We start from the raw sequence: 65,806 nt of genomic DNA, 5'->3' as shown, positions 1-65,806 counted from the left end.
CCTGGCCATCCCTAAGCTCTGAAAGGGGGATTCTGAGGGCAAAGGTCAGAGTCTATAGACCTGGTCCTTCTTCGCCTACCCCAAAGTAGGCAGACTTTGGGGAGGTAGGAGAAGGTAACAGACTGCCCCCAATCAAGGCTACCTGCCCCCCAATTCTCAGCCCTGTTCTGGCCCAGTCCCCCCATTCCAGCCTCAGCTTCCCCCTCCCCTCATTCCTCCCATTATGATTATTTTGCTCTCCCCTTGATTACATCTGCTTCACTAGCTCAGAAATAAAGATCCTTTGAGACTAATTTTGCGCCCCCGCCCCCAGCTCCCCACCCCTTCCCTCCTCCTTCCCTCTGGACCAGGGCTCCCTTTACCTCCTTTCTCACCGGCTGAAGACATTGAGTTCCTTGTCTAGGAAGCTGGGGGGTTGATGGGAGGGGGTGCCAGTGGGATGGAGGGGGGGGTCTCTCCAACTCTGGGACGTGTCCAGCAATCCAAACCTGTCCTTCCTTTGTTCCTACAAATCTCTTCATACTGTCACCACCCTCTGGAGTCTGCCTTTCTCCCAGTAACCAAGGGATTGGGGAGGAAGGGGAGGAGGACCCTGAACTCACTCCACCCCTCAATTCCAGAGAAAGGAGGGAGGGGGAGAAAGGCAGAAAAAAATTTAATCCCCCCCTCATTAGCCAGAAAGGAAGCTAAAGGGGATAATTATAATTAAAAGCAGACAGCTGTGGATTGCGTCTTTTATGTTCCTCCAGGCTTCCTCCCCACTTCTGCCACTATCACCCAAAAATCTGCACAACTCCATGAGCATCTTCCCCTTGGTTTCCTGAGAGTGGGAGTGTGCTAAGAGAGTGAGGCATGGGGGCAGATTCGGGGAAGGGGACTGCACTTCCTCTCCCATAGACAGCACTTTCTTAAACATCTCAAAAGGCCTAGGACATGAAGATATCTCTTCCTATCCCCCAACCTGTACCCCAAAGCATGGGCCTGTAGGAGGGGGGCATTCAGGAGATTAATTCAATAATTTGGGAAATCTTTGATTTTCCTAATAAAATAGTAATAACTTATTCATAATGATACTAATTCTAAGAATTTAAATATAACCTAGAATGTTTTCTCATTCAGGCTTCTCTTTCCTCCTCCCTTGGAGTGGCCTTAAAACATAGGAGGGGTAACTAAAAGCCGGAAGAGCTAGGATCTGTAAGGGAGTGTGTTATATCAAAGAAAGGCTCATAGATTTAGAGTACACAGAAATGCACACAGATACATACGTATGCTCGATAATTTTCAGGGTGGTGTGGCTAGGCCTAGCTCTGCTATCCTATGTATTTATAGAACTTGATCATAGGCCAGAACAGCAGGGTAATTATAACAATATTAGCATATATGCAAATCAGGTAACCTATATACACTGAATGGAAGCAGATTATTATTTATTTCTCTCCCCCCCCCCACCCCCGCTCCTTCCCTGGTATCAGCTCTGGCTTCTCAGAGCTGCACACCAGCAATTATCTGACATTATAAGAGGGGGTTGTAGCCCTGGAGGAGGGGGCTGAGGGGAGTAGGACAAGAAAAAAAAAACCTACAGGCGGGTTTTATCTCATTTTACTCAATGTTATTCTGGGAAGCCTAGGGAGGGGCTCAGTGAGAACCCTTTGAATTAACAAAGGGAGGGGGTACGGAGAGACAGAGACCTGAGAACAGAGACAGATGAAGTCAGAAAAGCTGCGAAGCAGTGACAGAAATGGAGAGAGACAGATCCGCAGTTCAAGGGAGTAAAGAAGCCAGAAACAGAGTCGAGAGGCACGAAGAATCCAGATCTGGAGAGAAAACAAGGATCTGGAGGCGGGAGGGATGAGCTTTCCAGGTTCACTCGGGATGGGCTTGGGGCAGCCCGAGGACCGAGGCCTTCCCCAGTCCTCTGCTGGCTCCAGAGCCCAACCCACATTACCAAGTCCTTTGCCCTCTTTCCACCACCTAGTAAATGGTCAAGGGACCCCCGCCGAGGCTTTTGGCGCATCATTTATTCTAACAACCACAGGATAAGCATAAATCGCTTGAAGCAAGTCCGACTCTCCAACTTCCTTTCTCCCACCAGGGCTGGGCCGGGAACCCCTCCTCTCCCCTCAGGGGCTGTCTCACTCTCTGGTTCCCCAGCTAGATCTCCACGGGGTGCATCGGTCTCTAAGGAGTCAGCCATACCACTCCCTCCCTTTTCCTGTTCTATCCTCTTTTACTCAGACACTATTTGTACCAGATCCAAGATTGGGAAGTGGGACCTTGACAGTTTTCATTGCTTTTCCATCATATTGTGCCCAGCGCTTGCCCTAATAAGTTGGGTACCTCTTCCTCTGCCTTGCGGGGTGGGATTCTGCTGGCCCATGGCAGCCATGGACCAGTGACTGGGATTTCAGAGCCTCGCCTATATCCTTCCCTCCACTCCACTCAGAAGAAGCCTCCAGCCCCAGGTGAATTAAGGAAGTATCTCTGTTTGGCCCCCAAACCCTTTTTATGTCCCTAGATATTCTTGTATCTCCATCATGTTTCAAATGTCTTTCTCCAGGTACCACTTGCAATATGGCAATCTAACTGTCTGTTTCAAAAAAAAAACCTTTGCCCACCTGAAGCAAACTTCGAAGAAGGCGATATAGGGAAGGGGGGATTACCAAAACTGTGGCAGGGTCCAAGGGCCAAAATGCCTGCTCTTAAGTGATATAATGAAGAAGAGGAAGGGTCCCTGAGAGAAACGAGACAGAGACAGACACCCAAAGAGAGCGCAGCCAAAAGACTGAAAGGAAACAAAGTTTCAAGGCTCTACTTAGATTTTTACACAAAAATGAAAATGTGCTGTCACATAAATCTATATAGACCAGCAAGATGGACAGGCTTTATCACCAATGACCTCTGCATCTACGACATGAATTTGTTTTTGTATGTGCCCTTGGACCTGGCTGTGTTTCTCTGTGGCCATGTAATACAGAATAGTAAAAGAATTGAAGAGGCAGTGAGAGAAACACAGACAAACGGAGCAGAGAGAGAAACTGAGAGAGGCAGAGACCGACCCAGAGACAGCGACCTGCAAGAGTGAAAGAAAAAGGTACTAAGAGGCACCAGAAAGCCAGTTAAGGATCAGGGCAGATCCAGAGACTGACAGCCAGCCAGCCCCAAGGGCCACGCTTTCCATTCTCTAACCCACGTTAGAGACATGGGACGTGGCCCTCAATTCTGCGTGTTTCTCCCCCAGGCTCAGCCCAGAAATTGGTGAGTAGATTTGCAGCTTCATCAGGCACATCTGTCTGCGTGCATCTGGAGTCATTTGGACAATGGATCTAATCCCTCCCGGGGCTGCCCCTTAGACGCCCATCTCCATGCAGCCTGGCGTTCTACGATGGGGACTCACCTGCCTGTGTTTCTCTTCTGCGCTAGGCACTTTCCTGCTGCCGTGGCTCTCCTGTTACAATAACTGAGCTCCAAAACTATAGAGCTCCCTGTGTGCACCTAAATATCTCTTATCTTCTCTCCTACAAAATTAATTTCTCTGGCCATCCAATTGGACATCTGTAACCGCACATTGCCTGGTGTGGTTCTCAGAGTTGTCCGTGTGTAGAGAGGGTTTGTGTATGGCATGAACAGGTTTATGTTTTTATCCAGCACAGTCTATGTGTACCGGCACCTACCTGCAGTCAGGCTCCACCATCGGCCAGGCATGTCTGGCCATCGCTGGTGCTGCTACAGCCCAGGGCACCTTTCAAACCCGGGGCTTCTGGGGTGCAATTCAGATAGTTTTTTACCCCAAAGTTGCCCCCTAAAGCTGCCAAAATCTCCCCTTTTGCTGGGTTGATAATATGTCAGATACATCTGATTCTCCCACAAACCAGTCTTTCACCAAAGAGCTCCCATGGCACCAAATAATCACGGCCGCCCTGGAAAGGAGACAGACCTCGCCACAGAGGCTTGGTCTAGCATGCCAGCTTGATAATGATACCAGTGAGCTAGAGAGAGATTTTCTACTTGACATCTCCCTAGTTGTGTATTGGTACCTATATTTGTATACATATGTTACTTTTATTCTTGGAACCATATACATCTCTTCTGCTCGTTTTCACAAAAATAATGGTCTCCATGTGGGCACCTGGCCAAACACCGGCACTGTGTGGGATACATGTGGCACGGAATACATACTGGCACACATATCGCATGCCTGCTTTATACTCTAACACAGTGCCATTTTCTTGGTGCAGTGCCCGCTTCTGTCGGCTTCACAGAGGGTTCTTTAGGTCCGATGCTCATTTCTGGGGCTCAGGCTCTGGGGTCTGGGCTGGATCCCTCAGCTAAAAATGCAGCCAGTATTCCCCACCTTTGGAGCCCCTACAGCCTTAGTCCAAGCAGAGCTACTGAACTCTGGGTGGCTGTGTATATGGCTACTGCTGTGCCTGCTGGTGAGACCAGGCAGGTTCCCTCCCCACTGCCGGGAGCTCTCCCCAGGGTCACCACTGTGATGGGTTGAGTAGTCAGCACTGAAACCCCCCTGAGCAGCAGTGTGTGCGCAAGTAGGTTTGTGTGTCTCTGCCTCATGTCTATATGCGCTGCGCAGTCATGTGTGTGCTGGTTGGTGTATGTGTACTATGATCACATATATGTCCATATGACCATATGACACCCTGTGACTGGTGTGTGTGTGTAGTTTGGGGCTATATGTGTGACATTTGTTGATCTCGGTGTTTGTGTTTGTCGCCGTGCGCTGTGCTTGCGCAGCGCACGCCCTTCAGTTGGCTGTGAGCCTCGGTGTCTTTGTGGCTCGTGGACCATGGTCTGCGGGGCCCTGAATCCCAGTGTGTGTGGACCTGTGGCTTCTACGTGTGAACTGCGGGTGCCCGGGCGCGGCCAAAGCCAGGGAGGAGCACGCCCGTGCGGCCCCAGCCGGCGCCCCTGCCTCTTCTCCGCGCTTTCGCGGGCAGCAGCGGTTCCGGCTCCCGCTTGCGACAAAGTCCAAGCTCCGCAGCGGCACGGGGCTCGGACCCGCCGGGCGGCGCCGAGGGGGCTCCGGGTGCGAAGGGCGAGGCGTGGGGGACACTCGCTTCTTCCCCAGGGCGGGACGACCGCGGACGCCTCCGACGCGAGAGCCGCGGGGCTGCGGGCGCCCAGGAGAGGAAATGAAAGCACGAGAAGAGCCGAGGAGAGAAGTGAGCAGAAGAAAACAGAGAATCGGAAAGAGAGAAAAGGGAAAAACAAAATCTATTTGAAAAGAAATAACGCGTTAAAACAAACGAGATAAAATAACACTAAATGAAATGAAAAGGAAACATACCAAAGGCATTTAAAATGTTAAACTAAATTATAGAAACGGCAAAGGAACAAAATGGAGAAGAAACGACTCCAAGGCGCCCGAGGGGAAAGGGAGCCTAGACGGGGCGAGTCGGCGTTTGAGAGCTTCGGGGATCCGGGCGGCTGCGCTCGGCCCAAGCCAAGCCCCCGGGGCCTCCTCTGCTCGTCCGCCCGCTCCCCGGACCCGGGTCCGGCGAAAAGCTCCGCTGGAGGGTCTGTTAGTCCCGACTCGCCCCGCCAGCAGCGATGGCACAGAGGACCACCTCTGCCCCCCACCTCCGCTACTGAACTCGCCCCCGGGGAAAATAAAACCAAGAATGATCCTCCTATCCCCGCCCCCACATCCCCCGACTGTCAGGGTCAGTTCCCCCCAGGGTTCGTGTTCTTGGCCGCGAGGCCCTTGTAGGCGCTTCTCTGGGTTCGTGGCGCCAAGCGGAGCCACGGGAAAACCGGCCTGTTGACAGCGTGGGGTTTGGGGGACGCGGCGGCGCCCACTCCCTGCCGGCAGCTCAGGGCCCCAGCCCCAGCCAGGAAGTCCCGGACTGTGGTGCGGGGCCAGGGGGGTGAATAATTAACAACCAGGAGCAGCTAGGGTGTCAGGGGAGCCTGGCAAGATGAGAAGGAAGATGAGAGAGACAGAGGAGAAAAGACGGGGCCAAGAACGGGGCGGATAAGAGAGGAAGAAATGCTGGAGAAAAGGAAACATAGAGATGAAGGGGAAAAGGGAGACGGAGAAAGGTGGTGGAAGGGCAGCCGAGACCCTCGAGGAGTTTGGCCGGAGGCGCTGATATCCTCTCTCCCTGAAGCACCGCTGGGGGCCCTTGACCTTATCTTCCAAAGCTGCTGAATTCTGCCCTGAGACCCTGGGCTTCCAGTAGCGGATGGGGAGACCATAACATGGTAGCCTGCAACAGGCTTCAGAGAATTAGGAACGTGCAGACTCCGCTGAACATGTCTGTGGCTCTCAGAAGCAGAGAAAGGTGATAGAGAGAGTGTGAGGTGTTGGGGAAGCTGTAACATCTTAGGGCACAGAGAAGGTGCCTAAGAGGTGCACCCAGCAAGCTGAAGTTCTCCAGATAAAGGTGCAGAGCCATTTCTGGAATCACAGCCACCAAGAGGCTTGGCTGAGTTCAGAGCTCACCCATAAGCTCCAGCTGACTCCGTGGCCATTTTACTCTCAGAACACCTGAATAAATACCTACCCTAGTCTCTCTCCTGGCCCCCGTATCCACGGACCGGTGGGGAACAGGCTGCTAGGACCAACTATGTGGCCTTGGCCAAGTTATTCCTCCTTTATAAAAGGAGAGTCTGGGGCTAGGAGTCACCAGTCCTTCCAGTGGAAAGATGATCAGAGCCAGGAAGGAATGAGACCAACCCAGGTTTGGCGAGTCAGTCAGTCTCACCCCAGAACATTTTGGACTTCATCAGTAAACATACAGTGTATTAATTTTCAGCAGGGTGCGGGCCAACCTGAGAGAAAGGCACCAGCTGTGGGGAGCAAGAGGACTTCCCAGGAGGGTGAAACACCAGGCAGGGTGCTCTGGGCAGAGGATGACATAAGGCCAGACAGCTTGATGGGAGAGCAAGGTGTTGGGAAGAGCACAGTCTGCAATGGCAGCCCTGCCACTTAGCTGGCTGTGTGACTCTAAGCCAGTTACCTAAACTCTCTGAGCCTCTGTTCGGAACAGGTAAAATGCAGGAGAGGAAACATAGTTCCTTGGGTTGGGAACTCAGTGCGTTAATGCACCCAGTGTGTACCTGTTTGGCCCCTCATAGACACTCAAGAAATAGTACGTTTCTTCCAGTCCAGGACTGTTATGTCAACTGTTTGATTTTCATATTTGCTGGGAGAAATTTTCCTATTTGCTGGGGGGGAGGGGGCCTTGGGAGGTGAGGAATGGCTGTAACTTGCTGCCTTCTTGTTTTAACCAGTCTACAAATCCTTGTGTCAACCTCAAATTATCTCAACTAAACAAATACACACATAACAAAATGTCACCCTTTTAAAAAATGATACTAAAATAAAATAAAACATACCTCAGTACATTGAAATAGCCTGAAACAAAATGCTGTACAAGTGGAATTCCTCCTGGAACCCTCACCAGTCAACTGTTACATCTCTTAGAGTTTAATATACTCAAAAGTGTTAGAATTTTTACTTGGAACTGAATAATTTGTGCTGCCTTTCTATCTGCCCCTCCCCACCACCAACTTTCCTTATTTACATACTTATTTTCAGAGAATTGTGGAGATTTTATGTATGGAAAAATGCATATTTGACTATTTGTGTTTTGGTTTTTAACCCCCCAAGTTAAATCTATAAATCTGATACAATTCCAAGCAGATATCTGTTCAAGAATGGTTGTAACTATAAAGTTTTGGAAATTACTTCAATACTGAAATAAATCAATAAAACGTTGTACAGTAGTTAAAATAAAAATTTAGACATCTATATCAACACGAGTAGATCTCACAATATAATGAAAGCAAGTTTCAGTCCTAGTTCTGTCACTTACTGAAGTGGGTGACCTTAGGCTTTCCAGGGTTTCGATTTCAATTTTCCTCACTTAGTTGTGAGGAACTACAAATAACTTACACACTACACACTACAAATAACTTATATGACCCTACCTACTGCACAACACCTCATACTGAATGCGTCTCCCATACGCCTCCAGCTCAGAGGCCCAGAGTCTCCAGATGGAGGGGATCCTAAGTCTGGAGGCACTTGGGCTCTGGGGGGATTGAGGTGAGTTAAAAGGATGAAGGGTGGGGCAGAGTGGCTCATTATCACCTTACCTCCCCTTTCACATTTCTCCCCCCTCCCCAATCCCTGCCCATTCCCCCTGTCCTGGCTCTTTCTCTGCCTGGCTTTCAAGTCTGTGGAGAGTGGAGGGAGTCCCAGTGGAGGGAGTGGGAAATGGACTGAGATTCCACTGGGAGGGTTATCATTTGGATTCTAAGAAGAATTTTCTGACCTCCCAAGGCAGGAGACCCAATATCTTTCCCCAAAGAAGAGTTCCTGGGAATGGAAAGTGTTGGAGGCAGAGGACGTTAGTGAAGACACCCCAGCACACCCAGGAGAGGGAGGAGGGAAAGGAAGAAAAAGGAGGCTCTGAGAGGGCACTGGGAGAATTCTTATTTCTGTGCTCTCTCAAGTGGAGAGGGGCTTCCGTCGCCCAGCTAACGAACTTCTTCCCAAATTCTCTGTGCAAGATTCGGCTGCTCCCGGAGGGGGGTCCTTTCTAACAAGGTGCCCCCGGGCTCTGCCCCTCCCTCCCCAGGAGCTGAAGCCGCCAAAGGTTCCTGGAATATAATGGATCATTTTCCAATTTACCAGGGTCTTAGAGATTACGCCGCTAATCCCATCAAAGACCATCTGCTTACATTGTCCCTCCTGAGCCAAAATAAATAGATCCTTTACTCTCTCCACTTCAGCTCCTCTGGGGTATTGTAGCGGGAGAAAGTTCGACAAGGCCCATCCCATTTCCCCCTCCCTCCTGCTGCGGGCTGGACAGAAAAGGAGAAAACAAACTTAGCTTGTCTGAGGTGTGAAAGGTCACTTATGCTCCTGACCTGCATTCTTCTCGGGAGCCTGCGACGATGGGAATCGGGGAGAGGGGCGGGCCCGGGGCTCTGGGGGTCTCTGAGGATCAGCCCCCTGTGGAGGTGTGGGACAGCCTGTTCTGTGCCCCACTGGCCTGCTGTCTCAGCTCTGAGGCCACCTTGCCCCAGCCCACTTTTGGTCTCTCTTTCTCTCTAGTCTCTTCAAGTTTCTCCCACCTGTGACCGCTGGGAAATAATTATTGAAATCTAACTTTCATCCCTCCCTTGGCAGAACTGTGGGGAAGAGGACACGAAAATCCGCAGAAGCACTAATTTAATTCCATCTAAAAGTCATTTCTTCTATAGGCTTTTCACATTTATTCTCTTCTTTGTTATTACTCTGTTGTCAAAAGGGGCTTCATAAATGGTGGAGGGAGAGGCTTAGAGGAGACTCACAGGAAGTTTATTTATGGCTGAACCAGGAGGAATATGTATGTGCAAATCGGTTCCAGGATTTAGATCATGCAAGTTATTTATTAAAAGGTGATAAGTGCCATAGAAAATAAATGAAATATAAAACAGGGTAAGGGAGTGAGGGATGGGGCCTCACTGAGAAGGTGGCATTTGAACAAAGACTTGCAGAAGATGAGAGAATTATTCAAGAGGAAATCAGGAGAGAGTTCCACACACAAAGAATAGCCAGTCTCTTCCCATCGTTTCCTGTGTCTTGGCCACTTCTAACCCATTCTGTCTCTCAACCATTATTTTTAGCTGTTTTCTGACCTGCTCAAGAACCTAAAGGGGCTCCCAGCAGCCTGCTTTATCATCTCCAGGACAATCTGCAGAGGCAGGTCTCCCCAGCTCCGCCAACAACCAACTGCCTGTTTGGAGCGACTGCCCCAAACACACTTGGTCTCCAGAAGGGGCACATGTTTTATTTTAGAAAAGCAGCATAGTGACGGAAATAACACAGACACTGGAGTCAGGACGATCTCAGTTTGAATCATTCCAGCTCTGCTGCTTACTAGCTAGGTGATCTTGGGTCTGGATCCTCAACTCTCTGACTCTCCATTTTCCTCATTTGTAAAACAGAGATAATGCCAACCTCACAGGACTGCTGTGAAAAATCAATGAGGTAATACACAGTTCCTGGCGGGTGTTCTATACAAAACACTGTGCAAGACAGAGCAGGGACTGTGCCCCAACACCATAGAGAAGTTCGAAAGCCTTTGCTCAAGAAATTTAACAGCAATGTGTAAAGCATTTGCACATTTAGGGACACAATGCTAATTTCCCAGTTATAAGATTTGTTCATTTGGCAAACGTGGCTGGATACTTCTATATACAAAGCACTAAGAGACACAAAAGGGAATGAGGCGTATGCCCTGGTTAAAGAGTGAAGACAAGGACACAGATTACTGATGTACATAGCAGGACATGATATGTGCTCAGAAAACGAGATAGAAATTCTAAGGGGAGAGCAAGAGGTCCTTTTTAAAAATTTATTTTATTTATTTATTTTTGGCTGTGTTGGGTCTACGTTGTTGCATGCGGGCTTTCTCTAGTTGCAGCGAGCGGGGGCTACTCTTCCTTGCAGTGCGCGCGCGGGCTTCCCATTGCAGTGGCTTCTCTTGTTGCGGAGCACGGGCTCTAGGCATGTGGGCTTCAGTAGTTGTGGCGCATGGGCTCAGCAGTTGTGGCTCGTGGGCTCTAGAGTGCAGGCTCAGTAGCTGTGGTGCATGGGCTTAGTTGCTCCGTGGCATGTGGGATCTTCCCAGACCAGGGCTCGAACCCGTGTCCCCTGCATTGGCAGGCGGATTCTTAACCATTGTGCCACAAGCGAAGCCCAAGAGATAATATTCAGTTGGCATAATGTGGAATCAGGAAGATTTCGTTAAGGGGGTGGCATGAGCTGGGTGGGCCTTGAAGGATGAATAGGACCTGAACATGCAGAATGTAGGGAAAGGAGAGAATGGGAGAGACCATGCTTCACGATAATGCCTATCAATAAGACTTGAACATTTAGGTAATCGTAAGCTCATTATGAACCGATACCATCATGTAACTGGTAAAGGCTAACGTGGTCTTTGGCTTTATGAGGGGAAGAATCACATCCAGATCAAGAAAGATGAAGAATGTTACTGCTCTTTGAACTGGCTTCATCTGAAGTGAGATACTAACATATAAGATAGCACTGAGAAGAGGATTAGCTAAAAACAGGGGGCTCTGTGATATATAAGAGGTATGACCGTGGGCGGGTTACTTCACCTGTCTTGTCTTCAGTTTCCTTATTAGTAAGTAAGGTGAGAATGACATTGGCTGCACAGTAAGTGAGGATTAAATGAGATTATATGAAAACACTCACTAAAGTGACTGGCACATGGAAAACACAAGACATGATATCTGTTTTTAACTTTTAACTTTCAATGGGCCATCATGTAGAAGAGGGGCAGACTAGGGATTGACATATATACACTAATATGTATAACTAATAAGAACCCGCTGTATAGCACAGGGAACTCCACTTCGCTATACAGTAGAAACTAACAAAACATTGTAAAACAACTGTACCCCAATAAAAAAAAAAGAAAAGAAAGAAAAGGGACAGACTAATAGTGCAGGAGAAAAACAAATACCACATGCTAACGCACATATATGGAATCTAAAAAAATGGTACTGATGAACCTAGTGGCAGGGCAGGAATAAAGACGCAGACGTGTGCAATGTACTTGAGGACACGATGTGTGTGGGGGGGAAGGGGAAGCTGGGGCGAAGTGAGAGAGTAGCGCTGACATATATACACTACCAAATGTAAAATGGATGGCTAGTGGGAAGCTGCTGCATAGCACAGGGAGCAGCTGGGTGCTTTGTGATGACCTAGAGGGGTGGGAGAGGGAGGGTGGGAGGGAGGCTCAAGAGGGAGGGGATATGGGGATATATGTATACGTATAGCTGATTCACTTTGTTGTACAGCAGAAACTAAACAACATTGTAAAGGAATTATACTCCAATAAAGATATTAAAAAAAATAGTGTAGGAGAAGAATCGGTGAATGGGAATAAGGAAGCAGATTAGGGTTGGCATGAAGAAGGATGTATAAATGGCCAGAAAAGACCAAATATAGAGAATGTTTTGTTAATAATGGCCACCCATCAAAGACATAGAGGAAGGAATTTCTGATTTGGGTAAGGGATAGAACTAGCTGTTTCAAACATTCCTTCCAATGCCAAGATTCTGACACAAAGCAGTGGATGTGTCAGCTTAAATTGAAAACTATAAGCTTCCTTGAAAGTTCCATGAAGGCAGGAATCATGCCCGTTTGGTTCATTTCTCTATCAAGTGCCCAGAAGAGTATAACAGGCATTTGATAAATAATTTGTTGAATGAATGAATAACTGAGTGTTCTGTTGCAAGTGCTTTATATGCATTATTACAAAGACAGTAAATGTTACAGTTCAAAGGAAAAGCATGGGAAGAAGTGAGGTCTGGAAGAAACAGGGAGAATCAAGGAGTCATAGCCCAGAGACAGAGAAAACAGGATCAGATGGTGGTATTTGTTGTACCGTGCTAAAGGAAATTTGGGGCGTCACCGGGCTGCACATCCACGGATGGCTGCTAAAATAGGATGTTGGACAGAGCAACAGGAGAAATGGAAATAATATAGAAAGGGGAATTTTGTCTTAGAGTTACAAAACCAAGCAGAGTGAAACTAAGGAGAAGGCAACATATTTCCACTGGGGTGATGTTCACGACACAGAAGACTTGCGTTATGGTGGCAAAGATGGCATGATCAACTCCCTGCTTTGTACCACAGTAGCTTTTCAGGATTTCATGGCTGAGATGGGGGTTTACTCGATGGCCCCCGGCTTTTGGCAGAGCCTTCTTTCCTGTAGCAAAGAACCAATACTTGATGGGAGGATAAAATGAAGAGTTTCCATTAACTACACTCCTGATTTCTGCTTTGCTTTTGCTTTGCTGAGAAATGCTATGGGCTTTCTATCTATGGAGAAATTGGAGGAGACATGTCCTTGGTGTCCTGAGGCAGGAATGGGTGAGGCACTCACTTCCTCAGAGTACCATTATTTGATTTAAAAAAAAGAAAAAAAAAAGATTCCTGCCACAGTTCTTTTCCCAATCAGTCTAGATTGGGATTCCTATCTGAATGCCTCCTTACCCTGATCCAGATTTCTCATGCAGTGTTCTGAATTTTCCTTTTTCTTTTTATGCCCTTTTGAAAGCTGGAACACTCCAACCCCAGGGGCTATTTGAAAACAACCCTAGGAAATATGCATTTGGTTCCCCTCAGATTTTCTCTTCCCTGTCTGCATCTTTACCATTAGAGAGTGTCATCCTTTGAAAGAATGTAGGTAGAGAAAGGGAAAAGGTGCTTAAAGTCAGAGGAATACAGATGAGGTGCTCCGTCTCATCTCTTGGTTTCTTGCCTTGTGCTGCCACCTAGTGTCCCAAAACCTTAAATACCTTACCGTAGGGAGGGACCACAGTTCATTCATTCGTGCAGATTCATTTATACATTCATTCTCTCTTTGTTTGTTTTCGGGTTTTTGTTGTTGTTGTTTGTTTTTGTTTTTGGCTGCACCGCGCATCTTGCGGGATCCTAATTCCCCAACCAGGGATAGAACCTGGGACCCCAGCAGCTGGAAGCACAGAGTCCTAACCTCTGGACCGCCAGGAAAGTCCCAATACATTCATTCTTTTTTTTTTTTTAACTTTAAAATTTTATTTATTTATGTTTGGCTGCGTTGGGTCTTCGTTGCTGCGTGCGGGCTTTCTCTAGTTGCGGAGATCAGGGGCTACTCTTTGTTGCGGTGCGCGGGCTTCTCATTGTGGTGGCTTCTCTTGTTGCGGAGCACGGGCTCTAGGCACGCGGGCTTCAGTAGTTGTGGCACGTGGGCTCAGTAGCTGTGGCTCGCGGGCTCTAGATCACAGGCTCAGTAGTTGTGCACGGGCTTAGTTGCTCCGCGGCATGTGGGATCTTCCCGGACCAGGGCTTGAACCCGTGTCCCCTGCATTGGCAGATGGATTCTTAACCACTGCGCCACCAGGGAAGTCCTACATTCATTCTTTTATTCGCTGATGCCCTTAACCTTTTAGCAAAAATATGCCTAGCCTTCCCTCTGGCCAATTATGGAGCAAGTCACCCCATCCCTCTGTTTGTTTCTAGGTATCCCTGCTTTCATGCTGCTCTAGACAGTTCCCTCTCTGCCCTTTTCTCCCTGTTAAAAAAAGAGGCTCCAGCCTTTCAACCTCTTGCTATGGTTGAAACTCATTCCTTTTTGTTAGCAGAGGTAGAGAGGCTGTGCTCTGTATTCCCTTCCTGACCATGAGTTTCCAACTTGAGGCACAGGGTTGATGGGAATGAAGAGCATAGACTGCAAAGACAGTGGAAGGGAGCAATGACACTGTATGAGATTAGACAAAGGTATAACCTTTGTGGCATGTTATAGTTAATAAATAGTGTCAACATATGTCAGGATATTTAAGATTTATAGCAACCTAGTGAGGCTCACAGGGCAGGTATTAGTATCATTATTTCACAGGTGAGGAAACGGATGCTAAAGAAAGTCAAGCAGTTAGCTAATCAGTGGCAAAGCTGGGTAAGTCACAGGTCTCCTGGCTCTCATCCAGGGTTCATTCCTTTAGAGCAGGCTGTCTGAAAGAAGAGAATGGAAATGTAGAACTAGAGAGCCCCATGTATGCCTGGAGGAGGAGGGGACAGGGAGATGGAAGTGGTGGCATCGCAAAATAGCACACTACCGAGCAACATGCCCTAGAGGGGAGCGTATGTGGCCAGGAGGCTCAAGCTGACTTTTTCCTACGGGAGAGTTGGAACTCCTCCTTTGGCACAAATGCTCCTCCTGGTGGCCATGCAAGGCTATGGCAATATCTTCCTCCACACAGGAGGAGAGTGAGGAGAGAGGAAGGAGAGGGGCTGGAAGGGCTGACCTGGGCTGGGAAGAGAAGCTGGGAAGTAGAGTCATTTAATCTACACTGATGTGGATTTCCAGAAAGGCAGGCACATTCATACTAAAGTATAAATAGATAAAACCCATTTTGGGGCTTCCCTGGTGGCGCAGTGGCTGAGAGTCCGCCTGCCGACGCAGGGGACACGGGTTCGTGCTCTGGTCCGGGAAGATCCCACATGCCGCGGAGCGGCTGGGCCCGTGAGCCGTGGCCGCGGAGCCTGCGCGTCCGGAGCCTGTGCTCCGCAACGGGAGAGGCCACAACAGTGAGAGGCCCGTGTACTAAAAAAAAAACAACAAAAAAAACCCAACCCATTTTGAATGTATTTTATAATTTCTACTGTTACTATAACATCTAAAATTTATTAAACACTTAATCTTTGCTAGGCACTATTCTAAGTGCTTTACTTGCATTATATTGACTCCTCACAACTCTACGAGGTAAGTACTCACAGAGAGTCCAAGAGGTTAAGCAATATGTTCTGAGTCATACTAGTAAGTGGTGGGACCTGGGCTGACTCCAAAGCCTGGAACACTGCTTCCCTCTACCTAACACTTGGAATAGAACTGACTGTGTAAAAGTAGGCAAAATTTATTTATGTAGGAATCCAATGGGAGAAAATAATCTCTCTTCCTAGGGGTATCTCTGATCTAGTCCAGTTTCCAGGAATGACTCCCTCCTGCAAGGCCACTCAGTCTAGAAACACAGCACAACAGCTCACCTGACAGAGCCTGAAATGTGGAAGTTGAAGGATTAACAAGAATGGACCAAATGTTTGATTGGTTCAGATCAGCCAAACTAAAATTTAACACACAGCACATGACTGCTTTGAACACTGCCTAGTGGGGGGCGGGGGGATGGGTGCGCGGGGGCGGGGTTAAGGTGAGAGGAGCAAAGATAGCTAAGAAACAGTCCATATCCTTTGAGAATATAAGAGACTAGTTGGGAAGACAAACATTTACAAAAATATCTCTGAGACAAGGAAAAATATGACAAAGAAAATCAAAAAATACTAAGAGTGGGGGTTGGAAGAGGTAGAACTGAAATGTCCCTTAGAGGATTTGAAGGGGTTTTAGGTAGGAGGTGGCATCTGAATTGGGCTTTAAGTGTGGGTAGGATTTCAACAGACACATATTGGGGGGGGGGGTTAGATAAGGAAGAAAAGGAATTAAAGAGGGAAGCAATAGCAAGAACAAACACTGGGTTAGGAGTGCAGGGCATGTTGAAGGCTCATGTTTTGGCTAGGTGGAATATAAGTCCACAAAGGGCACTTGCAGGATGAAAGGCTGGCATTAGAGGGTGGAGAGCCTTGGATGCCAAGCTAAAGGGTTAGAACTTCATTCAGCACCAAGAGCAATTTCGGATTTTTACCTACAAGGAGTGATATGTTTAAAACTATGCTTTCGAATGAAACCTGTCAGTGATGAAGAGGGTTTGCTAATTTCTAGGCAAAAAGAACAAAGGCTGACTGAAGGAGGTGGTGGGCAGATAAAGAAGGGGCAGATGTACAGTGAACATGCAGAGATTCAGGGGACCTGGAAACTGGCTGGATATGGTAGAGGAGCAGGAAGAAATTATGTGGTGAAATACCACACAGAGGCTTTACCACTAACTAGACTTGTGAATACCACCTCTTTCTAGTAGTTTCCTCATCTATAACAATGGGAATAGTAAATCAACTTTACACAATTATTGTAAGAGGATTGGATTTGACTGTGTATGGAAAGAACCTGGCATATAGCAGGTACTCAATACCTGGTAACTATTAGATTATGGTTTTTTGTTTTGTTTTTTTTTTTTTGCAGTAAGCGGGCCTCTCACTGTTGTGGCCTCTCCCGTTGCGGAGCACAGGCTCCGGATGCACAGGCTCAGCGGCCATGGCTCACGGGCTCAGCCGTTCCGCGGCATGTAGGATCTTCCCGGACCGGGGCACGAACCCGTGTCCCCTGAATCGGCAGGCGGACTCTCAACCACTGCACCACCAGGGAAGCCCTAGATTATGATTTTGAACGTGACCATTAAAAGTATGGTGACAGCATTAACTGAAATGGGAAACATGGTGGGAGAGCAGATTTTTCTGTGTGGGGAGGGGAAGGGGTTGTTGGCTCAGGAATTCAATACGGGACTTGTGGAATCTGAGGAGTTACATCCAGGTAGAGCTGTCTAACAGGTAACTATCTCATTTGGGTCTGGAATTCAAGAGAGAGGCTGTGAGTCATCAACGTAAAGAAGATTACTGAAGCCACGGAAGTAGGTGAGAAAACCCAAAGAGAGAGGGGAGAGAGAGAAGAGATGAGGGTGGAGGCACACAAACACTTAGAGGGCATGAAGAATTACAGATGTTCTCTTGAGAGGAGAACCGGGAGAAGGCAGAGCCACACAGCCAGAAGAAGATGGCCTCAGGATGGAGGTCATGGTTCTGCGTCACAAGCTACTAAGATGTGAAGGAGGACAACAGAGACCAAGATTTTCAGTATGGCTTTGAGACTGTTTGGGACCTTGAAGACTACAATTTCAGGAGAGAAAAGGGGCTGGAACACGTAATTCAAGGGGTGAGAGGTAAATGAAAGTCAATAGACACTTCTTGATCACTGTTTAGAAAAGTTTGATGATGAAAAATAGGAGAGTTTGAGAAGGTACAAGTTTGAGAAGGTAAAAAAGGTGATGGAACTCTTTTCTTGTATAGGAGAGATTTAACTATATTTGCTGCAAGAGGAAGGACATTAATACTCTATTAATGGAAGATACTGCTCACATAAGGCAAAGGTTCTAGGGGAGGAGGGAAGGGCAGGAGTGCTTCGGAAGGGTCAACCTTCAAGGAGGGAGAAGAAACGACTTTTCAGAGACAGGAATTTAGGAAAAAAGGCAGATAAGAGAAAATACTAAAGAGTCACCAAAAACATATTTTGGAAGCTCATATAGAATAGTCTAGAAACCACTGCGCAGGAAAGCAGCAAAAATCGGGCCAGAGGCTTAAAGAAAGGGCAGAAGATTGAGAATTATCTCCATGGGAAATTTGGTGTAACTTTCCCCTCTGCCTTTCAAGTGAGTTGTGTATCCCGGGGGAGTTGTGAGAAACAAAGGAGAAAGGATTTTGGGGAAAGGCAGGGGCTGAGAGTTGGAGGGCCAAATATAATCTATCATACCAGCAAAAATTAAAGGTGTTAACATCCAATGTTGGCAAAAGTACAGGCAAATGAATGCTACCCATATACTTCTGGTACAATTTTTCTGGAGGGCCAACTTGGCAATATGTGTTAAAAGCTTTTCAAATGTGCATACTCTTTGGCCTTCCACTTTCAGTTCTAAGTATTCAGTCTAAGGAAATAAAATACGTACGTGCATGTTCAGTGCTATTTATAATAGAAAAAAAGGAAGCAAACAGAATTTTCATTGGGGCAGTAGAATATAGTACATGTGTAGGAGATAATACTATGCAGACACTAAAAATATAGAAAATCATTTACTGACATGATAAAATGATTATGACATTAGTAAGTGAAAAAGAAAACATAATACACAAAATATAAGTGTGTTCCCAGTCTTTTAAATGCCTATCTACCTACACACACATTTGGAGAAAGAGAGAGAAGGAGAGGGAGAGAGACGAAGAGAGAGAGAGATGAAGACATGTGTCTGGCTTGGGCAACAGAGAAAGTATTGTGACCATTAGCTGTGATAAACAGTTTAGGAGAAATTAACAGTTTCAGTCCTGGAGATACTGAGTTTTTGTTCAGTTTTAATCCGTAAAATACCCTGGGGATATGTTATATAGGTAGCTGGATACATAGATCTGAAGCTCAAGAGAGAGATTTAAGCTACTGACATAGATTGGGAGTCATCAGCATTTACGTGCTTGCTTAAACCTCAGGACTAGATGACACCTCCCTGAAAAGGAGTAAAGAAGAAAGGGCAGCAAATACAGAACCCCCGGGAAACAATACACAGTAAGCAAAAGGAGTATAGCCAGTGAAGAATAATGTCTCTTAGATCACCAGCAATTTATAGTTCTTGTACACCACCCCATTACTGGAGACATGTAACCTTGCTTCCATCTGACTGAAAAAATCCACAGGAGCTCTCCTACACCACCTTTCCTACCTCAAGGGTCTGTATATAATTATGACTTGTGCCTTTAACCCTGCTGCCTACTTCAGAGGAGGAGACTTCTCACTTCCTTGCAAAAGCCAACCAGTCTCTTCAACTGGCTGATTTCTCAACTCCCTCCCATCCCCTCTGATGATGCATGTTCCCTTTCTCGAGCATTTTCAGTATCTCCTATGCTGCTGGTTTTGTCCCCTTTACCTACAAACATGCCATGATTTTCTCAATCTTAGGAACTCCAACTGGCATTATTTCTCCAGTATTTCCTGCTTGATTTTTCTTCCCTGTAGTGCCAAACTTCTCTGCATGATTTATATCCTCTGTCATGACTTCACAACTGCTTTCTTTATAAACCACAGCAATATGTTCACCAACTCCCTCTGTTGAAACTACCCTCTCAAAAGTTACCAACAATCTCCTTATCTTAAAATCTAATGGGTTTTATTTGGCCAACACAGTCTTTGATCTTTTCGCAAGTTTGATGATGCTGACCATCCTTCTTTCTTGAAAACATTTTCCAGTTTGGTTTAATAAACTTTGATGGAACACCTCTTACTTAGGTGCAAAGGATAATATTTGATCTCTGAGGAGTTTAGCCCAGTTGGAGCAGTTCAGTGAATTTAGCAACAGAGACCTTTGCCCCGGTCAGAAAGGCTTCAGTGGAATGGTGAAGGCTGACCTTAGACTACAGTGAGTTGAAGAGTAAAGCCAACTTATAACGGGAAAAGATAGAGTAGAAATAGCAAATGCAATTAATTCTGTTATGAAATTTGTTGGAGAAGGGAAAAAGAGATAAAACTTTCTAGAAAGTACCTAGAAGGGATTATAGGACAGTGGAGCAGTGCAGAGACTTAAACATGTTCTTACACTGAAGGAAAGATGCAAGTAGAAAGGGAAAAGTTGAAAACAGAGGAGGGGGACTTCCCCGGTGGCACAGTGGTTAAGAATCCGCCTGCCAATGCAGGGGACACAGGTTTGATCCCTGGTCCGGGAAGATCCCACATGCTGCGGAGCAACTAAGCTTGTGTGCCACAACTACTGAGCCTGCGCTCTAGAGCCCGTGAGCCACAACTACTGAAGCCCGTGTGACTAGAGCGCATGCTCTGTAACAAGAGAAGCCACCGCAATGAGAAGCCCACGCACCGCAAGGAAGAGTAGCCCCTGCTCACCACAACTAGAAAAAGCCCGTGGACAGCATAAATAAGAAAAGAAAAAGAGGAAGAGAAGGGTATAACTGATGGGGCAAAGCCCTGGAAGTACCAAGAGGGTTGGGATTGATATTATAGAACTGCTATGAACAGAAACAGGAACCTCTTCCACTAAAATTATACTTAAGCACGTATGATTTGAGGGTGGGAAAAGAGTTCCTCTTTGCTACTATACTAGAGAGGCTAAAGACTGTGGCCCAACAAATCTGGCCTATAGATTGTGTGTGTGTGTGTGTGTGTGTGTGTGTGTGTGTGTGTGTGTGTGTGTGTTTACCTGCATAGAGCATCAAAAGAATCTTAATTGGTTGCCCACATTTAAAAATCATGAGATTTCAAACAAAAATCTGGATTTACAGCTTCATCTTAAAAACTAGAAGATGTGGCAACACAAGCTTTGGTAACCAGAGACTGCTGACTTCTTCGGATGGGCTGTGGCCTCTCCAGTCTCCACTGCTCCCTCATACTTACCACATGACCACTTCATTTATTTATGTTATCTGCCTGACTCCTCTAGGCATCTGAATTTGTCACCCCTCCTATTATTATCTTTCCTACTTTTTTTTTTTTTTTGGCCATGCTGTGCAGCATGCTGGGATCTTAGTTCCCCAACCAGGGATTGAACCCATGCCCCCTGCATTGGGAATGCAGAGTCTTAACCACTGGACCGACAGGGAAGTCTCTCTTACTTCTGAGACTGATTTTTATGTCACTTTCAATGGCTTCTCTTTCTTGTATCGGATAACTGGATGTTGCTTCTGTTCTCAATCTTCTTCTTCTACACGTTTCCCTTCAAGAACTTGTTCAAGTTCAATCTATCACTTCTGTGCAGATTACTTGTAACTCAATATTATAAAATCTTTGAATATTGGAGTTGGAAAAGGAATTTAGAGATTGGATAGTTCAGTCTTCCCAATCCATAGAACATAGCTGGATAACAGACTTCTACAATTCAAAAGAACTTTAAAGATGAACTAGCTTAATCTACAAATAAGGACATTTAGGTCTCACAGAGATTAAACATTGCTCTCTACTTAACCACACAATTCTGCGCGATTCAAGACACATCTACTACTTTGTGCAAGACACCTTGGGGGAATATAAACTTGAATTAGATAGGGCTCCTTCTCTCAAGGAACTCACTTCTAGCACAAGCACACGAAATAAAATGTGGTTAAGTCCTATAATGGAGAAAGAACATGACATTAATGGACAACCAAGGACAGCAAAGTTCCAATGATGGATATCTGCATATGTAACTATATGAGTAGATTTAACTAGATCTTGAGAAGGGGGTCGGGCACATTCTTCTTTTTATAGTTCTTGCTGTGTGTATGTTCCTTAATATCTGAGAATATAAACTCAGATGGATTAAGTAACTTGTCCAAGGCGACTCTGTCAATTACAGGCAAGGCCAGGTCTAGAAATCAGGTCTCCCAACTCAAACTCCAGTGTTCTTTCTCTTACATCTCAGTGTGTCTTCAGCCCTTATTTCTCCTGAGCGCTATCCTGTATTATCTGTCTGCTAGGCATTTCTAAAAGAAGGCCTACTTCCTTGTTTTACTTGGTAGCACAACCATTCATCCAGTTGGGATGTGTCAACATCTTGTAGCTACCTACAACAATACACATAACAACAACTACAACACACCTCACACTTATTCTGGCAAAAGTTGCTATTAATTTGTCCTTCAAAATGTCTCCTTTGTCCAGGCATTTCTTTGGTGACCACTTCCACTTCCCCAGTGGAAAGCCTTATTATCTTCATATGGTTTTGCCTTTAGCCCCTGATAAAATCATAGAGCCTTAGAGTTGAGAAGAATCTTAGAGGTTATCTACATCCAACCTTTACCCAGAGAGAGAATCACTTCTGTAGTACTCCTGATCCTGACAATGGTCAGCCAGCTGTTGTGCAGGGTATTCAACTGCTTCTAGGGCAGCTCATTTCACCACTAGACACCCAAGTAATGAGAAAATTCAGCCACTCGCTCACTCAACAAATGTTTACTGATCATGTTCTCTGTTCAGGCATCGTGCTTGGCGCACTGGAGGTTTAGCTGTACAGGGCTCCCCACAGGCCTTCTGCATTTCTGCCTTTCCTGTCTTTGTTCACTGGCCTCCAGTAACTTTCAGTTGAGTTTCTTCTTCTCTAACATGGAGATAATAAAACCTACCTCGAAGGGTTTTTGTGAGGATCAACTGATATAACGTGTAGAAATGCTCTGGAAACCAAGTGTAATATAGCTAAGGCTTTCCCCTCATCTCTCCAACTGTGTATTATATTTGGGGGTGGTGGTGGTGGAGATGATTCCACTATCATCTTTTAGATATTTTATACATACAAAAGAATAGTTGTTATATGTGTGTTATAAGATATAATGGATACCCACAAATCTACCATTTAACCCAATAACTAGAACATTACCAAGAGCATCCACTTTTCTTCCCCATCCCATCCCCAAACTCTCTCCAAAGTAACTACGAATAAATTTTGTGTTTATCATTCCTCTGCTTTTCAAAACATTTTATCATATATACCCAAACAATATATTGTTTAATTTTGCTTGTTTCTGAGATTTATGAAAATGGTCTCAAATACTTGCAGTGTTCTGGGATTTCTTTTATCATTCAACAGTATGTTCCTAAGATTTAGTCAATCCAATTATACATACTTTGAAGCTTCATCTCCTTGACGTAGCCTCTTCAGATCACAAGAGCACAAAGCGATCCTTCCCACTATGAACGCCTCTAGCAGTCACTGTCTATTTTTGAAATGAGCTGAAATTGTAGCTTCACTTTTCCTATAGCTTAAGTGGCATCACCCTAACTAGACGTAAACTCCTTGGAAGGCAGGGAGGTGGCTTATCGTGGTAGGAGAGCACTGAATGGGTGGCCTGGGTTCCAATTCCGGTGTCACCCTCACAGGCAGTGTCCTCGGCCTGGCTCCTTCCACTTTCTGAGCCTCCCACTTCTTTCTTTACTTTAACAGGAGGGTTTTTGCGAGGAACTCCTGAAACAGCGGATACAACGCGCTTCGTAAACTGCGAATTAATATTCACGTCACCGTTGGGCCCACAGTTTCCAGAGGGGCCTCTGCAAACAGGGCCAGGCCAGTGGCGCTCTGGCTGTGTTTGGGGACGGCCGTGTCACCCGCGAGGGCAGGGACCTGGATTCTTCCTTTCTTCGGGATACTCCAGGCAGCTCCATGGCTGGCCTTACTCTTAACGGAGGCTAAACTTCTGTGAAAACTGCCGGCAGGCGGGAGGGCGTTCCCTCCCCCTCGAACTGGGCAGGGCGCGAGGCAGTTGTATTCACGCATGCGCATCTCCTCCTCGAGGCCCTGGTGAGACCCAGCCAAAATTGGTTCGCTCCGCTCGTGTTTTTTCCATACAGGGGCTAAAATCTTTTCTGTACGCACGCGTCTTGTGTAGGCTGCGGTTGGCTGACGGTCCCATCCGTCATCGGATGAGCCAATGAAGTGAGCCTCAAGATCCACTTCCCGCCCTTCGGTGGGGAGCCCTAGGAGTGGATTTGGGTCTTTGTCCGCACTCATGCCCGTGCGGACCAAGCGGTTGGGAAGTTAGCCTGGGAGAGTGCAGGAAGCTTGGCTCACCCGCTGGCGACCGACTGCCTTATTTGCTGTCATAGCGGGGAGGGTGAATGAGAGAGTGAAGCGGTCGGTGTAAAGGGTGACGGGGTCCCCAGGGGTCGTTGCTAGTCAGTCATTTGTTGAGCACCCACTGTATGCCAGACGCTGCCCTAGGCAGGCGCTTTGGAACGGTGATGTCTGCTTCCATGGAGGCTTACAGCCTAGTGGGACAGGTTAAACAAGTGCTTTTATTGCCTTACACCTCCCTTCTTCCCCTTCGCCTTAGATGGAGATTCTCCTCTTCGCGAATACTAAACCAATTCAAGGTCCCCACCCGGCATTGGGTGGCAGCGCTGGGATTGGACACCAAGGCGCCGAGGCCAGCCTCCGCCCCCAGCCGAGGGCGGTGTCTGGGGGTGAGGACTGGCGCTGCGGTCACGTAAGGGCGGGGTTTGGCGGGCGCGTGACCTCCGTGTAGGCGGGGCCCTTCCCCTTCCTCTTCCCTTTCCCCTTCCCTCTTGGGCCCTCGGCGTCGTCGCCAGCTTTTATTGGACACATGGCGGCTGATGCGCAGTAAATGGGAGTGACTCTGGGCGGCCACACTGCGAAGGCGGGGATCTCAAGCCAAACGAAGTGCCCAAATGAGGCCTAAGAGCTGTAAACAGGTGGAAACGGGGGCAAAGCAAAGGGGGGTGGGGTGGGTAAAAGCAAGTCAATCCAACTGGAAGCAGTAAAGCCTAGGCTCAAATGAACTATACCTATTTGGGAACTGCGCTGTGGAAAGAACCTGAGAGCCACCTTTTCTTTTTGGGCCTAGGGTTTACCAACTGAAATAGAGCAGGGCACTGGACGTGCCCCTTAGCCGGGCAATGACACTGAATGATTTAAGTTTGCAATCAGAAACAAGCAGTCTGTACTGGCTCAGTAGGAGCCACTTTGGAGCCTGGGGTGGGGTCGCCTTATGTCCCTTTCACATCCGCTTGCTGTTCCTGAAACAAGTTTCCACAATCACAAGGCTGGAAAAGTTAGCCCATGGGACTGAGGGGGTGAGTCACAAGAACATGAGCTACAGGGAACTGCTTGGCCTCCTTGGCTGGAACAATCAGATACCACCCTTTGTTTCCCACCTCCCAAGAGTCACCTCTTTGGGGATAGGCGCCCACTGGGTGCTAATTCTTCAGTGGAGGGATAACTAGAAGAAACTGGAATCCACGCTTCTCAGCCCCATTGGATCTGGTGCTGGAAAGTAGAGAAGCTGCAGAAAGTTACCACGCCCATGAGGGGAAAAAAAACCCTTTGTAGATTGTAGCGCTCAGTTTATGAACTGCACTTTGACATGCATTATCTCATTTTAGTCTGACTGAACACGTACTGTGTGCCAGGCACTGAGCCAGACACAAAAATGGGCGAGGCAGTGAATTTTTAAGAAGAGCTTTCAGTCCAGTTGTACAGAATAAATAGAAACTAGTACCTACAGTTTCAGGTAGAATGAGGTAGGAGCTATAAAAAGGGCAGATTCCTAAGACACTTCATAAGAGAAGAATATCATAGCCAGCTGGGTAGGATGGGGGAAATCAGGAAAAGTTTAATGGAGGTAAAGTTGTAGGAGTAAAAGCTTGAATGATAGGAAAGTTTTCAAAGAAATAGGCATGTAGAGCCCTATTTTTTGCCCATAGAACCTCTTCTTACCCACGTAAGTTAATCTATTTTCATGTCTTTGACAAGTAGCAGTAATAAAAATAATAACACTGACTGAGCACTTATGGATCAGGAATGGTTTCAAGTGATTAATATGTAACGTTTATTTAAATCTCACAGCAACCCATTTTACACATGAAGTGACTGAGTCATGAAGAAGTTAAGGCACTCTCTAGGCTGATGTCTCACAAGCCTTCTCTTGCCTCTGGCCTACGCATTGTCCTGAGCCCCAGCTTCATTCATCCAGCTGCCTACCAGGTAGTTCCTCCGGAATATCCTCCAGGTATCTAGTAAAGAAGTGTTCTCTCTCCTTATCGAAAGAAAACCAGTGACCTCTAGGGTTGCACCAGGTCCACCACACCTGACCCTGCAGTTACCCCTGGGGAGCAAAACACTTCTCCCTACCTTCAATGCCCCAAAGAATGCATCAGTGAATTTTCCCTTTTTCAAGGTTAGCACAAGCGTAATGAGTCAAGGGACTTCCCTGGTGGTCCAGTGATTAAGACTCCGCACTTGCACTGCAGGGGGCATGAGTTCGATCCCTAGTCGTGGAGCTAAGATCCCGGATGCGGTGCGGCCAAAAAAAAGACTAATGAGTCAAGCAGGCCTTTAGTGAAGTTAGGAGATCACAGATAAGAAATACACTTCTGGTTCTTCTGATCTCTACAACTCAAACTCTTATGCAGCTTGGGGCCCTCCATGAGTCTCTCCTTGCCCCGCCCTCCAGCCTTTTTCCTTGGTCCTTGGAGTTCCCATGTCCCAAGGACGACGACTTCACAGGTGACCAACACTATGAATGGCTTCCCTCTTCATAAAAACCTCTCTACCCATGGGGTGACCTCACCCTGCTGGCCTTCCACGTACACCTCCAACTCAGTTCATCTGAAACGAAACTCATCTCCTTCGGACGTACCTGGTGGCCTTGTCTGGCGCCACAGCACCACCATCCAGTCAGTAGTCCAAGCACGAGTTTGAGAGTCGTTGACTCGCCTCCCTTTCCTTCGTCCTCTACCCTCACCAGGCAGTTTCCGAGTCCTGTTAATTCTACCTCTTAAGTATTTACTAAATTCATCCTCTCACTTGCAAAGGACCCTGACTGGACCTCAATTCTGCCTGCCTTCCAACTGGTTCTCAGCATTACTGTCTGAGGGAGCTTATACTGGCAGGAAGCTTTCTGAAGTGCAAATCTGATCAAGTCCCTCCTCTATTTAAAATCCTTTGATGACCAAATATCTCCTGCAGAATAAAATCCAAATTACGGCAGTCAAGGCCCTTCACAGTGAGGTTTCCGCCTACCTCTTCAGCTCTCTCTGCTATACCTTTGACCCATACCACAGTATTAGATTTCCTGAATGCACCATTTTCTCTCCATACTTTACACGCTATTCCGGCTACCAGGAATGACTTCCCTGCCCTCATTTGTACATGTCTTCCAAATCCAGCTCAAATACCTCCCCTAAGTAGCCTCCCCTGATCTGTACTGGCTCGGATTTCGGTGTGCCTCCTCCTCTGATCCCACAGCCCACTTACAGCCTTCCTACCTGTCATTTAATGCAGCCTGCTGACTCAAGAGTTAACTGTTGGTTCACCTGTCTTTTGTCCCCGCTTAACTGTGAGTTGAGAGGCAGGAGCTGTCTTGTTCCTCTCTGTGTCTCCAATACCTAACAAAGAGTTTCACACACAGCAGGTGCTTAATAAATGTTTGTTGCATATAAGACAGGAGGATGGCATGACTGAAGACTCAAAGGGTCTGTTAAGGAATGGACTGTACTGCCTGGTTGCCCTAGTGGCCAAGGGATGTGCAGTGGAGTTGCATGGACTACGCCTGGAAAAGAGGTTGTGTCAGTTCTTTGAAGGCCCTGGGAACCCTGCCCAGGAGTTTGGGCTTATTTGGTGGGCAGTAGAGAACGATGAGGTGCTGGATGATCAGTGCTGTGCCAAAGATGGGAGGATGGATTAGAGAAGGCGAAGGCTTGGGTTAGAGAAAACGGGTAGCTATTAGTTCTGTCTTCCAGTTGATGAAACAGTGGCTTGGGCAAATGGTGACTACCCGAGGCCACACAGCTGGTAAGCAACAGAACTAGGAGTTGAACAAGTTCTGGACTATGCCAAGTCCAGAGATCTTTGTACCACACCACAGCGGGTATGCAGTAGATGGGGCTTCAAGGTTGTCCCAGTGTGAATGGATACTCCATTAATCAGGATAGGATAGGTTATGTTGCAGACACAATTCTGAAATCTCCGTGGCCTAACATAAATACACTTATTTTCCATTCACACAAAGTCCACTGTGGCGCTGGACATCACCTTAAGGCAGCTTAGCCATCCAGGCTGCTTTGACATGCTTCCACAGTTGCCACGACAGGGAAAGAGCACTTGGAGAATCACATACCAGCTTGATTTTGGAAGTGACACACATTACTTCCAGTACGGTCCACTGGCCAGAACTAGTCTGATGACATCACTTGACTACACAGGGACTGGGAAATACAGTCTTCTATGTGTCCAGGAAGCAGAAGAGGGCAGGAAATATTTGTGGGCAATAGTAATGCCTACCCAGGACATCAGGGGCTGATGTCTATAGAGAAGGAGGGGTGAGGCCAAACAGTCTGAGTGTATGAGATGTGCAAAGGAGAGAGGTTTTGCTCGGGATTTGTGTTAGGTCAAGGCTGTTCTAGTCACAGGCAGCCAGCAGGAGAACCTCATCCGGGCGAGAGTACCTTCTTAACCCTTTCCTGCTCAGCATCTTTCACCTCTGCTCCAGCTAAGGGAGAAGTGAAGCAAAATCTGTAATGACCCTGAGAGGGAGGCAGGACTGGTACAGACGACCGCAGTTTTCAGATGAGGAATCCAAGGAATGAAGACATTCTGTGATGTGCCTGCATATGCAGCAACCAAAGCATTAAAACCACGGTTTGTGGATTTTAGGCATTTGCAGGCCTGTCGCCACCATCGTATGTGGGCCCTTCATACTCCATCTTTGCCTCTGCAGCACCTAGCATGGGCCTAGTACAGAAGAGTGGCCAAACCCTGTTAGTAGTGAGCCAGGCCCTCCCTGTGCACTTCCCTCCAGAGCCCCTGCATCTGCCCTACAGCACAGCTGTGCAGGGCACACGGCTTTGGGCGCAAGAGCCACCAGCCCCTGCCAGCCTCTGCAGAAAGGCACCAGGTGGGGAAGCCCTTTGGGGTATGTGAGGAGGGCAGGGAGAGGCTCCTGGCACTGTTAAAGGGCGCTTCAAAAGGGAGGGGTAGGGCAGCTGCCCCTTCGGGAGGGAACTCTGTGGGGGCCGTGAAGGTGGAATCCATCTGTGCCTAACAGAGTGCCTGGGCAACTTTCTGCCGTGGAAGAGTTTTCCGTAGCTGAAGGTCCTCTATCACACTCCTCCTCCACGCACATTCCATCTGTTCCTGACCTGGCCTTGAGTGGTATTTGTTTTTCTTGTGTCCCAGGATCCCTCCTCTGGCTTCTAACCAGACAACCCTCCTGAGTCCTGGGGCTGCTTCTGCTTCTGACCAGAGCACCTGGAAGAAATTCTCACCTGAAAACCCCACCTCAGACGTCGTGAGTGTCCGCCCGGCAGGCTAACCGCCCTTCTTCCCTGCTGAGGTGGAGCTCTGGACTCCCACCCTGGCAGGGCCACACGATCCTTCCTTCCCCTACTCAGCCGACCGCACCAAAGAAACCAGAACCCAGGCCGAAGTATCAGAAACGTGTATTCTTTTTCTTTTAATAGTAAACCTCTTTACAACAAATATAGTGAAAGAGTTTTCAAACAAAACTCATAAGAATCTCGAGGACTTTGTCTTTTCTTATTGTGTAGAATACTAAGAAAGCATCACCATACAGCACAAAAAGAAATATTGAAAACAAATCAACAGTCACACACTTGGACTCGCCCTCCCCAGGACCCGGGATGAGCCCTAGGAGTGTGGGTGATTGTCGGGTTTGAGGGTGGGGCACCTCGGGGCCTGTCTCCCCTCCCTCTCCCTCCCCCCTTCCCTCTGGGACTTGAATGGGGAAGACAGAGAATCCAGATTCTCCGTATGACACTCCAGCCCCCCTCCCCCGCTACAAATCCCATTCCTTCTACCAACTGCTTAGGGGATGGAGAGGTGGCAAGAGGGGAGCTGAAGCGTTCCCAGGCTCCATGTCTCCTCCCCTCCGTGAAAGCCTAATTTCACCCCCCCATCCCACCCCAGGGGATTCCAAAGAGTCAGTTAAAAATATATAGATATAGATATTTCTAGATACACTTTTACATCATTTGTCTCTCCAAACAAATAAATAATCAGCAAGAGAAGGTGCATTACTTCCTTCCTGTCCAAGGTGGGAAGGGCTGGATAAGGGTCAGGGGTCAGTCTCGCTGCATTGAGTGCACTGCTGGGGGGAGGGGAAATGGTGTGTTCCACTGGGGGAGGGGTGTATGTGTGGGAGGTCCTCTTGCCCACTATCCCTGAAAGCTGTGGGAAACCTGGGGAGGGGAGGGGCATTGGATGACTCCAGTGATTACTTTGGCAAATGCCCAGTTCTTCGGAGGAAGGAGTGGGTGGAGGCAAATTTGGCTTGTGAGAGGAAGAAGAAATGAAGTCCCCACTTGAGGTCTGGGTTCCCAGAGACCCATTCATCAGGCCGGCCAGGGGCCCCTAACCCCAAGAGAAACCTCGGGATACTGAATTGCAGAAATGTCACATATTCATTCACAGATCACCCCCTGCCCCCAGGGATAGAGAGAAAAGGACACGCACACATCCACACATGGTAATCAAAAGCCAGGTTTGCCATTACAAGGCAGAGGGCAAAACTGGTGAATATTGCACCGTGAACTGCAGGGGCCCTCACCCCGACCCCATGTTTAATGGTGGCCAAGCCCAGCCTAGAAAGGTGGGCAGACTGATGGCGGGAATAGCCTGAGAAGGGAAGGCCAGTCATTCAACGTTTATTGAGCACCTATCATTCACCTTTCACCCAATCAGCATTTGTTGAGCGCTGGCTATGTGCCAGGCACTGGGCAAGGCTCTGGGAATGCATGCACGCATGCACAAGACTACACCCTGGCTTCTTTCAAGGTCCTGATCAAGTCTCATCTACTGACACTCCCTCTAGGAACATGCAGGGAGACTGGGCATGCTGGGTGCCCAATCAGCAGTTGGGGGGGTAAGCTGTAAGGAAGGACCACAGCACAGGTGAGCAAAAAGCTGCAGAGAGGAAGAGGAACTTGAGTATCATCCTGAAAGCAGGAGCGGGTGTGGGGGGAAGAGGGTACTCCAAGAAAGGGAGCTGGGTATAAAGGCCTGGGGACTGGGTGAACAATTGTGCGTGGAGCTGCAGGAGAGGTAGGGCTACAGGGAGAAGCAAAGAGGGCCAAGTGCCAGATCCCCAAGTGAAGTATAAACATATCAGAGCTGAGGGTGAGAACAGGGGCTGCAGCAGGGAAGAGAGTGGGGCTCAGGAAGGAGGGTCACAGAGCTGGAAGCCAGGGCTGTGTGGCTGCAAGAAGAGCCATCTGTCCCTCTGTAAACACACACTCAGGCACGCACACACACACACACCCCCTCAGAGCTCAGTTCACACAGATTCACACACACATGCCCAGACGGGCTCAGAGCCACATAAAGGTACACCCATGCAGCCACACACACACACACACACACACACACACACACACACATAAATACAAAGGTACACTCAGACACATAAATACCAGATGCCCTCATCAACACACTCGGGTACCTGTGTGGTCACACGCACCCCTCTGCTCTGGGTTCCTTCCCTGCATCAAGTATCGGAATACTGCAAGCGGCTGGATCGTAGAGGCAGGCAGTGTCGCCTACCACAAAACCGGGCCTTGTCTAACTCTACTTTCCCACCAGGATGAAACCCCAAGGGAGCACTGCACCCCTTGGGCAGAGGGGCTGGGCTTCTTATGTGAAGGAGTGGGGCAGGCCCCAGTCTGCCTGCCCACGTCACCCCAGGACGGGCCCCTTAGGGCAGGGAGTAGTGGTGGACTGCGGGCCGGGGGCCTGCCCCCTCCAGTTTGATCTGTGATCCAGCCTGGGGTCTCAGGACCCCACGCTTTGGCTGCCCCCACTGGGGAGGCAGTAGAGAGGGCGGACTTGGGGGGGGAGGGGAGGGGAGCAAGAACAACAGCAGAAGAATCTCGTCTGTACAGTACAGGCCGTTTGAGTCATTATTATTACAATATACTTTGACAAAAATAGAATCTCATTTCATATCAATACAACAACAACAAAAAAAACAGTTTCCTGGACTGTTACACTGCTAACGTTTTCCAAAGGTTGCTATTTACAATTACAGTAGCCAAGACAGAAGGTGGGATGCGGCCTGGGGGTGGTGGGACAGGAGGTAGCGAGACAATGAGGGCGCCAAGAGCAGGGAGGTGGGGTCAGGAGCGGAAGGAGCTGGGAGGAGGGCTGGGGAGAGGGGCCGAGGAGGAAAGAAGGGAGGCAGGCCTTTTGCGGACCTCCTCCATCCCCTCTCCCACCCTCACACACCACCCCAATGTCCACTCCTCTGGGGATGTGTACGTGCAAGGAAGAGCAAGTCCCCTCACTCACGCTAGTCCCTGGATGCAAGGGTTTCCAGTCCTCAGGCACCCCGGGGTGCCTGAGGCCACCTCCTGCTGAGCCACTTCACTCTCCCCAGTTCTCCCTGCACTTCGTGGCCGGCTTTACAGGGCTGGTGTCAACTGAGGGACGGGGAGCTATTGCACTGTGTATCTTAGAGAAAGTGCTGGGGAAGGGAGGGGGCCCCCAATTCACCCCCTGCCCCAGCCCTTCTGCCCCTCCTCAGCCCTCTCCTCATGGCTCTGTCTTTCTCTCCAACTGTGCTTCATAGGGGCCCCACCTCAAGCCCCTTCCCTCCAGCCTCGATTCCCAGGCAGCCTTCCCAGCCCCAAACCTCGGCCAGCACCCGCACACCTTGGAGGTGCAGATCACATGATAATCAGTTGAGAGTGTGTGGTGTGTGTGCAGGGGCCTCCGGGGCCCAGGCTTGGGTATTCTGCCCCATGTGCCTGTGGCCATAGGAACAGCCGAGAAGCAGAGACCTTCTTCAGAACCTCTGCCTCACTTTTCCCCTGAAACACAAAACCACCCATGAGGCCGACTTTGGGGTTTCAGTCTATTGTAAGGGGTTTTTGTTGTTTGGTAGTTTTTGGTTATTTCCCTCTGTCTGGGGGATGGGGTGGGAGGGCCCCGCATGCAGGGCTCGGCACCTGTCCTTTCCCAAGGCCTATCGGGCCCCCCACCCCCTCCTGCAGCATATGTGTACAACGTGCAAAGTGTCCCCCCCTTCCCGCAAAAAAGAGCCCCCCAGCCAGTGAAACTGGTGGGGGGTGCAGAAAGAGGGGATGGGAGCATCCCCCTCTCCAAAGCGAGAATCCAAATTAAAAAAAATATAATAATAATAATAATAATATAATAATTATACACAAATGTAACCGTCAACAGGACACGGAGCACAAGAAAGGAAGTGGGGGTCGAGCGGGAGGAGCCCAGGACAGGGAGGGGTGGGCGGTGAGATTGTCAACTCTTCATCAGGGAGGCTGAGAGGAGGGGAGTGGGAACCGTCACTTTAATGTCTGTGAAAAGAGGAGATGGAGAAGGGGGTGTGAGGGCGTGGCCCAGGCTACGGGGTATGTGCCCCCCACGTCCCTCTCCCAGTAGGGCCAGGATTCTAGTGGCAGGGCCAGCTCTGAGGGGAGGAAGTCATCGAGCAGAAGGACTGATACTGGAGGGAGGGGAGATGGGCCTTTGGCGGGGGTGAAAGGGTGTCCGTGCTGCCCCATAAGGGCTGATGGAAGGGCTAGCTGGCCACCTCTTAGGTGGGAGATGAGACAGGCTGGGGGCATATGGGCCAGTCCCTGGGTGCAGCAGACAATGGCAGACCGGAGGGGCGATGCTACAGTACCCAAGTATCGAGCCGCATCCTCTTCACAGCTGAGCCCTCAGCCTCAGGCTCTGGGGCTGGGCGCAGCAGGCCCAGTGTGGGCCCGAAGTCTCCCCGTCCATCATCCCGGTCCCCCGTCTCATAGGAGGCCCCAGCCGGGCTGCTGAGACTGTCGCCAGGCTCAGGGCGGGTAGCCGGAAACACAGCTGGAGGGGGAGGCGCAGGGCTGCGCTCACGGCTTGGGGACACTGGTTCCGACTTGATGCTGATGTGGGGGTGGGTGGTGACCGTGAGGGCAGCACCCACGTGGGGCAAGGGGCTGCCGGGGCTGGAGACAGGCAGTGGGCATGGAGTACAGGGGACAGAAATAGAGGAGGTGAGGGACAGAAAAAGTGATGGGAGGTCACACGACGGAGTGAGAGAGGACAGAAAGTGAGAGGATGGGGGTTGGGGGTGGGGTGAGGCAAGTGGATGGAGACAGAGGCAGCAGGAGAGAGAGGGCCAAGTGAAGGGAAAAGAAGGAAAAGAAGTCACGTGAGTTGTCTTTCCATCCCATGTCATCTTCTGCAGAGCCAGGAGGGCCCCGCACCCCACCCCAAGCCCGGGCTGGCTGGGGGAAAGGCTCAGTATGGCTCTCCCAGGCCTTGGCAGGGGACTCCAGGGCTGCCACTTAGTGGCTTACGTGCTGTCCACTGATGACAGACAACCTCAAAGGGATCTCAGCTCTCATGAGGCCCCTCCTCTTCCCACCCCTCAGCTCCCCCTTCCCCAACACTGGTGGGCATCCCCTGGGACTCACATTAGGTTGCTGAGGGACACGGGGACCAGGTGGGGCTGCTGCTGAGGTGGCGGCTGGGGCTGCTGGGGAGGCTGGGGCTGCGGCTGCGGCTGGGGCTGCGGCGGCTGCTGCGGCTGCGGCGGCTGCTGCCAGGCGGTGACACTGCCTAGCGACAGCCCCCCAGGCGAACTGAAGGCCGGTAAGGAGGAGAGCTCTGCACTGGTCAACTGGTAATCTGCATGGGGTGGGGAAGAAAGTGCGGGTGAGCTTCTTGCAGTGGGAGAGAGGACAGAGGCTCCCGTGGGGGAGCCGCCTCCAGGACTATCAGGGTGGGGGGAGTTGTTAACGACAGATGTGAATAATCAACTAAGCCCGTACAAATTCAGTGAAGATGGCACTCAAAGAAACGCAAATCTTGATAACCACGAGGTGCTGTTTTTTAACAGGATGCAAAGAGAGGTGGTTTTTTAAAATAGTGTTTAACTTTTTTTTTTTTTTTAACCGTGTGTAGGTATCACTTTTAGAATGTCAATTTTAAAAAAGAAGGCGAGGGACTTCCCTGGTGGCGCAGTGGTTAAGAATCCGCCTGCCAAGGCAGGGGACACAGGTTCCAGCCCTGGTCCGGGAAGATCCCACATGCCGCGGAGCAGCTAAGCCCGTGCGCCACAACTACTGAGCCCACGCGCCACAACTACTGAAGCCCGCGCGCCTAGAGCCCGTGCTCCACAACAAGAGAAGCCACCGCAATGAGAAGCCCGTGCACCGCAACGAAGAGTAGCCCCTGCTCACCACAACTAGAGAAAGCCCGCTCGCGGCAGCGAAGACCCAAAGCAGGCAAAATTAAAAATATAAATAAATAAATTTTAAAAAAATAAAAAAGAAGGGGAAAAAAGGTAGGTAAGAAAGGTCTAATATATGTCTAATTGTCATCTCTTCAAATGCCAAGTCTTCAAGAGCCTTTCTGAGATTAGAGGGGAATGGTGGGAAATGCTAGGTGAATGGCGCATCTGAAGCAAATGACTGTAACTACCATTCCACCTTCCTCAAAGTCCCTTAGTCTCCTGAAGACTGTCAACACATAAAACAGGTAGGAATAGGTAGCAGCAAGCGTTCGGGCTGCTGTGCCCACAAACACAGAGGACGCACATCTGCCGCCCAGAAGGGCCTACAAGAGCAGAGGGGCTGTGAGCGAAACAGGCCTGCGGTGCAACTGGCCAAGGTTCTGGCGGATTTCCCCATGAGGTGGCACTCGTTTTCAAAATTTCTGTCTTAATGAAGAAACTGTGATGTTTGCACTGAACAAACAGAACCATGAAATGTTTCACAATTTACACAGCTCTGTTATGTTTCATGCCGCAGCCTGTTTGGGACACTTTAGAAAATGCCTTCCCTGAGGAACACAGGCTGACTGCACCGTAGCGTGATGAGGAGGGCACACCCGCCAGTCCTCCCAATGCTACACCACGTGCTCCTACTTGAGGGGCCATCTGCTCCAGCCCTCTGTCTTTACGCAGGGAAGACAGGATTATCTGTGCAGCAGAACGGTAAGGTGAAGGGCATGAGCAATGGGGTCAAACTTCCTAGCCACCTCCACTTACAGTCCATGCGACCTTCGGCGAGTTACTTAGTCTGTCCATAAACTGGAGGCAATAATCCTGCCTGCATCACTCAGCTGCTATGAGGACTGAGCGCATTAATACACACGAAGTATGTAGAACAGTGTCTGGCACATGATAAATAATCAAAAGATTTACCTGCTGTTATTATTAATTTACAAAGGAGGTGACTGCAGCCTCAAGTTTGAGGAACTCTCCCCAGGTCACAGAGAAAGCCAATGGCAGAGCTAAGACACGACCCCAGGCTTCTTTTATTACCTTTAAATCTCACTCTACAGATGGTCCACGCTTGCCTCTGGTCTCATAACAATGTTAATTAGCCAGGAGTTTTGAGATGCTTACATTTAAAAAGCAGACCAAGGGCAGACAGGGGCCCCTAGGACCAACTATTTACAACATTCATTTTACAAACAAGGAAACCAACCCTGAACAGTGCAGTGTTGCCCAATGTCCCCCAGCCAGTGAATGGTAGGGACTCAAACCCCAGTCTTGCACTTTCCCACCACACTCCAGCCCTGTCTACCTGGAGATCTGGCTCCCCAGCAGGCCTCTTGGTCTCCTCCTAGAGCGACCAAGCCAGACCTCTGCAGCCAGTGTCAACAAGGGGCCAGGTGCGTCCCTTATCCATGATATTACCACAGGCAGATCACCCCCAGCCGGAACTTGGACTGGGGCCAGGCACTGTAAATAGTGAACAACTAAACAGCAATGTGTTCATTGGGGATTTGTTTATATACGTAGGGTCACCTGAAAACACCTGCTGTTTAAACCGAGGTCTGCTTAACTACTCCTGCAGCAAGAGGAACTGGAGCCCTTGGTTTCTGAGAGGATGTGAGAAAGCCCAAACACTTCCCAGCAGGGCTCCAACGGCAGGCCCAGGGTCAGAATCTGCTTTCACACCAGACTGACAAATAGAGTCTAAAGTCTGGCCTTGCTGAGCGCCTGTCGCAGGTTCACTGACACCCACTAACCTGCCTCCTGCTTCACAGAGACTGGTGGAGGATCTGAGAAGATGGCAGGAAACCACCACCATGGGATGCCCAAATAAACAGCAGCTCCTGAAAAGTGGCCTGTACTGCCCTCTACCAACCGCCCCCGCTGGTAGGGCTAGAAGGGCCTCAGAGACCTCCTGTCCACCCACAACTCACAGATGAGAACTCCTACTGGCCCCCGAAGGTGCGGCCATCTGAAGCAGTCCTCTCTGAAGCTGCCCAAGGACATGATAACTTGGGAGTGGGTACACACATGGGAGCACACACAAGGGACGAGGGACTTCACAAGACACCCAGGTGATAAAATCTGGACACAGACCCACATGCCAGGGTCTGGCCTCTCAACACGAGGCAGTCCCTCCAGCTCTCTTACCTGCCCCGAGGGGCTTTCCCACACACAGGGTTGGGTTCTGGATTTTTACACACAGGGAAGAGGTGGGATTTTGTGGGTATTTGTACTGGTGTCTGGGACCCTACCTAGCATGGTTCAACTCTGGAATGTAGGCTTGGGGAGTGGCTAGAAGTTTGGGGGTCTTTTGGTCTAGTCTGATCTCACCACAGAACAGCCCTGATGCAAGCCATTCACAGGTGAGAAAAGCTGGGGAACATCAGAAGCCTCTTCAGTGGGAGAAACAGACCAGGTTCCCAGCCACACTGATACTTTGAAACAAGGTGACAAGGCATTTCCCCACTGGGAAGTCCTTCCTGACACAGCAGCTTGGAATGCAGGCAAGGATGGCTGAAAATGTCACAGACTGTTCCTGGGAGGGTGTGAGTGGGTGACAGAGGCCAGGACAGCCCTGGGGACGCAGGACGGCCCAAGCACTGGGTGTCCTTTCTGAATTTTTCTACCCAGAGGTCTCTCCCATGTCTCCAAGTGACTCTTCAACCTTCAGATCCCCTCCCCCACTTTCATCAGACCTCCTCCTCCCTTTCCCCCTCATCATTCCACCAAGTCGACATCAGGGTGAGAGACCCCCTTCTTCCTCCTCCGCCCCGCCCTGGAGTCCCTACTTGGCTTTCCCAGGAAGCTGGATAAATCTTCCTGACCATGCTTCCTCTCGGGTCTCCTCAGCCTCCCTGTCTCTCTCATTCCTTCATTCTTCTCCTCCAGGAAGCCTTGCTGAACTCGGCATGCTCCCCTCCCCACTCCCCGACCCTGGTCAGCCCGAGTCACCCAGCTGCTCAACCCACCTCAGATGAGAGCTCCCCAAGGACAGGGCTTTCCCTCTCCATTAGGTCCTATTTAAAAATAAGGGATACTCATACCCACTTAAATTTGATTTGCAGACAAAACAATGAATAATTTTTGCACAAGTATGTCTTTGAGACAGTTCCAATAACACCATCACCATGTGAATGGCATCCGATGTTACTATTTGCTAAATCTGGCAACCTTAATTAGGTAGGGGCTACCCCAAATCAATGGCCCTCCTCAGATGGGGGCATCCCCCAGAGAATACCTCGTGTTCCTTCTCTGGTCCCTCCTGTGCCCCAAGGCCAAGTGCACACAGCTACATGTCACATGAACACTCACCTGTGTTGTAGGCGGTGGGCATGGAAGAGAAGGGGAGGCCCTGGCTGAGTAAACTCGGTGTTGCCACGGAAACCACTGGGGTGGTGAGCGAGTGGGTAGACTGGGAGACCCCAAGGCGCTGGGCATTGTTCTGCAGGAGAAAAGAGTCTGTCAAGAGGTGGCAAATGGGAGGGCTGCTTTATCCAGGCCCCCCATTCCAAGGACAAGCTGGGGTCCCTGAATCTCAAGGCCCAGGAGGAATGCCTCAGCATGAAGACACCGCAGACACACAAACACTGGTGCATTCACAGAGACACTGAGATCCATGGAGAGAGACATGCACACACAGATTCACTGACGCCTACACACATGCGAAAAGGAAAGTACATATGCTGGCCCTGGGGCCCCAACACCAGCCATGGGCCCTGTCTCCATTCTTCTCCTGGTTAGTCCCCCTAGAGTCTACCCTCCATCTGTCACACTGCAGCACACGCCCTGCTAGAAGTGTGCTGGCATCTGTGAGAGGAATGCAGGGCCTGGCGTGGTGTGTGCCTGCGTGTACGCACACACGTGTGTGGGGCTGTCAGCTCCATCTGCCGCTGAGTCACTTGTTTATTCCAACTCCACGCTGGGGCCGTAACTGCCGCCGTGTTGGCCGCCAAAGCCTGCCTGCCTTTTCCAGCCTCTCTGGCCTCCCGTCAGGGAGTTCAGGAGGTAGGAGCCCCCGCCCCACTCCTGGCTGAGGGTGAGGATGTAAGCGTGTATATGTGTGACAGAGGAAGAGTGCTGCGTATGCCTCTGAGTGTCTGTAAGACAGGCTGCGTGCGGGAGGGAGCACCAGGAGAGAGGGAAGCAGGGAAGCCCCTGACCAAGGACAACTCTGGCCTTGCCTTGGGCCTCAGCTTTCCCTAGAAAACCGATTTTCCTGTCCAGCTGGCATCCCTCCTAAGGAGGTCCCTGTCCTGGGTGGGCATGAATAGAGTCAGAGGGCAAGCGCAAGGGCCTAATCCAGGCACCCAGGGATACACTGAGATGGGACCTCTGAGGCCTGAGGCAGGCCCACTCCACTGGTGCACGTGCATGCGTGCACACACACACACACACACACACACACACACACAGGTGTGTCTGCATGAATGCAACATCCCATGAAAACATCCACGGACACTCAGGTACACACACATGCATTGAACTCCTCGCCCCCACCCCGTTCATCTCTGCATCCCACTTGGCACTAAGCATAGCTCTTGGCAAATAACCAGATAAACAAACACCACACACTACGCACACAGGCGAAAGGACAAAGGCACACACATACTCCATGCTGGGGGACCGCAGAGCAATGGGCTAACCCAGAATTTAAGAACACAGCAAACATCTCATAGCCTCACTTACCAGATCTAAATGGTCCTCAGTCTGGGAGCAGAAATAAAACCAAGGGGATGGTTCAGTCTCTGACCCCTGCCCCCCCTCACGCCCCTGCCCCCACAGCCATGCCGTCTACCTCTTTGCATCGGAGCAGGTTAGCTCTCCAGCCTAGGAGGGCAGAGCTCTTCACTGTCCTGATTTCCAGAAGATGCTATATCCCAATGCCCACCAGTTAGGAACCCCTCACAGCCTAATCCTCATCCCTCTGATCACCCTCCTATCTCCCACCTCCTGTCCCTTTTTACTGCCCTTGAGACTGGTACTTCTGTGCTCCAACCTCTTGGAAGGCCCTTCGGGAAGGAAGAGCTCATAAAAAGCCACGATTCCACGATCTCTCTAGGGAAGTCCTAACTGCTGGTTCTCTCTCCTGCTAGAGGTCGGCTCTGTCCTCCCACCCTACTGCTCCCCACTCTCCCATTCCCCAGCCCCTGGCCCTCGGTCCAGACACCCCACTCACCAAATGATGCATTAACCCCTTTCCTCCCTGGGAAGTGATGACCCTCAGGTCAGGCTTGCGGCTGGGGGCTCCAAGCTGGGCGCTGTGGGTGGGTGGGGGCGGAGACTTGGCAGGGATGACCTTGTTTAGGCTGTTGCCGTTGGCCATGGGGAGGAGGCCAGGGGAAGCCCGCGCACTGACGTAGCCATTCCCTGGAAAGGTGAAGAGATGAGGGTAAAAGGAAAAATGTGGGCCCACCACTTAGCCCTGTTAACTGCTCCCAACCCAATACTCCTGTCACCCAGAACTTCTCAAAGCCATGTTCAAACTTTGAGTGGCTACTAAGTTCTCTCATTTTCCCCTAAAACCACCCTGGTCTTGGGAGTAAGGGGAGAACACTCCTTACTCCTCAATCATCGGGTTCATCCCCCTGCCTCTAAGCTACATGTGATGGGACTGGGTAGTAGGAGCTGGTCTCCAACGACAGGACGTCCACTACCTGCCCCCAACTGGGCCCATAATGACGCAGGTTGGAGAAGGGGGGCAGCCTGGAAGTTGAGACTCAGTGTGGATCCCGGTCACAAGGGCAAGTCAACCACTCAGACTGCTCCCCTTGCCTTGAGCTCGGGATGCTGTGATGTGGATAAGCACGTGACAAAATGCCTGTAGCTCTGGGAAAAAGACGAGCCATTCACTTGCAGTGCTGGTGTTACTGGAACTGGGGGACTGATGACATAGCTGCCACCAAAATTAGACTGGTAATAACAAGCAGAATAACCATCTTTTACATTTGTTCCACACTCCATAACCAACACAGGGCCTTCACACACGTATCAGCGTATTTAATCCTCACACTAACCCTGCAAGATGGACAGGACATGTAACGTTAGCCCTATTTACAGACGAGGAAACACCTGCCAACCGCTGGTTGGGAGAGGTGCGATGACTTCTCCAGGGCCACACAACCACTTTGTACGTGTTGCGCTCGAGGGCCTAGAAGTATCACCGTTCCCTTAAGGTCTGCAGGCACCTCACGGGACATTTCCTTGGAGAGGGAGGGGTATTCAGCCATTCCCCCCATTTCCTGCCCCCGTACACAACTGCTGCTAAGGAGGTAGTACGTGGTTCCTGGGGCCAAGCTGGGGAACTCTAAAACTCAGAGATGTGGGGGTGACCAACGCCAGAAGTATCACCTTGCCCTCTGCTCTGAGAGCACACTGCTTCCCTGGAAGTGTGTGGCTGCCTCCATCCCAATTCCCGGATCACTCCGGGAATGGCAGGAATGTTGGGGTGACGTCAATGGTGACATTCGAAGTCACAGTCACCAGCCGGACAACGGCACAGGGCAGGAGGGGCTGTCAGCTGCCGGGGGGGCGGGGTGGCATGGGGCGAGCAGCCTTTCTTCTGTGGTTCATAGACGTGTGCTTACAAGTGCACATCTAATGTCTGGATATTTCCATAAGGGTGAGAAAGTGTCCGTACGTGTGTAAGTGCGTGTGAGTCTGTGCCTCTTTATCTGTTGCCAATGTCAGATATTCGTATCTTCCAGATCCCAACCAGACGCACCCCCCTACTGAACTGGAAAAATCTGGAATCTCTCTTCCAACTAGAAATGTTGGTCAGTTCTCAGAGTTTTCCCAGAATTCCGAGCCTACATCTCTGCCAATCATCCACACCAATCACTGCTACAGACAAAAAAATCCAGGGGCTTAGAAATCCTCAGATACTACAACCAGCTCAGGCCCTGGGATCTTCCTCTCCCCTAATCTAGGCCACTCTCGGTCCCTGGAACACCTGAGGCCACCGAGCAGGCAGACCCTGGCCCTCCCCCAGGCAGAAGGGCAGCTTTACTCACCGACAGGGCTGGGGCAGGCTCCGTTAGCACTGTTGAGGTCTCCCCCCAGCATGGCCCCTGGAGGAAAAAGAGAACCATAAGCCGACAGGACAGCCTCTTCCAGAGTGAGTCCTGGGAGAGTGCTGTGGTGGGTGAAGGGAAATAGTCACCGTGGAAAATGGAATCCCGAAGTCGCACCACACCTCACTGCCACGTCACCTACCCACCTGTCAGATCACTTACCTGCGCTGGCTGGCCGCTGGGGCAGGCCGGGAGACACACTGTTCCTCTGTAGTGCTGGCTGCTGGGGGGACAGGAGCCGTGGGTCCGTGAGGGATGACGTCACCAGGGAAGGGGTGACCAGGGAGCCGCTGGGATTGCTGAACTGCAGTGAGCTCTGATTGGACACGGGCACCGTGACGGGCATGGCAAAGTTGGGGGCCGGGACAGCTGACTAGACAGAAGATGGAGAGGCAGGGTCAGGCCGGGGTGATCCCTTACCCTGGACTCACTTTGCCTGGGAGGGCAGGCCAGGGTTCCTCTAGCCTCTGGGCTGTGGGTCCTTGGGCCAGTAGCTCCAGCTCTCTGCTCTGGAACCCCCTGGAGTCATGCCTGCCACTCCCACCAAGGAAGTATGCTGGTTGGAGTGCTTTGGGATCCAGCTCTGGCCCAGAGAATGAGAAGAAGGCTCTGCGCACTGCAGAGAGACCCGGGGACACCTGGAACCCCCCTAGCGGAGGTGGGTTAGTCCTCAGCCAGGCAGGACACACAGAGAGCAGGTTAGAGGCCCTGAGTACAGACCCAAACTCACACACACAGCTGTTAAGGATGAGCGCGTGGGTCGGGGCGTCACCTCACTTTGTCGCCTCTCATCCGTCTGCCTGCTGCAGAGGGCGTTCACCCACCTCACTGCCTTCCCCTTCAGCAGGAGTCTCTGCCTCCCCTTGACAGTGCTATTGAGTATCTTGGGCTGGGGGTGTCAGAGCAGGCCCAAAGGGGCCTCTCCCCAGAACAAATCTGGGCAAAGAGCACATTCTCTACTTTCCTGTCATCTAAGGATCTCAGGTCATCTACACACTTCTTGCTGGTGAGGGGGACACTCCAGGCCTCTCCCGGCTTATGCTCCATCCAAGATGAGTCTCAGTAAGGGTCACGGGTTTATCACGACCAACGTCAGAGGTTCCTCAGTGGTCACCAATAGCCCCAGCATGGCTCAGAGCAGAACATCCATCAGAGGCAGCCGAGGCCCGGGGCGGGGCGCGAAGCCACACCATGCACCACAGGGAGGCTCTCCTCCATGCGACTACTCACGGCCAGTCTATAACTCTGCATCATTTTATCAAACTCCTCGTCTATCTTTTTATATTTCTCCTCCGTCTGGGGGGTCAGGGCAAACACCTCGTCCACCTCAGGGCTCTCACATTCCCTGTGCTTCTTGTGCAGCGCCTGGGGGGGAAGGGGCCGGAAGGGGGGCCAACAGAGAGAGAGTGAGTGGGGCTCACCCCATAGCGCCGGAAGAGCCCGTCGAGCTCCTCGCTGGCGCGCCGGTACTTGTCCTCCAGCAGGGGGCTCTGTTCCAGCGAGTCCTCCCCGTCGGGCTCCGGGCTGTCGCAGCCGTTGAAGCCCTTCTTCCTCAGGGTCTGTAACCGCACCACTACCGTCAGCAGGGGTGAGGGTCCTCCCAGCTCCGACCACCCCCCGCCTCCCTGGCGTTCCTTCCAGCCCTTCCCTAAGACTCTCCTACTAGGGCACTGTGTGACTGTGTGGTTGGTGGGGGAGGCGTCAGAATACAGGGTCACGTGGAAGGTGGGCCTAACCCAGGGACTGCAGCCGGCACAGGGACATGTGCTTCCAAGGTGACAGGTGGGGTGGGGGGTTTCTGGGGGATGAGCTGAGGGGCTGGTACCCTGTCTACCCTTAGGTGAGCCCCAGCCAGAAGGCACAGAGCGCTCTCCAGCGCAAGGCAGTCAGGGCTGTCTTTGCCCGGCTCAATTCCTGGGCTCTGCTTAAAAGAAGAAGGGGAAAGAGAAATCGAAATGGAGACAGAGAGGTAGAAGAATAAGAGAGAGAAAGACAAAACATTTCTTTGCATTTACTGAGTTCCTACCATGTACCACCTTGTACGCTGTCCTCGAGCAAAGGCCACAGCTTCTCCCATGCACCCACACAAAGTAGCGGATGCACACCTGGTGGTGTGGAGGAGACCCCAAAGCTGACCTCTCCATGCTCAAAACATCTTCACAGATGCTTGTTTTGTCTTGAAAATGAATGTGAATTTCACATTCTAGTCTAGAGTAAATCTGTTTTCTCTAATATAAAAATAAAAGAATTTCTTCCACATCTGTGGAGTGGAAGTCTCGCTCCAGGAAGGCAGGCCTGTGGCTTCCCAGGCACCCTTCTTCATCGGCACAGGTCCCGTACCCCCAGTGTGAGAAGCAGGAACTGGGCTGTCTCATTCAATTCACACAACACCCTTCAAAGCAGGCACTGGCCCCATTTCGTGGAGGTGGGCACCAAGGCTCTGGGAAGCGAAACCACCTGCCCAAGGCCACACAGCCAGTAAAGGCCAGAGCTGGATTCCAAAGCCCACGTCCTTTAATGGTTTACAATGTCAGCTCTCTTTGAAACAGAAAATAGAGCCACAGGGACCCACAAAGGGACAGAGACAGAGCATCAGAGATGGAAACAAAGAGGGAGACAGAGAAAGGAAGAGTCAGATGCAGGAGCATATCAAAAGATGGAGAAGGAAGGAGAGAGAGAGAGAGAGAATTTGAGAGCAGACAGAGCAGAGATGTCATGTTGTGCCTGACAGACATGAAGAAAGCGGCTCAGAGAGGGCTGGGGTGGGACTGGGCTGGGTGGGCAGCCCCATCTGACATCTACCTCACTGCCCTCCCTCCTTCTCGGGCCCGGGGTTTGTAGAAGAGGATGTGGGTTTGTATGTGTGTGCGCACAGGTGAGGGGGCTTCAAGGGGCAGGTGTGCATGTGTGTGTGCACGGGGAGGTCCAAGTGTGCATGCTGCATGGGCACGTGGTGTGCAGTTGCGGGGGGGGTGGGGTCCGCGTGCGTGGGCCCACCTCGATGATGTCGGCGTTGGTGCGGCTCTCGTGCGGCTCGTTGTACTCCGTGTACTTGAGCAGCACCTTGTCCATGTCCGTGCTGGCGTACTGGAACAGCTTGTTGGAGTGGTTGAAGATGATGAGCGCGATCTCGCAGTCACAGAGCACGCTCAGCTCGTACGCCTTCTTCATCAGCCCGAACTTCCTCTTGGTGAATGTCACCTGTAGGTGGGCGTGTGGGCGGCCAGGCCTGGCTCAGTCAAGGTCTGCCCAGGAGTCCCACCTACAGGAAGCTGGACATAGCCAGCCCCTGCCTCAGGGTAACCCTGTTCTCAGGAGCCCCTGGTCTGGGCAAGGAACAGGCCAGCACCCCTCTGCCAACACATGGCCAAGGCACAGCCCAGGGCCAATTCACTGAAGGCAGACATTCAGATGGACAGAACTCCACACCTCTGTGCTGGGGGCTATAAAGAGGTTAGGGAGGGAGAACAGAAGAGCTTCCAGGCTCTTCCCTTGGGGTAGGAGGAGGGGAAGGATTCATCTCGGGAAAGGGGAAGTGCCTGGGTGCGGCCTGAGGTTTGCATATTGCATATTGTAGGGGCTCAGGCCTGCCTGGTTGCAGCAGCAGATAAGTCTTGGGGTTCTAGGACACAGGGTCCTAAGAGCTGCAGGGAGGTGGGGATTCCTCTTCTCCCAACTCAGCCCTTGCCCTTCCATAACAGACTCCAGAGCCCCCTTCTTCCAGGAAGCCTTCTTGGAGTGGCTGGAAGTGGAGTGGAGGCAGAGGCCAGCTCCCTGCCCTCATCCACTCCGTGAAGCTCCCGGATCCCCTCACCTGTCGGTTCCGCTCATCGGTGATTCGCTGGATCTGAATCTTTTTCCTCCCCATCTTTTCCGGGGATCTTCACTGCCGGGGAGGGGAGGGGATAGCTGGGTGGCGGGTCTCGGCACACCTTACACTGTGCTCATGAACAGTCTCGGACCAGCACTCAGTTCATGGTCTGCGGGACACCTTCTGCACAGCCTCCTGGGTGGGGAGGGTCACAAGAGGACTGTCAGCCCTGGCAACCCTCAGGCCTGCTCCTTTGGCACACGGGCCAGCCTCACAGCACCCCTGTGAGAGGCTGGCAGCATCTGAGCCCCATCCACAAACTAAGGAAATGTTGGTGACCTGAGGTGATGGCATGCCACAGCCAGGCACAAGCCGGAATTCACTCAGGGCCCAGGACTCTGCTCCAGGCTCCTTCCACACCATCACTGCTGCCCTCAGGTTCTAGGTCAGACAGCACACAATCAGGGAGCTCCCTGGCTCCTAAGGGTCTGAGTCTTAGAGAATGTCCGACCCCCTCACTTCTCCCCAGAGCCCACCAGGAGCAGAGACACCTGGGCTTGCCAGCTGCCCCACTGGCCTAGGATGGTGGTTCCCATACGGAGCCCGGTGCAGAGAACGTGCCAAGTGAACACCCGCCGAGGCTGTGAACAGCTAGCCCGGTGTACCTGCTGCCAGAATGGGAGTGTGTCTGCACCCCTGGCTCAAGAATATACCAGAGCAGGTCTAGAGCAGTGGTCCTCATACCAGACTCATGGAACCCTGGAGCCTGGAGTCCCAAAGTAGGGCTTGGGCTGCAGAACCCCTATCTCCCTTTAACCAGGGCTCCTCTACACCAATCTGTTTTACTCAGTGGGCCTTGGCCTAAATTTCTGCTTTGAAGAATGGATTCTGCTGCTTTAAATAAACAAACCAACCAACCAACCACCCCTCTACACCAGAGGTCAGTAAATTTTTTCTTTAAAAAGCCAAACAGGGGGCTTCCCTGGTGGCGCAGTGGTTGGGAGTCCGCCTGCCGATGCAGGGGACGCGGGTTTGTGCCCCAGTCCGGGAAGATCCCACATGCCGCGGAGCGGCTGGGCCCCATGAGCCATGGCCGCTGAGCCTGCACGTCCGGAGCCTGTGCTCCGCAACGGGAGAGGCCACAACAGTGAGAGAACCGTGTACCACAAAAAAAAAAAAGAAAAAGAAAAGCCAAATAGGGACCTCCTATTTGGCGGTCCAGTGGTAAAGAATCTGCCTTCCAATTCAGGGGACGTGGGTTTGATCCCTGGTTGGGGAACTAAGATCCCACATGCCGCAGGGCAACTAAGCCCTCGCGCCACAACTACTGAGCTCGCGCACCTCAACTAGAGAGCCCGTGTGCCGCAACGAAGAGCCCACGTGCTCTGGAGCCCACGTGCCACAACGAAAGATCCCACGTGCCGCAACTAAGACCCATTGCAGCAAAAAAAAAAAAAAAAAAAAAAAGGTAAATAAATATTTTTAAAAAAAGAAGCCAAATAGTAAGTAGTTCAGGTTTTGCAGGCCATACCGTCTCTGTTGTAACTACTCAACTCTGCTATTGCAGCATGAAAGCAGCTGTAGACAACACATTTAAAAGAACGAGTGTGGCTGTGCCCCCAATAACACTAGATTTATAAGGACAGGCATGGCCAGATTTGGCCCATGGGTCACAGTTTGCCAACTCCTGCTCTAGAGGAGTGGGGCATGCCTAGAACCCAAGCTCAGTCTAAGAGCACTGCCTCCCAACCTTGCTCAACTCAAAGCATGTAGAGAAAATATAGAACCAGTGCCAGACAGGAAAGAGGCTGCTGGCAGCCAGGGGGACACAGGCACCAGGTGGAAGGATCCTTGTTTCAGTACACCTATAAACCCATCATGGCTCACTGGTCGAAGAGCTCCAATTAAAGGGGCAGGAGGGAAAACGGAGGCCCTGCACTGTACAGCGTGAGGTACCACAGGATGGAAGGAGGCACAGGGATGGCAGCCCAGCCTGAGCCAGACAAGGTGCATGCTCTCAGGTGTGGGTAGCACCTAAACAGGCTGGGTGAGCCCCCGGGGACTGGAAGGGCCCAGGATGGAGGCACAAGATGACCCCAGGGCCCTTCTGGCTCTGTGATTCCAGAGATGGAATAGTGGGAGATGGTGGAAAGGGGCAGTAGGCATGGGACCCATGCTTTCTAAAGCCACTCTGATAGGGTCCTGGAAGGAGCCCAGACCACAGAAGCCCAGTCCTCCTTTCCAGAGTTCCCCTTCCACAGAGTCCCTGCCAGAGGGCCCACTACAGAGTCCAGGAAGGTGGGCTCTCACCTCCCCACAACCAACCTGGGCAGAGGGTGGGTGTTTGACGACAGAGACACCTGTAATTAGGAACCCTCTCCCCAGCCCCCATTTCCAGTGGCTGCTGAGGTCCTCTAGCCTTTACGTATCCACTCAACCGTGGGTCCCAAGGTTCCACAGTAGATGCCAAAGTTCAGCCTTGGCATCTTGGCCACAGAGGGAAGGAGAGAGGGAAGGCAGGGAATCTATGGCCTTGGGAGGAGCCAGGAATATCCCTCCCCACCCTTTCCCATGACCAGGACTTTCCCTCAGGCGTTCCCTAGCCCAGCTGGAAAGAGAGCTTCTGCTCTGTCCAGGTAGCTTCAGAAAACAATGCAGCCCCCTCCCCACTCCTAGAAGGCCCCTCCACACCTCCCTCTCTCTCCCCAGGGAGAAATCTTCAAACCCTCTTCCCTTTTTCCTTATCCTCAAGGTGCTCCATGGGCCTTGGGCCTCCTACTGTCCACCCTCACACATGCCCTAGGACATCACCATCACCAGCCCAGCCAACCCTGAGTCGGCTGAACAGATATCTGGACCCAGAACTAGCTCCAGCCACCCCATCCCTCGCCTGTGACCCCGATCTCTGCCAAACACGCCACTGCAAAGGCTCCAGCCCGAGGAGTTCGGCTGCCCCGCCTCCCAGTGCAATCCAAAGGCTGTATTTTCCAGAGTTGCAGTGGTACGGGTTTGGCAGAGAACGGGGCGGGGAGGGCACACTGAGGGCAAGGGAGGGCTAAGAAGAGGGCTTTTTAAAATTTTTCAAGAAGGCGGCTTTTTAAAGGGGATTCTCTGGCCTGGCCTTGAAAACCCCAATCTAGACTGGTAAATGCAGTCACCATCACCCTCCTCTGGCTCACAGTATCCACCTTTCATCCCTCTCCCATTTTACTATCTCCTTCTCGCCACCTTTTGCTCATCAGCAAATTTTTGCTGAGAGGTAACCTCTACCAGTTTCTGGCCAATGCTGTCTCTTCCCTGAAGTTGGGAGAGATCCCTCTCTTTGCTCTCACGATCCTCAGAAAAGTCATTCCTACAATCTAACTTCATTCCTTTGGTTCTCCCCAAGATTATTGACTCTCAGAGTATTTTGTTCTTTTCTTTCTAGCACTTATCATGATTGTAAATAATTACAATTCTGTGCTTCTATTTAATGCCTGGCTCCCCTATGAGACTGAAGCTTCATGAGGGCAGGAACCACATCTGTATCCTTCACCACTCTATCCCGTGTAAGGAGGAGTTTGGGAAATGTCTGTTGAAAGGAAGAAAGGATTGTTTCATCGCTGTGACCCTGTGAGAAGTCCTTCTTCTGGTCTAACTTCTGTTGCAGGACCAGCTCCTCCCACTCTATCCTCTGAGGAGACAGAACTCTTCCTCTCCCAGCTGCGCCGGCAGCTTGTCTGTTTGGACGCCCCCTACCCTCCAACTACCCCTGCTACTCCAGTCCTCAACCCTCCCTACCCTCAGGTTGGTTGGTACAGAGGGTGAGACTCTAAAGTCTTCTAAGGAGCAGCCCTGAGTACATGGAGATGGAGAGGACTGGGTTGCTTAGGCAACTGTCACCTGGCAACCAGCTCCCTGGCTGATCTCCTACACCACCACCCCCACCCCCGCCTCATGCTGGGGGAGCTGGGATGCTAGAGGGATCAGGGCTGAGAAGACAGGGAAGCCACAGAGACCCACTGAGCATCCTCTGATAGAGCAAAGTCAGGGTTAAAAAGACCAGGCCTCATCTATACCCAGTAGCCCAAAGCACTTTTTATGATTCCATGTTCCCATGGCGCCCTCCCCATTGCCACTCCTACCTCTGTGCCAACACTGCCAGAGGAGGAGATGCCCCTACCTTGGGCAGTCCTTCCTCCTATCTAACCAGGAACCTTCCTACAAAGCAGGGTCAGTCTGTACTCATCTCTTTCCCCTTCTGCTATCCATTCTACACTGTTGCAGTCTTGGAAAGCTTGGGGGCAAGAACAGTAAGGGCAAGAACTCAGCCCTTACTTTGGAAAAAGGGGTGGCTGGGGCCTGGGTGGGCACAATGAACCCTAAACTGACCCTATCCAAGGTATGGAGGCCTATCTTGACCAAGCTTCCCTCCTATCCAATTAGGGAGATTTTAATGAACACCTGGACCTCCTTAATTAGCTCTCTTCCTAATTACCTAACCAACTGCCAGGAGCCAGAGGCCTGGGCATGTTATGCAGATGTGAGCCTTTTCTTCTTCGCCTGGGCCGGCCCCATTCCTTTTCCCCTTTCCAGCCCGCTCCTCCTCTAGGAGGCCCTCCCAGATGACCTGGCTTTTGGCTGCTTCTCCTGGAGGCCAAAGGCTTGGGAGGGCTTAGGGCTGCCACAGAGACGGGGTTATCCAGGATGGCCTTCCCGCTCTGATGGCCCCAGGGCCCACCCAATCCTGACCTCAGGCCACAGCTGTGACTCCTTGGGCTGGCAGCATCTCTGTCACCAAAGTACCCCCTCGAAGACTCCAGCTGCTTCTGATTCTGATTCACCTACTCGGAGTAGTGCTGGCAGGACAGGATTGGGCAGGGTGGACCTCCTGGGGAGTAAGTGGGAGCAGACAGAGATAGGGCCTCCCCCAACAGAGACAGAAGGAGCAAAGAGGGAGGAGGATGGCAGCTGGGCTGAGTCCCAGGGAGGCAGGCGCAGACCCACCGTCTGTGGAGAAGGGTGGCTGCAGAGAAGCCTTTGCAAATGAGACAGGACACAGGGCAGGAGGCTCATCTGACAACACGCTTGACAAGGAGTAGAGGCTGAGCGAGGGGACCAGAAACGGTGGGGGTCCCAGAAGGACCCCATGGACAAACGGTTTCCTCAGCTGGGCTACAGACCCAATAGGAACATGTGGGTTGTACTGACATGCAAATAAGATGCAAATAACATATAAAATGTACCCTAAAGGGGATCTTGGTTTGGAGGGGGCATGGGAGAAGTAACAGGCTCCTGCCTCCCCCAATGTAACACCACTTGCTACCTGAGCAATATTCAAACCATTCTCGGGTTTCAGAATGATGCTATCTCAGTTCCTGTGTGAGGGTGGCCTGGGGCAAGCGGTCAGGGCAGCCTCCTGAAGCTGCAGTTGCAGCAGGGCTGCCCTTCCTGGGGGAGCTGCAGAAGTGCCTTCCAGGGGCTAGCCTCCACCTCCCCTCTCCTGCTGTCGTCAGGGGACTACCTAGCTCCCCTTCTCCCCTGCACCCTTCCACCCATATCCACCCTCTGTCCCAGCGGCCCAGAGGTTCAGAGGAACTGCAGAGCATCTGCTTTCAGCGCTGCCATACCAGCGCAAGTCAAAATGGAGCAGCTGCCCAGAGAGGCTGAGTGAGCAGCCCCCGTCACAGAGCATCTGGCTTCAAACCCTGCTCTTCCACATAGTGAGAAACTCTCATTAAGCAGGCCCTTCATCCCTTCCTCCCAGGCTGCTCAGGGCTGTGGACTGGAGGGGAAGGCAGGAGGTGCTGGAGACAGCTGTCATCCCTCCTCCCGCCCCTTCCCTGTAGCTGGGCTGCAGGGCATGAAATAAGCAGCAGGCGCTGGGGGAGGGGGTGACAATCCAATCCACCTGTCACCCCCACAGTCAGGCGGCCTCAAACAGCCTGCTCACTAACGAGGGAGGAGACGTGGGTGAGGCAGACACAGAGGGGGGTGGCAGAGGGGGACAGACACACAGACAGGAAAAGAGACAGAGAAAAAGTGGCAGAGAGTCCAAGAGGAAGGCAGAGTGAGGGGCAGAGGCAGACAAGGAGAGGGCCAGAGGACAGAGGGAGAGGCAGGAGACTAGACAGAGACAGAGGTTGAGAGAGAAGCAGGTAGAGAACAAGAAACTGCTTGCACGACGCTGATGCTAGGCCGAGCACGTGGGCGAAACTCGACAGGACTCCAACCCTGTCCTCTGAAATCCTGCAGTCCTGCCAAGAGACAGACAAGGGAAGGGCAGGGCCCACCTAGGGCAGGGCAGGGAGAGGCAAGGAGGCCCTCAGGGGCCAGGACTGAGCCCAGACCTGGCCGGGGATGGAGCATCTTGGCTCTTGAGGCTCTGGCTAGGTCCAGGCTCCAGGGCAAGCAGGCCCTGAGAGTGGGCAGAGGTGGGCACAAGGCCCAGTGGCCCTCTAAACGCCCGGGGTACTGCCTCCATTCCTGCCTCACCCCAGGGCTCACAAACCTTCCAAGCCACTCTCTCTGAACTGCAGCCCTCTACGCAGAGACACATGCTGAGGAGCTCTGAAGATGGGTGGGAAGGTAAACTCAGTGACCACCAAGAGATGGGGCCCAGGCAAGAGAGCCCTGGGGTTCGCAGCCTCTGGAATCTACACAGACAGCCCTTCCTTCACAAACACTGTACTAGCCCCGAAGTGGGGGGCATCACCCTCCCCTCGAAGTCTGGGCAAAGGCAGTGCTGGGGTCTCACGCTGCCCCTCTCCCCCACCGCGCACAGTCCAATTCTCGCACCCCCGCCTGCTCCCCACCCACTGCTCCCTGGCTCCTCCCTGTTCTCCAATCTCTCTGCCCCCTCTCTGCTCCCCCTCCCACAAGGCAGCCTCCTTTCATTCGCCCCGAAGTTCTTCTAGGGTCTGCTCTCAAAGGCACAGGCAGGTACCCATCCCCATCCTCCTCCTCCCTTCAAAGTTCTGTTTGGCAGGCTCACTCCCCAAACCCCTGGTTCCCACCATCCTCCCCTCCCTCGGGGACTCCCCTCCCCCAGCCCAACAGCCTCAGGGTTGGGCAGGGGCTATTTTTAGTCTGGGCACTGAGCTAATTTTAACTCACCGACAAGGGACCTGGGGGCGGACTGTTGGGCTGTGGGGAGGGAGAGAGGGCCAGTCCAAGAAAGCTGGAGCTGGGGCGGGGGTGGTCTCAGGTCCCAGGCACCCTAAGAACACAAGCGGAGGTCGGCACTGAAGCCTTCGCTTAAGGGGCTTAAGGGACAGGAATCGACTTGCCAAGGGGAGCACCCAGTGTGGGCAGCAGGGCTAGAAGCCCTCCCTCCAGTTTCCGCTGGACAACTCTCCCGCGCCCCACCCTAGGCTTTCCGCCCTCTTCTCCTTGGCAAATCTCCTGGGATGGGGCCAGCCTGTTCTCTGCCCAGGAGATGGCTCCCCAGTGAGGGGCTGTCTCCCGAGCCGCCTCCACTGCTTCCCCACCCCAGCTTGTCCTTCCTGTAGTCTAGCTCTCATCCTTCCTGTAGCATCACTGAGGCTGTATGGCCCCCTACAGAGGCAGCAGCCACCGCCCCCCCGCCCCCCGACCTCCAGCACTTCCCACCCCAGCTCTGGCCTTGCCCTGGTGGCCTCTAGGCTGGCTCCTAGGAACCACCCTGCGCCCACAAGTTCCCAGAGCCACCCCACTGACCTCAGGAAGAATCTGGGGGCAACAGGAGACTGAGTCCTAGTAGAAAAGGGGTAGGTGAGGTAGGGTAATGAACAGCCCAGGGAAATACGGGGACTATGGGTAGGGATTCTGGATGCCTGGGTTCTAGTCCCTGCCCTGGCCCTAACTCACTGTGTGAACTTGAATATGGCACTGCCCCTGCCAGAGTTCACCCCACTGGCCAGTATAATGGGTAGGTGGAGTGGACTAGGTACCCAAGTGCCCTTCCAGCCTAGACATTCTGTTCCTATGCTCTTTATAGCGGCTCAAAAGGAAGGGAGGTCAGGACTGTGTGATTCCATGGAGAGATAACAGAAGAGTTGGTCCAGTTAGGTCCCCTGTCCTCCAGCTTAGGAGGGGAGGGCAATGTGGAGGCCAGAAGAGTGGAGGAACAGGCCTGATGAAGACGGAGGTGCTTTCGGAACGATAACCTCCACAACAGATGGCCAAGGGTTGGCAGAGGCTCATGGTCAGCCAGGGCAGGTGCCAGGCAGGGCGCACAGGCCCTGGCAGCAGAGGTTCTGCCAAGCCAATCCCCTCACACACCTGGAGTGCCTATCAGACCCAGGGCTTGGGATCCTGCTTCTGGTTAGAGTAGTGACTGGCCCAAGGTCACTGTCATGGTCATTAGTGGGGCCAGCTCTGGAACCTGAGCCTGAGCCTTGCCTCATGCTCCACCCAGCAGGCCAATCAGTAATGACTCACTACTGCTCATTTGCATGGGGATTTGCATAGTGTCTCTGACCTTATTCCATCAAGTTCTACTTCCCATTCTAGGACCTGGGACACCCCCACCCAGCATCCCTAGGCAGTTAGGGACTCCACATGGAGTTCTTGGCACCTCAGGTCTCCAGTCTCATCCTTCTTCTGCAGAAAACATTTCTGAATTGATCTAGTGGTACTGTCTAGAGCTCTCAATCCAACTGGGTCCTCCACTCTTGTCCAGGTCCCCTGTCCAGGAAGGGATCTGAGGGGAGGAGGTGTAATTATGAGGAACAAGTAAGCACTGCAGCTAGAGGAATTGGATAAGGTTCATGGGGTAAAGTGTGATGGCTCCAAAACTGCCTGGGGGTTCCTCAGGAGAAAAACCCTATTCCCCTCTTTAGTGCCAAGGCTGGGGCAGCAGTAGGACATGAGCGGACTGTCCTTACTTCCACCTCTATCCCCACTTCTAAATTCCATTCCCCAAAGTGCAAAACGAGAGGAAATAGCCTAGTACAGCAGGCGACATAGATGTAAGACTACAGAGAGGACTTCCCAGGCTGAGTCTTTGAACTCAAAGTAGTCTCTGGGGCTAAAATTTGCTTTGTTAGAAGTTACCTGACTAAGCATGGGCAGCTGGTAACACTTGGGAGGGCACTGCAGCCCCAGCATTGTAGTCCAACTAATGGGAGCTAGAAGACAGCCAATCCCCTGCCTACCTTGAAGAGGTCAAATGACCTGTTTGTCCAGTTATAACACCTATGCTTCTAGCTGTACCCTCTGAAACAATGAAGCCAAGCAGGCAGTGGTCTCCTATCCCAGGAAGTCCTTCCTGCTATCTAACCACCATTCCTCCCACTGCAGCCAACCCTTCCCCTGCAACCTAAGCCCATTCCACTCATCTAGCTGAGAGTGGCGGACAGGGGCCCCTGGCCATCTGAAGCCTCAGCTGAGGAGAGGTGGGGCGGTTGGGACGGTTAGTGGGTCACCTTCCACCTCCCCACCCAACTTCCCTCTGGGGTCTCAGGAGACAGAAGTGAAAGTGGCAGCTGGGGCCTTGGGGGCGGGTCAGCTTGAGAGCCGTTGGGGTGAGCATAATGCCACCAGTGCTGGGTCTGGGCTGCCTGCCACTGCAGCAGGAGGGCTGATGGTTAGATCAGGAGAGGGACTGCCCATGGAAATGAGGGCTTGGGAAAACTATGGAGCATGGGCCCCTGGCCTAAGGAAGAACAAGCTGAAGAGGAAAAAGTGGAGAAAAACAGGCAGTAGACAGTCTCAGAAGGGCACTGTATTCCAGGGCAGTGGTCTGTCCCCTTGTTTAAAGCAGCAAGATCCTTCTTTCCCATCCAGAGAACAGGGGCAAGGCTGCTTTAGCTGAAGTAGATGAAGGGGGTCCAGGTCCTGATTGCTGGAACGTGAGAGCAAGGAGAGAAGGGAGGAGGCCTGAGGCCTGGGCCCTCAGACTGGACAGCACCAATTCCGATGGAAGGGAAGGTGGAGGATGAGAATGTGAAGTGTTCACCTACAATTGCAGACAGCACTGCCCCCCACAAAGAGGCCAATCCAATCACGGAAAGCAAATCCTCCTAGAGACATCGTGACCTCGGGAAGCCACCGGGGATTTAAAGGGGCCGCTCAGGGTGGCAGCTGGATCTCCTTCTGACTGGAAGGACAGTCCTCTAAGCCCCTGGCAAGGGAGGGCCGGCAGTGCGGCTCCGTGGGCCTGCTGAGGCGGCCAGCCAGGCAGCTCTTATAGGATTAGCTTGCTGCTTTCAGGAAAGGTGCCAGGTGAGGCTAAGATGCCCAGCCAGATGGAGCTGCCCCGACCCCGCCACACTAGCAGGCAGCACGGGGGGGGGGGGGGGGGGGGGGGGGGGGGAGTACCTACATACACCTAGTCAAATACTTGCCCCCAGACTTGATCCATGCCCCTCACCAATATCCAGTCTCTCACCCTTTCAAGAAGATATTGTGCAAAGACCCCTCTGATTTCTGACAGCTAGGATCCCTATGTACTCAGCATTCTCTGCCATTCCTATGGTCAGGATTTATCCTTCCTCTGAGTGGGAAGTCCTGCCTATTGTCTACTCTCAATCCCTCTGCTACATTTTATAACCAGGGCCCCACCCCAGGGAGCAGGTGAGGAGGCCAAGGGGTTCCTCATCTCTGCTCCCTGTCAGCTCTCCACCCTCCGGGCTGACAGGTGGGGGAGACAAGAGGGAACAGCTGGGCCAGGACACCTGTCCCCACCCAGTCAGCCTGGGCCCCACAGGCCTGCCATGGGGTATGCATAGGGGAGTCAGCAGAGAGGCAGGCAGCTGTGGGGGATGGAGAAAAGGGGCTCAGAGGTCAAAGAGAGATGTGCCTGGGGAGGCCTGAGGCAACCCTTTCAAGATCAGCCCTTCCTCCTGGTCTACCCCCAACCATTAACACACGCATGCTTTAAAGGTTTGAGGTCACCTGCTCCATCCCCTTGCCTCCGTGTTACTCGATCCAACTGGAGTGGGAAGACTCCACAAAGAGACCAACCCTCCTCTCCCCATCCACACCCACTCCCGCCCGTATGTCTTCCCTTGAGATTTGAGGATGAGCTCTCTCTTATTCCTTATTCTCCCAACCCTCAATCCCAAGTATTTGCTGGCAGGGGTGGGGGCAGGGAGATCATGAGAGATAAGTAAGCACTCAGCCAGAGGGATCTGGTAAGACTCTGGGGTGAAATGTGGAGTGGGCAGGTTCTGAGACAAGGAGGCAGCTGGTTGGGGAGGGCAGAGCTGGGCTCAGCTTCCCAAGCCCGTCCCAGGGTCCCCTCAGGGCCTCCTAAGTCCCCCTCACATCCAGTCCCTACCCAGGACACTGCGTGCCTCCACCCCACCTTCTGGACCGCTGCCTTAGCAGGCAAGTCCAGGGTCAGGTTGGAGCTGATGTCTGGAAGAAAGGATGCAGCCACTTTCCAAGCACCCACTCTGCTGAGTACCACACGTTTTCCCATGGAACCTCCTTCCTCTTCCAGGGGAGGCATCTCTGTTTCACAGAAATGGAAACCAACTCAGAATGTGCAGGGACATGCCCAAGGTCACCAGGAATTAGTGGCAGAGGAGGGCTGACTGCTGAGCACAGCGCTTCCCCGCACAACTTGGACAGAGAGCAGGCAGGTTCTCCCTCCCAGGAGTAACAGCACATTCCTTCCAGGGCAGATTCCCTAATATCTGGGCCTGGGAGGCTCAAGTCAGCCATGCCTCTTGCCTTTGCACAAGCCCAGGACTCTTGTGGCTCAAGTCTTTCCTGATCTAGTCTCTCTCCTCATCCATCTCATATGGCAGCTTTAGGGGGTACTCACTGGTACCCAGGAAGGGTCTCTGAGTGTCACTTGTTCCTGCCTACATACCCCTGCTTTGGCTTCCTCCCATGGCACTCAATCAGAAGACAATACCTTCTCAGGGAACCAAAGCATGTCCCCCTGCCCCCCCATCTTGCCACCAGACCCTAATCCTCTGCACTCCTGCCAGGGAATCCTACTGGGTTCGTTCTTCCCTTCAATGTATCCTCCTCCTCTTCCCAGGTCTCCCTGGGCCTCCTTTTCCACTGCCCCTCCTGCAGGGCAGGATCCTTCCCTTAACCTTAGACAAAAGCCCTGAACACCTCCTAACTGGGAAAGCTTGAGCAAGTCACTTAAATCTCTGACTCAGTCTCCTCAATTACAAAAAACAATGTGGAGAAAAATAAATGAGTCTTCCTATGTTTCCAGCACAGAGCTTGGCACACAGGGACACAACAAATGGAAGTTTCCTTTCTCCAATCCCCAGGGATCTCAAAAGTTTTAGTTTTTGGTCTCCAAAGTATATTGGAAAATAGGGTGAGTGGGGTACTGCCCTTGGGTAAAAGTGCTCATGACCAGGGGGCAAAAAATGTTCCTTCTCTATATGCTTCCCTGGTCTCTCCAACTCCTAGGGGAGTGGCCAGAGCACCCAGCCAGAGGCACCAAGCCAAGGTCAGTGAGCAGGCCTAGAGCCTGAAGCCTCCTGGGAGGGTGAGTTTAAATGAGTAAATATGGTCCCACCTGGCTGAGGCCAGCAACAGGCCAGAGCTCCATACAAGTCCTTCCCTTCCCAGCCTACAACAGAGGGGAGAGAGATCAGACAATAGGCACAGCTGCCACCCCTCAACCCCAGGCTATCAGGGTCCTGTGCAGAGTCAGTGAATGCATCCCCCTGTCTCCACACCAGGCAGGACCAGCCAGAGAAGCATGGCTAGGCTCCCAGGAAGGAGAGGTTGCGGCTACAGCCTCAAGAAAAGGAAAAATCAGATGCAAAGGGTCTTGGGGGTCACCCAGGCCAGGAGTTGGCCCCCAAATGCTTGAGGGCTCAGATGTAACCTTGATACCTCAGAATGGCCTTGCTTATCTGGATGAGTGGGGAGGGCAAAAGAGACCAGTGACAAACCACCAAAACACCCAGGTGCTCTGCTCACCACAAGGCTAAGTGAAACTCCTGTACATCTGGAAAGCAGACTTACCCAAGGACATACGGTTCGAGTGAGGGGCTGAGGCAGGCTGAGCCAGGGGCACAGAGAGGGAAAAATGGTGGCGGGGGTGGAGTGCTGCAAGGGGCAGTGAGGGAAGTCAGCCAGGGCTCCCCAACTCACACGCTATGCTCTAGGTCTAAACTCAATCCCTCTTGCTCGAGTCAACACTCCTCTCTTCAGAGTTGTGCATGCCTCTGCCTTCTTGCCTCCAGTCCCCTCACCCTGTCCCCAGTCTCCAATCTTTCAATTATCTTTGCCTTTCGCTACCCCCACCCGCTACAGGGAGCAGCTGCTTCATGGGTGTCTACACGCTCGTGTGTGTGTGCTGCACACCTCCATGCATGTGTGCCACTAAACGCTGTGGACCTGCCAGGTGCATCTGGGCATGCCAGTCTGCACAAGACCCCCACCCCGCCCCCTTCAGGGGAAAGAAGCCCAAAGGCCAGCCATCCCACAGCTCTCAGGACAAACTCTCCTCAGGATACTTTCAGTCCCAGGCATGGGGGAAGAAGAGAAAATAAATATTACAGGAGCCAAACAGCACCATCCCCACTAGGCCAAAGTTCAAGGCCTTTCAGCAGAGCCACCAAGAGCCACTGGCGAAGAAAGTATTTTGAGATCCCATCCTTCCCAAGCCAAGTTAGAGCTCTCTCTCTCTCTCCCATCTATCTCCACTGATAAGTTCTTCCTGAAGTCTAAGCTCCATTCTGCCTGCTGCAGTTGTGGACAGACAGGGGAACATCAACCACAGAAAGGTTTTCAGCTCCCAGAACAGAACTACTAGCACCTAACACCTCCCCCTCACCCCATGAGTAAGTCACCAAACTGGGACAGAAGGACAGACGGTTGGCCGGACTCCGGCCCCATGACTGGCTCATAAAAGTCACCAGAGATTACAGTGATGCTGAGGCTATGCTGGCCCTGCCACCATCTCCTCCTTCCCTCTAAAAGGGAGATAATTGCCTCAAACCAGTTGGCCTCAGAGAGCCTGGAGAGTCCCAGCTATGATTGCAAGGGGTGGGGAGAACCCACCACCACAGTGCCACAAGACCCATAGGCTGACCCTTGAGGATGGATTCTAGGCCCATGTCTGATCCTCTTACCCACTTCCAGGACCCAGCCGAACACCAACTATGACTTGTTCCCAAGAGGTCGAGGCCTCTATTACACATCCCCCACTGACTCCCCTTCTCCAGTAAGGCCACCACCCTCTGGACTAGAGGGGCAGAGAAGCAGGGATCCTGGCTTTAAATACAACTAGGGAAATGCTGGACCCACCCATTTGTTCCATTTGACTCCTCTTGCCCCCACAGAGGTACAGAAGTGGGTGGCAAAGTGTCCAACACAGGGCCCTCCCATACCAGGCCAGGGTAAGCATTGAGATTCTGGACCAAAGCCAACTGGGGAGGGCAAGGGGCCCAGCTGGCCAGAAGAAGAAGGTTGACAGGATGAGCAGAGGGGCAGGCTTCTCTGGGGGCACAAGGCCCAGGGATACCCACAGCAGGGAGACTTTCCCAGGGCAGGGTCGGGGAGGAGGGTGGGAGAGGCTAGGTCACAATCAATGAGGGCCTAAACCCAAGGTGTCCTCTTTCCTGTCCCCCTCAGAGGCCAGGAGGCCTCTCCCAGCTTCCTTGCTACTGGTCCTCCAGCCCCAACCTGGGGAGTCTACCCTCTGCCTTCTCCCCTCATCACACCTCCCAGGAAAGACCCAGGAAAGATTAAAAAAAAAAAAAAAAAATCTTCTGGCGAGATTATGTAACAGCAGCCAGAAAGACTATCATATCTCCGAGCCTATGAGAAGAACCAGGAGCCAAGAGGGGCAGAGCTGGGAAGCCCAGGCTCCTCCAGTCCAGGGACAGCAGGTACAGAGTGGTGTAGACAACGGGCAGTCCCCGCCACCCTCTCATGTCCTCCACTACTCTATTCCAGGCACTGGGCACAGCAGACAGAATCCAGCCCAACCTCTCATGCCCATCCCCCAACACAAGGGTCCTGCTTCTCCACTTGGACCAGGGCCTCCAAGGGGAAGGACTGTGTCTTCTTTCCTATGGTCTCTCCCTGCTATGAAGCCATGCCTGAAAGAGTGGTGGTTGGACTAAAGCTCTGACACAGATTTGCTGTGTGACCTCAGATTAAAAAAAACAACCTCTCTGGCCTCTAAAGGTATGTAAGTGAAAGCTCCCCCTTCTCCCAGAGAAACCAGAGACCCTGCCCTTTACAAATGCACACGCATATACATACATATACACACAAATACACTAACACACACAGGCTGTGTTGGGGGAGGGGTGGCAGGGAAGTTACAACAAAGAGAATATGACCACTGAGACCCAAGGGTCCAAATGTCTGCTGGGGAAAGTGGAGAAAGAGCTACACATAAGCTCTTGTGAACCCCCAATCACTCCATATAAACGGGTCTTCAGCCACCCTCACACTGATCCCACCCCACCCCCATCTCCTGCCCAACACACTGGGAAACCACAGGAAGGAAATTCATTCCCAGGCAGGCCGTGGGAGCTGGGACAACCAGGCTAAGTCCTGGGGCGGGTGTGACCCGGCGGCCACAGGCGGGTAGACATCTGTGAACACTGACATGTGCCTTTTTCAATGCTCTCCTTGACTACTAAGACTTCTCTGTTGGGGGTTTGGAGGGGAGCGGGAGGTGGACAGCTCCCTAACTTCAAAATACCCAATGTTCTGCTGGCCAGGGCTCCCCTGCTATCTCCAGGCCAGAGCAGCCCAAGGTCACCGCCCCAGACGGTAAACTTCCCATAGTCCAGGCTGGCCCCTGAATTGCCTAGGACACCCACTGAGGGGATGGGGGAAGGGGCAGCAGAGGGCCACTCCCCCAAACCAAAGAAACCAGGCCTACAAGGAAATCTCAAAAGGGGGCTGAGCACTGAGAAGGGGGACACAGGATCCACCCACTGTACCCTCCCCCAACCCATCAACAATGGGCTGCTTAAGCGAAGGCAGAGAGAGTCCCCCACTCAAAGGACAAACCTGGGATAACCGAGTCAGTGGTTCCAAAGGTGCCCACACTCAGGAGCCCTCCTTTCATTGGGGAGAGACCTCAGGAGGCCACTGAGAGATGAGCTTCAATCACTAGGGGAAGGGAGGCCCTGTAAGACCTAAACTGATAGGTAAGGGGCTAGCACTGGGGTGAGAGACTAGATGCATCTTAGCCTCTTTGGCCCTCCCTCCCCAAAAGCCCCCCAACACTCACTAGACCCCCACTCCCAGCCCAGTTCAGCCAGCCATAGGTGGAGAGAGGGACTGGAGAACTCTTGCCCAGATGCTGAACAGCTGCAAACTTCTGGCCGGGGGTTCTCCGGCTGGGGCTGCTGACAAACCAGATCAGGGGTCTCGGGAGCGAGCTAGGAGGTCCCAAGGAAGGGTCCTGCGTGCCCACCTCCGTGGTGACTCCGCGTCCCAGCTCCACAGGCGCCAGGCAAACCCGGGCCCCGGACACACACACACTCACACACCTCAACCCACCACCCTGGTGTCATCTGAACAACATCCCCCCTCCCTCCCCCGCTTCCCAAACAGCTGCGGCTCCCCCCGCCCCCACCCTCCCGCCGCCCTCCCAGGCCCCCTTCTGCACCATTTCGGGCCAAGGAGGAGGGAACAGGCGGCGCGAGGAGGGAGAGGGAGGGAGGGCCGGCTGTTAAAATGTCAGTCGCTCCCGGCTGTCACCAGAGACCCCCTCTGAGGATGGCGCCCCTTCCCAGACCACTCGGGGATCGCCCTAAACCCCCGGACACCAACAGACCGGCGCGCCCCCAAGCCCCCGGTCCCCACCCCGACCCCAACACCCAAGGGAATTACAGCCCACTCCACTTGTCCCCACAGCCGACTCCCTCACCCAAACAGTCCCCCATATAATCTCCCACCAACGCCACACGAAAACAGCCCGCTCCGCGAGTTCCTCCCAGTCCAGAAGGCCACCCCATTCCACCCCTCAGGGGGACGGTCTAGACCACCCTCCACCCCAACCCCAGGACGGGGTGGGGGAGGGGGCCTCTTAAAGCGGCAGGCTCATTATTTTTCTATACTCACCGGCCCCACTGGGGGAAGGGGGGTGTCACGGCTGGGAGGGGGTAGCCCTCGCCCCTAGTCCGGGGGATCTTCAGCACCTGGAAGCCGCAGCTCCGGGCGGGGGGAATAATAAATGAGGCCGGCGTCCGCGCGGGCCCTGGGCGGCGCCGGGGGGCCTAGGCCCCCGTCCTGGGCGCGGGGTCGGGCAGGCAGGCGGGGGACCCGGGCCGAGCGTCCGAGTCGCCTCGGCTGTTGTTGATATTTTCCTTCCTTCCTCCTTTCGGGCTCCAAAGGTAACTCCTCCAGCCCCCAGGAGTCAAGGCCGACGTAGGCACAGCTCAGCCTAGCTTGAGGGGTGGAGGGAACAGGGGTGATGGACAGGGGGGGAGCCAATGGGAGGAACCCGTGGGGGCGTGGGGGCGGGGCCGGAGTAAAGGCGGTCCCAGGGACGCGGCCCCGCCCCTCGCTTTCCTCGGGCCGGCCGAGCCGGGCCGGGTCGGCCCCCACCCCACCGCCCTTCCAAGCTAGGCTGCGGCGCCGGGAGCGGCAGATCCCTCCGCCAGCCGGGAGGGAGGGAGACAGCGACGGACCGAGGCAAAGTAGGCACGCGAGACCCAGAGGCCCCTAAAGGGATCGGCTCGCGCCCGTGGTGCCCCCGCTTCGAGCTGGCCGGACGGCCGCCTAGCACTGCTGCCACCGTGCGCTCGAGGAGGTCCTTTCCCGGGAGCTTCCTCGGACTGCGTGCACACTCTCTCATACACACACACACACACACTCTACCTCGACAGCTCCCCCCATCCCCCAAGCCCCAGGAGATTTGGGAGGTGGGAGTCTAAGTAGATAAATTAAGGGTAGACGCTAAGTGTTGAAAAGATTCCATCTTCCTCACTTAGGGTGTGCCGAAGCTCCACTTAAAGGGACACGTTCATTTCTGGGGGGTTACCTGGAGAGCTCGCTTGCTCCCTCTACCTGAGACAGGCCCCCTCCCCTCCCGGAGCCCGGCTCGGCAGACGCCCATCAATTTAAAGCGACAGCTCATAGTTCGTGGGTGACCTAATCCCCAGTGCCTGCGGCCCCAGAACACTTACAGCCGAGGGGGGCAATTTAAAGGGGTGTGACCCTAATTTCCCCCAGCACAGGAAACGCCCCAAAGCATCTTATTAAAGAAGCAGTAGTAGCTGTTTTAAAAAGTTTTTAATTCCTGTTTGCTCCAGGGTGTGGTGAATCTTCTCGTGCCCTGCAACAGGAGTGTGGGTGCCATGCCTACTGGACAACTGACCCATCAGACTTCCTCTCCCAGCATCCCTGTTACTCCAACGTCTGCTTCCTACCTTGAGCTTGAGGAAATGATGGAATCTGGCTTAGATCTCAAAGAACCTTGGAGAACAGAAGGGCACTCAGTTCTTCACACACCCTGATTTCTATCTGGCTGGGTCTGATTTACTGGACAAAGACTCAATTCTAGGTTAAGGGCTGAAGAGACGAATATATCCCGAAAGAGGCAGCATGTTATGGTGATAAGAGGCATCAACTTTGGAGTAGTCAAGCTACCTTGGTTCAAATCCTTATTCCACCATTTATTAACTGGGAACAGAGGCACGTTACTTAACTTCCCTGTACCTCATGATCCTCATGGGTAAAATAAGAGATTTTGATAATAGTACCTAACTCATAAATTGGTGTGAAGATTAAATTAGTTCATACAAGTAGATTGCTTTGAACAGTACCTCATGCTGCATTATAATAATTCAAGGGCTGGACTGTCAAGACCCCCTTTAGGCCCATTATCTCATACAAGCATTAGTGGAGGCAAGTTCAGTGGAATTGCTTTGCAAATAGGTTGGAGGCTTATCTTGTATGCTTTAAGACAGGAAGCCAGCAAGCTCCTATTTCCTTGGCCTCAGTTTCCAACTCTTCCACTTGGCCCCTCCTTCAGGAAACCTGATTTAGAGTGTTCCACTTTGTCCCCAAACATAGCTTCTTAGTTCCCCATTAGATTTGAGAGATGGGGCCCCAGCACCAGAAGATGTCAGTCTTCCCTACCAGGCAGGGCTAGCTTGCCTGAAGGACCTCAGTGTAGGCAGGGGGAGCCCATCTGCCCTGTCCCCAAGGACTCTAGAAGAACAGAGTCTTGTGCCAGGCCTGGGGCTGTGGCAATAGCAGGATGGGAAAGTGCCCCCCCCTCCCTCAAGTGGGGAACCTCCCCTCACTTGTGGCCTCTATTTTTAGTGCTTCCCCAGGCTCTAGCTGGAGAAACCGTTTAGTCATCAGGGTGTTTATTTTCCGGCTGTTTCCGACGTCGGGAAAGCAGAATGTTGAGACTGGAGAGATCCAGGGCTGCTGGAAAAGACTTCTTAGGAACAGGCCTGGGAACTCAGCCTTCAGACCACTGGGACCCAGATCACAGGAAAAAAAAGTGGGCAGGGGGGCAGCCAAGCCCCCAGGACACTGAGAAAGCTGGGTTCTCAGCCTGCCTCCAGTTTTGAGGCTCTCAAGCTAGAGACCCTCTGGCCCCAGCTCTATTGGAAAGATTCTCTTCAAAACCATTAGCAGCCCCAGAACAAATTATTTCCCAGGGCTGTTTCCCAGAAACCCCCTCCCCAACATCCTACAGATCTGAGTGGTGAGCCTCCCGCCAACCACAGCTCCAGCCAATCTCAAGCCCGAGGTAGGTTTGCCAGGGCTGTGATTGGCCACCTGGTCCTCCCTGCCTTGGAATGTTGGGTCCTAAATAAAGGAATGAGGAAGGAAGGTAGGTGAGTCACCTAGGAGGGTGTTAAAGGGCCTGGAAGAGCAGGGGGGAGAAAGGAGGGCAGGGAAAAGCTCAGTGGGGGAGACGGAGTGTCCTGGACCCTGAGATGCTGAAATGCTAATCCACTAGAAAACAGAGTAGGAAAGAGCAGGAGAGGCTGACATTACAAGTAGAATAGAATTTACATATACATGTATTTATAGAGAGAACTTCATAGGAAAGGAAAAGTAACAAACATGAGGTCTTGATTT

The 65,806-nt window shown here is 52.0% G+C and overlaps 1 protein-coding gene across 2 annotated transcripts; it reads right to left on the bottom strand.

Moving 5' to 3' along the window:
• Window positions 1-31,531: 31,531 nt before the first annotated feature.
• Window positions 31,532-63,095, bottom strand: MEF2D (myocyte enhancer factor 2D). 2 transcript variants are annotated; one of them, XM_082834595.1, is made up of 12 exons: window positions 62,825-63,095; window positions 45,848-46,039; window positions 45,031-45,234; window positions 43,455-43,592; window positions 43,264-43,398; window positions 42,196-42,406; window positions 41,974-42,030; window positions 40,140-40,330; window positions 38,276-38,405; window positions 34,152-34,365; window positions 33,374-33,680; window positions 31,532-33,044 (listed from the first exon to the last, which is right to left on the bottom strand). In XM_082834595.1, exons 2-12 carry the CDS (start codon window positions 45,899-45,901, stop codon window positions 33,033-33,035), a joined length of 1,653 nt encoding a protein of 550 aa, XP_082690721.1. In that variant the 5' UTR covers window positions 45,902-46,039; window positions 62,825-63,095; the 3' UTR covers window positions 31,532-33,032. The 2 variants fall into 2 exon arrangements, with proteins under 2 accessions (XP_082690721.1, XP_082690720.1); XM_082834594.1 differs by lacking the exon at window positions 43,264-43,398.
• Window positions 63,096-65,806: the final 2,711 nt, after the last annotated feature.

Source organism: Leucopleurus acutus (assembly GCF_964270905.1).
Source record: "Leucopleurus acutus genome assembly, chromosome: 2".
In the NCBI taxonomy this organism is placed as follows: Eukaryota; Metazoa; Chordata; class Mammalia; order Artiodactyla; family Delphinidae; genus Leucopleurus; species Leucopleurus acutus.
Note: the sequence above shows the minus strand (reverse complement) of the source record. Positions and strands in the feature narration are given on the sequence as shown.

What these genes read in the sequence shown, in the direction of transcription:
- MEF2D (XM_082834595.1), bottom strand. Translation starts at nt 45,901, where the DNA reads ATGGGGAGGAAAAAGATTCAGATCCAGCGAATCACCGATGAGCGGAAC. An exon ending in AGGGGTTAATGCATCATTTG is followed by an intron (nt 38,406 to 40,139) that starts GTGAGTGGGGTG and finishes TTTCTCCTGCAG; the next exon opens with AACAATGCCCAGCGCCTTGG. An exon ending in GCCCACCGCCTACAACACAG is followed by an intron (nt 34,366 to 38,275) that starts GTGAGTGTTCAT and finishes CACCCCATGCAG; the next exon opens with ATTACCAGTTGACCAGTGCA.